This window comes from Syngnathus acus, chromosome 2 (genome assembly GCF_901709675.1).
Source record: "Syngnathus acus chromosome 2, fSynAcu1.2, whole genome shotgun sequence".
Lineage (NCBI taxonomy): Eukaryota > Metazoa > Chordata > Actinopteri > Syngnathiformes > Syngnathidae > Syngnathus > Syngnathus acus.
In genome coordinates this window covers 18,600,705-18,652,287 of record NC_051088.1, presented here as the reverse complement: position 1 = coordinate 18,652,287, position 51,583 = coordinate 18,600,705, and the positions used below count along the sequence as shown (strand labels likewise).

At 43.6% G+C, this 51,583-nt stretch overlaps 2 protein-coding genes and 1 long non-coding RNA gene across 7 annotated transcripts in view; 1 reads left to right on the top strand and 2 right to left on the bottom strand.

The window, feature by feature from the left end:
- Window positions 1–12,471: 12,471 nt before the first annotated feature.
- mafba (v-maf avian musculoaponeurotic fibrosarcoma oncogene homolog Ba) lies at window positions 12,472–16,086 on the bottom strand. The gene is made up of 2 exons (XM_037277164.1): window positions 15,865–16,086; window positions 12,472–15,650 (listed from the first exon to the last, which is right to left on the bottom strand). The coding sequence occupies exon 2, from the start codon at window positions 15,641–15,643 to the stop codon at window positions 14,354–14,356; it is 1,290 nt and encodes a 429-aa protein (XP_037133059.1). The 5' UTR covers window positions 15,644–15,650; window positions 15,865–16,086; the 3' UTR covers window positions 12,472–14,353.
- LOC119137666 lies at window positions 16,071–23,911 on the top strand. 5 transcript variants are annotated; one of them, XR_005100979.1, is made up of 5 exons: window positions 17,992–18,560; window positions 18,897–18,980; window positions 19,099–19,139; window positions 20,078–20,212; window positions 20,728–23,911. It is a non-coding gene; the product is annotated as an uncharacterized LOC119137666 (long non-coding RNA). The 5 variants fall into 5 exon arrangements; XR_005100980.1 differs by having other exon boundaries at window positions 17,993–18,560; window positions 20,078–20,130; XR_005100978.1 differs by lacking the exons at window positions 17,992–18,560; window positions 20,078–20,212 and adding an exon at window positions 16,071–16,242.
- A 25,171-nt stretch (window positions 23,912–49,082) lies between these two features.
- Window positions 49,083–51,583, bottom strand: part of rnf114 (ring finger protein 114) — a 4,672-nt gene continuing 2,171 nt past the window's right edge. Inside the window, exons 3-6 of the mRNA XM_037242927.1 lie at window positions 51,455–51,561; window positions 50,569–50,683; window positions 50,378–50,485; window positions 49,083–50,292 (exon numbers count right to left, since the gene is read on the bottom strand). Coding sequence (XP_037098822.1) covers window positions 50,227–50,292; window positions 50,378–50,485; window positions 50,569–50,683; window positions 51,455–51,561 — 396 coding nt within the window. The 3' untranslated portion in view covers window positions 49,083–50,226. The remainder of the gene's footprint in view (window positions 50,293–50,377; window positions 50,486–50,568; window positions 50,684–51,454; window positions 51,562–51,583) is intronic.

Below are 51,583 nucleotides of genomic sequence, written 5' to 3'. Positions count from 1 at the left end.
ACAGGGATGAGGGAGTCAACCTGAGACCTATCCAATCAAAGTATGCGTTAAATCAAAGTTGCAGCTGTTGTGTGTTGGGGGCTCTGCATGTGTGAGTGTTGGCACGCCTCTCTCCAAAGTGCCGCAAATTTTGTGTTTGCAGAAGGAAATACCTTGACAGGTTTTTGGAACACCCGCCTGGGTACCCCCCTCTCCAACTCCCGCTTTCTTCCCACTCTTTTTCTCCATCTCCCCTCTTCCTTTGGTGTAGTTTTTTGGTATTATTTTACACTCACACGCCCTTCCTTGAGCTTGAAGCAACAGCGGTCTTCCCAGTATGAGTCTTGTATAACTGCCGTTTTGGACATCACAAAGTCTTTTGGCTTCAATTAACGACCAGGGTTATCATTTTTACGACAGCAATGATCATTTTATGTCCGAAAATAAATGGCGACTAAACAATGATACAATTTGGTTGGCTATGACAATAAACATGTGCTCACTAGTTATTCTTTCTACCCGCAAGCTTTATGGTCATATTTAATCTCTGGCCTCTTTTTTCAACACCGTGTAGACAGACCAGGGAAAATGCTGCCTGCTTTCGAGTGTGTTTGTGTCCCACACAACTTATAGGCCTGTTTTTATGAACAATCTGGTGCAGGGGGGCGGTTATGGGGCGTCTACCTCATGGAACAGATGTGTTTCATCCATGTCAAGACTCTAGAGTGGGAATATCACACTGCATTTAAATGGAATTAAATGAGATACTCTGATTGGCTCTGATTGAATTAGATTGTGACCACTCCCACAGTGGCGCAACCGTCCCTCTTAAAGATATGCCGATCTATGCTTGTCATGCAAAATTACCAACTCGCCTCATTCAGCGTGTATGGCAATCAAACACAAAGCTGAAAAATAAATTCTAGATTTTTTTAATCCATATCTTTTTGCTAGCTGATCTGATGAGGTGAATACTTTAGACATCAGCATTTTTGGGGGAAAAACTTCACCAGATGAGGTCCCTTAACCAAATGCTCGCATACAAGAATACAATACTAACAAATAATAAAACAATGATTATTGTGGCTAGGGAGACAGTAATATAGGAGGGGTCACAACGACTTGTCTGTGGTTATTAAAATGTGATCACAGCTTCCATGGAGACAGATTTGACTTCAACATTGGAAGTACATGGTAATGCAAACTGGGTGTGTTGACAAGCAGCAGAACAGACGAAGAGGGAAAGTGACGCCTTAACTAGTTTAGTGTTGAAAGGTCAATGTCGGGCCTTGGATTTGAAATTGAAATGAAGTGTTGGTTTGGCACAGTTCCCATTTAATAGCTCTAGAGAGCGTCGGTATGTTTTTGGTGTGTTTAATCTGCTGCACTGCACAGTGCACATTTGAGTAGTCTGGACTACATACAAACTCTAAACACAACTGTTCAAATGGCAGATTTTTGTGATGTAAAAAAAAAAAAAAAAAAGATAAATACCTTTCCCCCCTCCTTTAATGCATTAATCCTGTGCAACTTACTTGAAACAAAAAATAAATCTTTCATTAAGTGATTACGGTCACATCTTCTGTTTGGTTTGTTGGTATTTCCATTCATTTCTACGACATGGCCACGGAATTATTCAATGTATTCAATCTTTCATTTAACTGCACCACTGTAGTTATCTGCACAACTACCTTGGCTCACCTCAGTTTAACCATTACAGCTCACTAGCTGTCATCAAATGTAGTCCTGTAATTTTGGGGCGTGTGGTGGTCACCAAAAGTGGGCCGGTGTTGTTTTGAAGGACGGCACACACTGAAACAGGATGGAGTGGCTTTCTGCCCATGGCTAGCTGCAGGTGCAAGATATCAAGTCGAAAGGTGTCCTTCCTCAGCTTCCCCATAGAGGTCACAACCCTAACAACATCTACAGTTCCTCCAAACAGCCCACAGCATACTTTCCTAACTCTTTCACCCCAGTTGCTTCTCTCAAGCACCTGTGTAATTCATCACATCATGTCAAATAAACAGTATATAGACTGTTCAACATATCGTACACATACTGTACATTCTCCTTGAACAAATTCGCTCGGTCGCTGTGTAAGTTGGATGAAGCCAGAGTTTCATAGCCAGAGTGTGTTGTGACAGTGTGAAAGGCACAGGAAGGAAAGGCTACGCTTCCTCTGATGCTCCTGCTGCTGTGGACCCGGGGAGATAAGAACACACACATGCATGCATGGATGCACATACAACCACAAAATGTACAATCACAGCACAGAGACACACTGTGGACACTAAAACTCCCACATCCCTTAACACCCCCCCACCCTCCACTACCACAGATCAGATTCCTGTGGCCTTAATAATCCCCCGCCTCACACAATTTGGATTCCTTCGTCTCTCAACAATTGACACGAGCGAGTCCAATGCAAAGTATTTGAACTGGCAGTTTGAGACGAATACTCGAGGCTGTTAGGGCTAAGTAGGCAAATAATCACTGCCCAAATTAACACCTAACTGTTCGGGTTAGCGATACAAAGCAATCACCCAGACTGCTCTGGAAAAAAAAATACATCTCAACTGTAATGACAAACACATGGACCAAAATATGTGGACAACTTCCTAGAGAGCGTCTAATCTATGCTTACCCGGACAACAACGTTACTGAGCATCTCGGAGACTCTTAATTTAGTGTGTGTGCGTGCGTGTGTGTGTGTTGTGTGTGTGTGTGCGCGCTGCTGTAAACCCCTCTATCTGATGATGCCCTTCTAATCCTCAAAGTGATGTGTCATGAATATGGAGTTTAGGACACAAATCCCCAGGGCTACACTGGCTATAGATAGCTTGAACGCTCATCTTCGCAGTAGTGACCGTTGTGACGTTGCAGGACTGGAACACAGGAGGTGATTAAGATGAAGGTTCCAGTGGAAGAAAGATAAAGTAAATTGTGTTGATGTGCAAAAGAGATCGCAGATGATTGGAATTTGAATGTGATAATATTGATGTAGCCACCACTCTCATGTAGTCATCTAAAAGTTCAGCGGTGTCTGGAGAAATGAGTGACTTGACCCTGAAATGATCAAAATATGATCAGAAACAGAATTGTGAAACAGTTATTCTTTACTACTACATTAGATATAGATAGTTGTATTTTTATAACGTACATAGAGAACTTTTATAGATGGCTACATAGTACTCAAAAGCAACAAGAATAAAAAAATATTCCCATTAATAATAATAATAATCTCAAAGTTAAAAGAATTGTTGAAAATTTTGAGTAGACAATCTGCATTATCCTAGGGCCAAGTTCATTATACAATACAAACACAGAGGTTCCTTGAGTTATGAAAGATGCTGAAGTTTTTGGTGACATGAGGTACAAGCACTTAATGGTGGTAGTGAAGTCAACCTAACACATTATACAGTAGGCAGCACTTTGGATAATTGTGACCAATGATCCCAAAGGAGGTCTTTATGCTGTTAAATGCCATTTCTACAGATTAAACTGATATCTCATGGCAGCAATTTATATAATATTGTGACTCTCTTAGAGTTTCTTGTTTGGATGTTTTTGTTAACCTGACCAAAATATCAAATACGTCAATAAACCTGAATTACCCTTCAGCATCAAAACCATTTTTGCCTCATACATCATCTGATTGCAATTAAGTTGTGCTGTGTCACATAAGATAAATTACCATCTTGTGTAAATTTGCTTGTGTGTAAACGTGCGGCAGGTTTTGGCAAGAAGACCCGGTGGTTCTGGAAACTCTTTAGTTTTAATTGAAAGCAGTAAGCTGGAAGTGTGTGTTCCTCTGGTTATTATGGTTGAGAACACACACGTACAGTAGAGGTGATAAAAGTAGTCATGTAAGTGAAATTGCAAAGTCTGCCTTAGTTTAACACATACAAACATAAGCCTGTATGCACACACACACAGACACATGCGGGCATGCGCAAAGGGGTGCCAGCCCCATGTGGCCCGAGGAGAGTAAAGCGAACAGCCAGCAACACGTCTCCTGTGCTCGAGAGCCAGGCGAGCCAAAGGAATGCACATCCCTCTGGATCACTTCTCTCTTTATCTGCCTTTTTCTCCTTTTTGTCTCTTCTGTGTCTGTTTGTCATTCGCTGTCTTCTGCTGCTGAGGCCCTGCAAGTGAAAGGCCCTCTGTTGAATAAAGCGGTTGTGCTGGCATCCCAGTGTGTACGTATTTGTGTGTTCCCGGTGTGCCAAAGGAACCAGTTTGATGAGTTTGCCCTTGGGACCGAGACGGGAAGTGTAGGCAAGGCAGAGGGGAAGTGGCCTGCAATGAGGGAGGAGGTATAAGGGATGAAAAAAAGGCTTATGAAAAGCAAAGGGATGAAGGTAGAGACAATGCTTTGCATTTAATCACCGTACTGTACATGACCGTGCGTGCGTTTCCCTTTGTCCTCCGCCTTTGCAGGCCACCTGCGTTCTCCCCGGGGTACAGCGGGGCGCTCTGCGACGGTGTTTCACCCGGGCCTGGATTTGCAGCATGGCTGCTCTCAGGTTGAACGGGGATCCAGCACCCCGAGGGCTGATGCGCAGGGAGTGGAGGTGGCAGAGGGGAACAATCGAACAGGCAGAGCGACACAATTCTGGATCACCTTCAAAGGGCTCTGGTCCCAATGGAGAGACTGGATTCCTCTGTGGAGGGAGTGAGAGAAAAGGGGGAGGGTGTGACAGAGAGACTCGGAAGACAAGAGACGAAGGGAGAATCTGTGGAAAAAGATTCAGGTTATAACTTCTCGCCCACTCCTTTCCACCCTCCCTCGGATTCCCTCTCCGTGGCATGCATGCACTTGCCCTCCATGCAGCAGAGTGCACAGAGATGATCTACCCGCGAGGAGACACGAGGAAATGTGGCCTGCACAAAGGCATCGTTGTGCTACTTCTTATGAGCCAGTCTGTGACTGTGCGTGCGCGCGTGCGTGCGTGCGTGTGAGAGAGAGAGAGCGAGATGAGTAGGACTTCACCTTCTCGGGCCCTCCCTCACCTTCCACTGTCTCCTCACGCATGCATGGGCGCTCTCCAAAATGCCTCTCAGCGTTCCAAGGGACAATTGCAAAGTATACACTCCCGGCCCGTCACATTTTAACGTGAGCTTGAAAGCTAAAACACAAAAATAAATGACATCTCATAAGCTTGCAGCGAATGAAGTTTCCAGTGAGTTTGAGGGCAGATAGTAAACTTTTGTAGCTTGTGTCACTGCGTGTGCATCAGGGACAGACTTTCATCCTGAGTGTAGGTCAGCAGTTTGTTTAGCATCAATTAGAGGCTCTGTGTTCCTCAACGCAAGCGTGAAGGGAGAATTAACGTGCAGTGGCACATTCCCACCAGCATAGGACACGCTGCACTTGAGCTAGGACCTTCCTGCCTATGTGCCTGTTCACATGTGGATAAAATATGGATATAAGCTGATCATTTAAATTCAAGAAGGTTTTCTTTTTCAGCCCTCCTCTGTCTACTCTTTGCTTTCCTCCCTCCTCTGTCAAGGACTACGGTCTGACCACAACCATTTCCCTTTGCCGCGCAACACACAGCGCATAGTTTCCATAAAGCATGCATTTAACAGGAGAGACGATACATAGATTCTGGACAAAGTAAAGACAACACAGACTCAAGGTTTCCTGTTCTGCTCTCAAAGTCTGAAAAGCACATGTTCACTGGCTCTTGAAACTGTCTCCTTGAAGACTGTTTGAATACTGGGCTTTATTTATAAGCACGTCTTGGTAACACTTTTGACATATTGTCGGCAAAGTCACATAAGAGATTTATATTGTGGTGTCCTGCATGCTTCATGACAAAAGTTGTATTTGTAGCTTGGTGGCTTTTATTCAAATAAGGATGAAGCTAATCAAAACGCCGTAGGGTGAAGCTTCAGCTTATTATGTATGTCTGCACCCTTCTTCTTTACATACTTCAGAAGTGTAAATCGTTCCAATAAACAATCATATGAAATGAGGAAATACCTTCATGATTAGACTGTATGAATATTACTATGATTGAGAACATGTCAAATGTCTCAAACCAAAGGAAGAACCAGCTTCTAATTGTTTGAAGGCGTCATCCGGGCTTGTCAGTACAGCACTTTGGTTTTTTTTTTTTATACAGTTGAATAAAAATCGGCGGCTCGGTGGCGCACTGGGTAGCACGTCCGCCTCACAGTTAGGAGGGTGCGGGTTCGATTACACCTCCGGCCCTCCCTGTGTGGAGTTTGCATGTTCTCCCCGGGCCCGCGTGGGTTTTCTCCGGGCACTCCGGTTTCCTCCCACATCCCAAAAACATGCTTGGTAGGCCGATTGAAGACTCCAAATTGTCCCTAGGTGTGAGTGCGAGTGCAAATGTTTGTTTGTCTCTGTGTGCCCTGCGATCGGCTGGCAACCGGTTCAGGGTGTCCCCCGCCTACTGCCCGATGACAGCTGGGATAGGCTCCAGCACTCCCGCGACCCCCGTGGAGACTAAGCGGTTCAGAAAATGGATGGATGGATGGATGAATAAAAATCCAAGAAAGTTGTATCTTGTTCATGCTCAACATTATTGAGTTACAAGTGATTAGAACATGCCTAACCCTCTTAAGGATTACTGGATTGAATCCATAGTCAGGAAATGCACCACATACAGGTACCACTTGACCATAATCCCACTGTTTGGCACTTTTATATATCTTTTTGCTTTTCTTCTCTCGCTGCAAATCTGTCAAAGTTCCTTTTGCTTCTTGCGCACTTTCTGACTTTTGATGGGAGAGCGCTTAGTTGGCGTTACCAAGGTAGGCCCCACTTCCCCACTCTCATTTGGAGCCAGGCTCTGCGTTCTCTTGTAAATGGTGAGATAAGTGTGGTTTACCCGTGGCTGGGGTGTAAGGTGCACTCAGCATTGCCCTGACATGTCTGTGCCAAAGCCCAACAGGGGTGTAATTACCTGAGACTGGGTCAGCACTTTATACCGGGTAAAAATACTTTCCTTCTTATAGAAGACAGGGCCGTGCCTGGCAAAGGGAATCCTGTGGCACATTTAGTGCTCAAGTGCTGATCTTTGTGGGTAAACGTGGTGTCATTTATCTAAGATGAAGCATCACGCCGCAATCGGTCACCTTCTTGAGTCGCAGACAAAACACTTCCATCTTCTACTTGTTCTCCACGCAAAGGCCTGACCTAGAAAAGTCGAGACGGGCAGCGTTCCGCTCTCTACCTTGAAGAGCGTTTCCCTCTGGGTCCAGTACCTTTCCACGCTCCCTTTCCACCCTTTCACACCACATCTGTCTTTCTGCCCTCGGAGCTAAGGACAGCGAGGACCAAGCAGACACGCAGAGGACAGCTCTGCACCAATCAGGACACGGAGACAGCTTGTCTCAATTAAATGGTATGTGCTTATGCCGCAAATCACAGACACATGTTTCTCCTCTCCCCTCCCGCCCTGCGGCTGTTGCCTCGCTTCTCCACTACCTAATGCAGCGTAATCACCCTCATTACCTAATGAGACCCTACTGTGCACACACATCCCCTGACTCTCCCCTTCGCCATTTCACTGACTTTACTAACACAGTAAATGGCAGCCACATGCCCTTAAATAAATGGTCAAGTTAGATGAAACTTTGCACGTCGCAAACTATCAACAGTGGAGCTCGCTGCAAAAAAAACAACAACACTGTAAAGGCCACAATAATAGCATTGTGGTGTGTATTATCAACAGGACAGTGAGCAATGCATTAAGCCGGCATGCAGCTGGGGAGGGGTGAACCCCCTCATTAGCTCCCTTCAATGTATCTACTTCCTCTAATCTCTTACAATAACATAATCTCTTTAAAAGTGCTGCAGCTCAAGTCCAATCTGCCTAAAACCTGACACGTGATTAAGGTCAATCCCCAGTAAACCTTAAACTGCGCGGTCCCAACATGCCCCCCCCCCCTGACAGTGTGAAGTTTAGTCTAGTGTGGCTTGTACATTTTTGTTACAAACTACACAGATTAGCCCGCCTCAAGAGTAAATGATAACAGGTTTTTTCTTCTTCTTGATACTGACATGTATCTCCTTGCAAATAACAAGGATCATTGCCAACTTTTTAAATTTGAGCCTGGCCCCGGCTCCTGAGCGGGCCTCTGATCCCAGAGCAGTTTGTAGCCCTTTCACAGCCGCCATTCCTTTAGCAGCGCAGTAGTAGAGCACAGTGCTGCTCTTTTTTTTTATTTTTTGATGTTTTTCCATCGTGTCTCTTGCCTCCAAACCACTTACAGATGTTGGCTGCAGGGAGCGTTGTGGCAACTCCAAACGAGGAAATCTAAATAGAGATCAGGCTGTAAAATATAGAAGAAGGCCCACAGAAAGAAAAAACAAGAGGAGCAGATTTGAAAGAGAGAAGAAGAAAGCTGAGCATTAATAGAGAATCGATAGAGAAAATGGATGGGAGTGCATGTTTGCCTTTGCAGGCCAACATGTTTTCTTTCATGTAGCTATTGAACAAATCTCAAATCCAAAATGAGCCTCTTTACAAAACTTCTGAAGCCTTAAAAAGGCTCAAAATTAATCATCTTAAAATTCAACATTCTTTACAACCACAACTTCCTTTTCTCTTTTCCGCTCAGTGGACCCTTGGTAAATTTTTCAATGAAAATAACAGGCAATGTGATGTAAAAATAATAATCACCAACAGGACTTTACAAATGCCTACACTGTAAAACTGCCCGATACCTCCCTCCACTACCCTAACAGGAAGTCGCCTTGTCCTGATGGATGAGGGTTGTGTTGAAGTGGCACGTCCTGCCCGAGGTCCGCTGCAGCACATGCCTGAGTGAGAGTGAGCAAAGAGAGAGTGGAAGCGTGTTTGCCACCGTGCCACTCATCGCTTGGTGATTGTAAAGACGACTCACCCCTCTACCGCCCCGCCCCCCCCTGCACTTGATTTATTAATGGATCCATTCAATTATTTACCTCCCATCCGAGGGACAGACGACAAGCCAGAAGTTGGCACACATGCAGGCAGAACACACCTTGTTCACGTGAGCCGTGTATTTTGTGTTTGGAACACATAAGAAATCTATCAGAAACGTGTTATAAAAGAAATTGTCTTGTTCAAATTATTTTTTACTTTAAATACCTCTTGTGCAAGGCACGCAAATCCTAAACACTACAATTTAACATTAACACAAAACATATTCAAATAAATGATCTACCGTCATTTTCAATTTCAACAGGCAATTGCTGGCAAGAGGATAACGTTAAACTGTAGCATGGAATTTGCTTGCGTCATTATTTGATGCACTAACCATGTCTTCCATTTAAAGCAAAGTGTCTTTTCTGTCCAAGCATATCATTGACCACTCAGAGTCTTCTCTTATCTTCCCCTGCTGGCCTCAGCCACGCGGCGGCCAGATGAGGATCAATCCCACCCGGAATTGAGTTTCACATCCCGGAAGCAGAGGTGTACGCACGGGTCACTTTCATCGACTTGCTGTGGCCATTTGTGTCTGTCATAGCTACCATGGTGTAGTTTTGACCAAGAAGGCACAAATGCATCACAAGAGATTTGCTAGCGTAGGTCAAATGAGGAGACAAAGAAATATTTTGACAGCATGTATCACGTCAAATATGAGCATAAAAAGTTTGTGTTGTTATGTGAAGACTATGTTTGATATGACATTTTTGGAGTGCATCTGTGTGACGGTGTGGTTTAGTGTCATTTCAAACATACACACATCTGGAGTTTACTGCTGTAAATGTCTTCATATGTGATATTCAGGATATGTTTTGTGCTAACAAGCACTTTTGCTATTTTGTGTTTGCAGTGAAGCTAATATAAAATGTCACTGTGTATAGAGTGCAGGTGAGTAGAAATGAAAACTGAAGAAAGATGATTTTGCAAACAAGCGCAAGTCGGCAGATCTATGAGAGGGAGGCCTGCGCTGCTGTAGGAATGGTCACAGCAAGCTTCATTCATGTCCAATCAAAGTGGCTCCTGTCATTGCCTTTATGTGCAGAGCGCTCGACCACGCATGTTGCACTAGAACATCTGTCTTCTCCGCGCTGGTGTTTAGATGTGGTCTAAGCAGGCGGAAGGTTTAGATTGACTTTCTTCCGCCATATTGTTACTCTTCTAGGTGCATTTCCATGACTCTCCTTCTACTGCGCCGGTCCACCGAGCGTGACAGAGCCCGGTCTGCCAAATAAGCAAACGCATGCAGCAAGCACTGCACTGATACAATAATTTGGATGTGCCAGCATATGCACAACGCAGGTGCCACTGCCTACGCCAAGAGAGCCCCTAAGCACATCTTCAATAAATACACATGATCTTGGAATGTGGGCGGGAAAGGCAATGATGCAAACGCCCCACAGAAGCAGGGGGAAGAACCTGGATACACCAAAACTACTCAAGCACAATTTTTGGCTACCCAATTCTGTTAATTTCCAAGAAAATCATGTGGATCTGCAAGTAGAAAAAAATATGCCCTTTGTTCAGTGGACCGCCCTTTTTGTTTTCAGAAAGAATTAGAACCAATAATTAAACTAACCACACATGGACTCTTGGAATGCATATTGTACATTGAGCATATTGCTAATTATGCAAGAGCCAAAAAAGAAGCAAACAGCCCTGGTAGCACATACAGCCAAGACTTGGGAAATACGTAGATGACCTCACGTTTTGACAACTGGTCTGGAGAGTCTTAGCTGCTGTTAGTGGTGCTGTTGCTGCTGCTGAGAAGAGAATAAGGACGTTGCTGAATGCAGATAGGATCTCTGCAGGGGGGGCGTGAATGTGTGATCGGAGACTAAAATCATTACAGAACGCCTGGTCACTGTGTCCTTGGCTCTTCCGCTGAGCTGAGCCTTGTGCTCTCGTCTACTCTCCCGTGTCGCCTTCATTCCTATTTGCTCTTCTGCAGTTTCTCAATGTGGAGTTACACTGTACTGCCGAGGGCCATGCACAAATGTTGATCTTATGACGTAAATTGAAAAACCAGGTCCTGCGTCTAGGATATTGTTACCAACTTGTGTTTTTGCTGTCATTGTGGTGCACATTCTGTGTACTGTAATTTAACAAGTCTGTGGTGATGTCATCAGTGATAATGCAATAATTAAGGTGCGTGTGTGCGTGTGCGCGTGTGTGTGTGTGTGTGCGTGTGTGTGTGTGTGTGTGTGCGTGCGTGCGTGCGTGTGTGTGTGTGTGTGTGTGTGTGTGTGTGTGTGTGTGTGTGTGTGTGTGTGTGTGTGTGTGTTATACTTCTACGGTCATAGCATACTCTTTCTCCAATTGTCTTTATAGGCCTATATATTTTAGGGTATAGGCTCTGTGTGTGTGTGTGTGTGTGTGTGTGTGTGTGTGTGTGTGTGTGTGTGTGTGTGTGTGTGTGTGCGTGCGTGCGTGCGTGCGTGCGTGCCTATAAACCTCAAATAGTCACAATTTGGTAAACGAAATATTTTTTCAAATATCTGTACTATTTTTCAGTCAACACGTGTGGGTAAATTTTTTTTTACACATTATCGACCATTCAAAAGTATTGAAAAAGGCTACCTTTGATAATGCAATGGTATGCAAATTGACTAATTTGCAGGTACTGTAGAATTTATTGTCCCGACGCCAGCGACTTTCAGAAATCATCCAGATACAAAAAACAAACCTTCCACTTTTTTGTTCAGTGTTGATGACTCAACCATCCGTGTAAGTGGAGACCCGCTTGTCCCCGTTCAGCCCATGCAATTGCAATCCCCCCAGACTGCAGAAGCAGAGCCGGGCGGGAGAGTTCAAACTAAGTCCGCGCTATTCCACTTCTCGTTTTTTGTCCTTGAGAATGTGCAGACACGGGCCAGATAATGGTGTGACACCAGAAACGCAAGTAAAAACTTGCTCCGATATTCTTTGCTGCTTCCACTGACGCTCTATTAACAATACGTGTGCTGGATCGTGATCATTTCATGCAGCTGAATCACACATTCGCCGCTTTAAAAAAAAATATGCACACACCTATGCGTGAACAATGATTAGAATTAACTAATAAATATATGAAATACACGTAATCGCGTTCGTATCATCTCAGCAGACAATCGGACAGGACCTTGTTTTGGGGTTTTTTTTTCGTCTCCAACTCGCCAGGATGAGCTTCTAAGTGTATTCAAAGCCATGTACGACCCCCAAATTGATTCTTCAATGTTAATCCAAGGGTTTGATTTTAATTTTTTTCTGTCTTGCAAGGTCAAGATCTCACTTTACCCAGCGCGCAAGTTTGTGCACAAGTCAGCAGAGGCCAGCAACATGCGCCAAGAATGCCGCCCCCCCCCCCCATCATTCAGACACATCAAGTGCACGAATGTGTGATATATGTAGAGAATATTTGTTGTGCGTCCTCGTGAATCATCTTCGCCCTAACTGCAGTTTATTGAAATATGAATGCCTGATATTAAAATGCCTCACTGATGTCTATGGCAAATGAGATCAAATAAAACAAATGACGTGCAATAGTAAAAATTCTGAGATTGAATTGTTGCCATTTCAATGACTTTAATAAGCAAAATAGGAAACAATTTCTTCCGAACACAACCCCCAAAATAAGACAAAACAGAAACCAGTCTGAATGGAACAGTTCAAATTTAAGTGTTTAACTATTATTCATATAAACAGGATTGAAAACTGATCCCCAACATGACAACGTACATGGAAATGCTGAAAACAAAACAACAACCCGCTGCTGCAGTTTCAGTTCGATTTCAACACAGTTGAATCAAGAAAACCAAAGATTGATAAATGCATGACTTTTCAACAACACTTTCAAATGCAAGCACCATGCTTATTCGATATGATCTGACAGTCTGTTAATTTAAATCATTAAAATAAAAACTTTATGTAACTATGCATCTGGCCAGCAGAACCAGAATCATCAAATAATAATACAACAAAATCAGCACATATAAAATATTTTCATTTTGAGCATTTGCACCACCTGTTTCCCCTTTTTTCACTGTCCTGCAGAAAAAAAAAATCAGGAAAACACTGCACTAAATGCCAAACTCCATCACAACAAATTGCTTATATGTAAAATATAAATCTTTAGTGCACGAATGATGCTACAGGTGGCTGTCAATCAAAAATGATTGTTTTGTTTAATTCCGTTTTGGAATTAAAAACAGTTTTTACTTTGGGGAAAGGGGTTAAAATATTACCTGGAATTTTAAATCAAGCCTGTTCAAATTTTTCACCCTGAGTGTTTGTTATTGAGTGAATAGATAATTGCGTAATCTCCGTCAGCCCCTTCCCCCGCCCCCATAAAAACTCATCTTAACCTCCCGTTAATATTTATTTTTGCACTTCACTCCTGAAGCATCATAATGTTTTCCTGGAAGGGGGTATGTGCAAATGTCAAAATGAAAACTTGCAACATGAACAACAACAACAACAAAAAAAGATAATCATCCAAAAGCGCACTTGCCATAAAGTTTGCTGTTGTTTTGTTTTTTTCAATTCAACAGACAAACATGGAACAAAAGTGCACTCCTCTCTCAGTCAGTCCCGCAAATGAGAAACGATAACAAAATATATAAATGAGAAACGTAACACAAAGAAAGAAAGAAGTTCAAACCAGCCTCCTCGATCTTGTGCAGTTTTGCGGTTGCGTAATATTTACAAGCCCAAATAACCTCCCAACCCAACCCCACCCCACCCCACCCCGCCGCCCCAGCCGCGAGCATATGACGCTATATGATACTGCACAGGCAGTCCTGCTGTTCTGTCCCCGCTCCATTTCTCGAACCGTCCCCAAAACCCATATGGAGAAGCGCAGATCAACAACATGCTCTTATTAATATACACGAGATGATGAAAGTACAAAATAGAAATTATTACCATACATGTCCAGCATGCAGGATTAATATTTAATGTATGTTTTCGTTTGTTTCTCTATATATTGGAATATAATAACCAAGCAGGCAAGAAATCAATGAGATGTTGCATAAAATGTCCTCCCGGGTGACGGGTTAGTCGACAGATTTGCATAAAGGAGTCTTGCTTGTGTTTGATTTTTTTTCTTTTTCTTTTCATTTTGGAGAAGATTCTAGACGCCAGGCCTCTTTGCCGAGTCTGCTCCGCTATTTAGTAGCAAGATTATGTGGTAAAAGCCCCAAGGCGGGCTAAAGTTCATCAGGCGACGTTTTTCTCAGAGGAGGGAATTGAAAAGTGTTTTCAACGCGCAAGTCATGTAGTGTACAAATTGACGCCGCCACGACACTTAATTGGACGCTTGGATGGACACGTGATTACATGTGGATCTTCTATCGTGGAAATAATTGTCGCCCAGAGTCCTAAACAGTTTCTTGTCGGTTGCCATCAGTCAATTTGTGTTCAAGGTGGATGCTGTCTCTAAAAAAAACAACTCACATGAAGAACTCTGGCGAGGAGGGGTTGTCGCTTGTCGAGCCCGCCTCGCGGAATCCGCCGCTGGGTCCCGAGCCCGACCCGGCGAGTTTTTCGCACTTGAGTTTGTAGGCGTCCCTCTCCCTGGCCAAGCGGCTGATTTCCGCCTTGAGCTGCTCCACTTGGTTCATCAGCTGCGTCTTCTCGTTCTCCAGCACGTGCTTCTGCTGCACCCGCTTGAACCTGCACGACTGCGCGTAGCCGCGATTCTTCAGGGTCCTGCGCTTCTGCTTGAGGCGGATGACTTCGTCCTTGGTGAAGCCACGCAGGTGTCTGTTGAGCTCCCGCACCGACATGGACACCAGCTGGTCGTCCGAGAAGCGCTCCTCCACGCTCAGCCCGCCGCCCCCACCCGCGGAGCCGTGGTGCGCCGCCGACTGGCCCAAGTGGCCGTGCGGGTGGTGGTGATGGTGGTGATGGTGGCGGTGGTGGTGGAGCGTCGGGTGGGCCTCTGGGGACACCGGGGACGGGCTGTCGGGATCCTGGATGTTGTTGCTGTGATGGTGATGCTGGCCGTGCGGGTGGCCGTGCGCTCCCGGGTGAGCGGAGAGCTCATCGGCGTGGTGGCCCATGCCCCCCGCGTACGGGTGGTGGTGTTGCTGGCCGTGCCCATGCCCGTGGCCGTGGTGGCTGTGGTGGTGATGTGGACCCCTGTAGCCTTCGAAAGCGCCTTGCTGCTGCTGCTGTTGCTGCTGCTGCTGCTGCAGCTGCTGCTGGACGTGCGGAGGCGGAGGGTGACCGTGGGTCGTGGCTCCGATCAGGGCCTCCACTGCGTCCTCGGGGGTCAGGCTGAGGGTCTGCGGGTCCATCTGCTGGTGGTAGCCCCCGCTGGGCAGCCAGTACAACTCCTCCAGGTGGTTCTTTTGCTCCGTGGGGCTGAAGCTGGGCGACGACGGCACCGAGCTGCAGGGCGTGCTGATTGGCGTGGACGACACAGAGCCTTGCGGTTGGAGGCGGTTGCACTGACGCACTCCCCCGCGTTCCAGCCCAGCCAAACCCTCCTTCTTGACGTCAAACTTCATCAGGTCAAAATCGTTGACATATTCCAGAGCCAGAGGGCTGCTGGGTAGCTCCGGGCCCATGCTCAGCTCTGCGCTCATGCTGCCGTCGCGACTCTTTTGCAGGTACGCAAAGGAGCTTGCGAGCGTCGCCAAAACGGACTTGTGAATCAGCGTCTGTTCTCTCCTTTCTTGTTTCATGCAATAGTTCTTTTGGTTCATCCAGCGCTGCGCACTGACTTGCTGTAGCATGAAACACCTTGAGGAAAAAAAGTGCAGGAGGGGAAGAAAAAAAAAAAAACTTTCAGACTAAGCTTTGCTCACTGTTTGCATCATGTAGTTTTCTGATCTGTCACTGACAGCCAGGCAGGAGGTAGAACGACAGCAAGTGGCCTCAGTGCACAAGCAGTCCTTTCAGTAGATGTGCATTCACAACAACTTTCAAAACATCAATAAGAACAGGAAAGAAATACCAAGTTTGCTCGCAGAGATGGGCACCAGTCCTCGTTGCAACTTCTTGATAAGTCCTCTTTTTCTCCAGGAAAAATGAAAACAGCAAGTGAGCAGATTAAATAGGGAGTCTGATTTTCGCTTAGAAGCAGATTTTCCAGCTCTGCACCGCAGAGATTCACGCGCCTCTTTCGCTCGTTCCCTCTCTTCTATTCTAGTATCCAGCAGACTGCGCTCGCAGCCCAGCCAGCGCTTTATGCTTATAGCGCTCGGTGACGCACAACCAGAGGCGGGATCCGTGGCACGCCACCCTCCAATGGGAGGCGAACCCTCACTTGAAATAAAGGGAAAGAGGAGGCGGAGGTGCGCAAGAAACAGTGAGCTGACGGAGAAGCCACAAGGTGGGACCACGCCACCAGCGCTCCTTCGTTTGCCCCATTTTCTCCACCTTTAACAATCCGTAATGAGGTCCAGTTAGTGTTGTAGCCTACGATAACACGTCTTTATGAACATTCAATGTGACAATGACAGACAGCTCAAATTTGCACCTGCATGTCACCTGCATTTAGATTTAGGGAACTCCTTTGCAAATGTCTTACTTTTAATCTGGCAAGTTTATATATATATATATATATATATATATATATAGACACACACCTATCTATCTATCTATCTATCTATCTATCTATCTATCTATCTATCTATCTATCTATCTATCTATCTATCTATCTATCTATCTATCTATCTATCTATCTATCTATCTATCTATCTATCTATCTATCTATCTATCTATCTATCTATCTATCTATCTATCTATCTATCTATCTATCTATCTATCTATCTATCTATCTATCTATCTATCTATCTATCTATCTATCTATCTAAACATCCACCACGTTGTCTGCAGTTAATTTACAAGTTAATCAGCAATGATTCATGTGACGCGTATTCAAGTTTAATTTGTGTGGGTGGTTTTGTCCCGACCATGTTGTGTCATCCACGTGACCCCCACGCCAGCCCTCTTTTTGGCTCGGCCACGCTGTGAGTCCAAGTCAGGCTCAAGGCTGCCCCTGCGTGGGCAACTTGAGCACCTGTTTTGCAAACGGTGTGGACATACTAATCGTGCACTTTATTTCGTTCTCTCCGTCGTTTATCTCTTATTGAAATTCTGTTAGTTCATAGGTGTCACGTCAGATGCGTGATACCTATGTTGTGCCATGGTGTTGCACCAATTGTGGCATCATTTATTAGGTGTGCACTAAAGCCGTTCCTGCAAAATAACACACATGTAAATAAGTCCATTATATTTGTTAATTTTATCTTTATATCCAGTGACATTCCCACACGTATAGCAACCATAGCATATACTTCAGGCATTCGTGCAGCTGACATTAACAATAGAAAGTTGAGCTTCTTTGTCTATTAAATGTAGGCTGTAAAATAATTCGAGTATTGCACATTTTAATATTTTACTATTTTCTTAACAAAAGTAGGAATTTCATTTGATTTACTGTAAGTCAAATTAAAGATTGGATTGTTATTTTTTGCCACAGTTTAAATTGTGTGCGTGGCAGACTAATTAAACCATGTTTTTCATTCAATATGACGTCGGATACTAAGAGAATAATTCATGAAAATGTATTGACTAATTATTAATGTAATGCCATTATTTTAACCACGAATAAAACGTTTGTAAAATGCATGTAATATATATATAAACTAAAAATACAATCTTTTCAAAGTAATGATTTCTTGTAATTATTGGGATGTATTAGCAAAAAATAATCACTCTTAAAATTATGAACAAATAAACCCAATAAATTTAGTCTTTTTACGCTTATAACAAATACACACTGATGCAAAGAACAATTCAAGGTAATTGAATTTATTTCAGGCACCTGCAGGCGAGCGTCGTAATTCACAAAATGACCGAAGATCACCAAAACGAACTAAGCAGCCCTCAAACGTCCTCCCCGGCCAGGCCAAGGCGCCGGCAGCGGCTCCATTAGGTGGTCCTGCTCCATCCCTCGCGGCACCGCGGTCCGGCGTGCAGGCGCGGCTGACGGCGGCTGTTCCCGCTCCGCTAATAACAGGGGCCGTAATGGAGGGACCAGATGTAAAAGGGGGAGAAAAAAAGCGTTAGTGTCAGCATCATATCGGTGGTTAATGATCTATTAAGTGATGTGTGTGCTTATGGGCAGCGGGGAAAAAGTGTCGATGCTTGCTTATTCGCCTCCTAATGAGGCTCCCGTCCTACGGATTTTAGGACTGAATAACACGAAATAAAATCCGCCTTAAAATGATGCGTTGAGGAGTTGAGGCTGCGGAGGCGCATGAAGCTCACAACATTCGACATCTCGCGACTGAGCGGCTCACATCGCGCTTGTGCCGTGTCACACCTGTAACGCGAGGCCCGGGCATCAACGATGGACCCCTGACCGGGTTGGCACACTATGTGCTCACCTGCGCTGCCAAACTTTTTGGATCCTTCTGGATGTTATCCTTGCAAGGAATAGCGACCTGCTATTTTCTCCACTTCTATTTTTGCACACAATGTGTGAATGTGATCGCTTCACGGTCGTTCTCCGCGAGCCGACACCCGGAGGAAAGCCAAATTTCAAGGCCGAGGGGCGGGCAGATGAGCGTTGAAGAGCCGCTGCTTGCGGAGCATGCTTTTTTTTTTACGCGTGGAAGTAATTGAGAGGTGGACATTATACGGGTAAAACTTTGGAATTTATTTTTATTAGTTTACTACTATAAAAACATCACTATCCTGTAATTATTAATTATTAACATTCTTGAAATTATGAACGACGCATTGCAATGTATTCATGAATGTTAATTGCATTCCCGATTATTTGCAAAGATGAACCACTCAAGTTCATCACGCATGCTGAACCTCTAAAAGTTTACTGATACGCACGCGGCGATCCTTTTGCATCACCCTTTTAATTGGCCATTAACAGCGTGTACTTACTCAGGCATTCTTGTTTACTCCAGACGGATCGACTATCTCTGTGAAAACATGCATTATTAAGTCGCTGTCTGTAAACAGGGCGAGTCCAGTCGGTGAAGGAAGCCAACTCGAGCCGCATCAGACCCAATTGACACACATCAACCACTCTTACAGAAACAAGAGGTGAGATAAGTGCAAATTCTGTCAAACTCATTAATAGAGAACAAGTTTCGATTAAACAGTGAAGATAATTTGTCTTTTTTTTTTCTTTCCCTTTTTAACCCACGTTTGCTTCCTCAAGTTGATGCCACCAACTCAGCGATTGTCCGTCAGTATTCGCAGGTGCACTTTTTAGTTTATTTCTTGTGCCAGGGCGCCCCTGGTGGCATGTTTGTGTATTGCGAGTATTTTAATGACGCACATCACTGGTGGCGTGCACGCATGCGGGTCCAACTTCACAACATCAACTTATCATAGCTGTGTTCAATTTACAACAGAAAGATAGGAGGGGGATATAAAAATGTGATGAACAGGCCATGGCATAATTGTGGGCCTTTTGTGAGCTTAGATTGGCATTCTATAAATATAACACAAAATAAATGTCACACACCTTTTGGCTTGATATACCACCAAGTAAAAAAGCAACAATGAATCTGCCTTTTTGCTGTGGTGCTTCCACTAATGTAAATTGCAATACTTTGCAAAGCAGTCTGGCATCTTTCCAGTAGTTTATCGTGTAGAATCATTTGCATATCTTTGGGATCTTATCACAAATTTGGGGTCGTGCCAACACAAGCAATTTAGGCAAATATGATTAAAAGTCACATTCTTCAGAAGTTGCATCAATGCCGAGAGCTACAGAAACACTCAGGGTGACTAAGTAAAGTAAATTCCAATCATGACTTGAATAATCAGTTCTGAACGTGTCACCCATTATCATGAAACATTGTAGAAAAGAATTGTGTCCTCCCCACTGGGTTATTGTAATATCAACACAAAGCTTTTTAAATGGTTCAGTACACTATATGATAAAGCTGTGAATACAAAATATGAATACTACTCCTTTGTATGCACCAGCTGACTACAGACCAGTTTGTGTGTGTGTGTTAGTAAGTTATTTTATGACCTGTGTGTTTGAACAAGACCCTTTCAAGTGGAGTCAGAGATCGAAATACATTACGAAGATAATTGCAGAAAAATGTGAAATGCTGAGATATGAGTCCTGAACTGTAAAGATATTGCATTAGAATTGTTTCACCCTTCAAGTTTTTTTTTTCCAGGGTGTCACGGCACAGAGTGACGCACTCTCAGGAGGAGGGTAACATCAAATTAAGTATAAAACAAATATAAGTAATCCCTGTGTGCTTGAAGTATCCACAGAGCCTCCACTAATGTGGAAAAGGCACAATTAGCAGGTACAGTATGCAGACGTGTTTGCAACCACTTAAGCAACGGACATCGGACCCCAGATGTTTCTGGAAGGCAGAACTTATTGCAATATGCATGTGTTCTTTATCCCTTGGGAAGAACAACTAATATTAGTGCTGCACTGATGATCAGAGAGGCGTTCTCAAAGAACAATTTAGCGGTCTGTCTGTCTTGTACTGCCCCCCGGTGGGCTAGGCAAATACACCAGAATGGACAGCATAATTGTAAGAGAATGCTTGACAAATGTTTATTTTTAAGTCTTTTTAAATCATATAATTAGTATGTGTTTTTATAACGTGTGCTGTAACAAGCGTTTTCTGGTTGTGCGTTTAATGTTTAAAGGTTTTACTTGAATCCAAAATAGACCCTCATAAAATTTCTCTGCAAGGTCCAAGATCCATAAGCATTATACGTACTTATACAATAGACACTTACAAAGGTTAAATTGGCTTGATTTTGGAATATTTGAACGCTCTTTTTCCTTTCTTCATGGTCAGTCCAGCCTGCCCGAACGCTTCGTGGGTCACCTCCTCACCTCAACGTTCTCTCACCCCTCTCCTCCGGCCCTGGCCCTGCCCACCCCAGGTCATTTATCATGGAGCAGGAGGGGCGCCTCCAGGCCTGCAGGCCCCTGTCAGCCACTGCAATCGCCTCTTTGTGGCTCCCAGCAAACAAGTGTCGGATCAGCAAAAGTCTATTAAAGCCTGGTGGGCCTTTCTCAGCCAATTGGGTCTGGGTCAGTGAGCCGCTCTCCTCGCTGCTCCGAGAGCTCTTTGTGTCGCCGCCGTTCGCTGACACAGATCCCCACAAGATTAATGATTTTTAGCAGCCACTTGGTTCTTACTCGCAAGAGTTGTAGCCCGTTTCTCTCATTTTGCCCTCTCTTTTGGCCACTTGTAATGCTTCCCTTTTCTCCCTTCAGCCCATTTCTCATACTCCATCTCCTTATTTTTTCCATTCAACCCAGCCTGCTAACCCAATCAATGCTAACTGCATTAGCATAAACCTTACAAACCCACAATACATACACCAAAAGACATTGCGTCTTAATGGGCATATACCGCCAAGGATACAACTCAAATATCTAAATGTTCTATCAGTATTCATGAGTACCGGATGCATTGGAATAATGTTGGTATCGGCCCAATATCTACTCGCCCATCCCTCGTCATTATCTTCCGATTGCTATTAATGCCTAATGAATCCAAAGCATGTTGATAACCAACTTTCAAATCCGCTTTACAATCCAGGCAGTCGTCCTTGCGGCAAGTCTCAAGGGGTTCGGGGTAATTTGAAATCTTTCAGCCGCCTCTCACCAGTTCCATGTTGGTCATGTTCTCAGTGTTGTTTCCAGTAATTACTGCAGGTTAAGTGCACGTCCCGGAGCCCAGCGGAGGCAGCTCTATCCCTCACCTGGGACATGACTCAGCAAGGCTCGGGTCATCCGGCCATTTCCCTGACCACTGGACCACACCCAGCCTACTCTAAAGCCGCAGCAGCAGCTCTCATGTTCACTTACATCATGTAATGCAAAGGTAGTTTTATTTGCCGCCTGATTGTTTCCTGAAACTCAGCCTCAGACCGGCGTCTGAAAAAAATTTAACGACTGATACGCATGTTGTTTTTAACCCAACCAACTATTGATTTCTATATACATACGTACTGGCCAACATATTCTTTATTGTAAAATTAAGTACTGGGAAGATTATAATTTCATGTTTTGAATGTTTTGCTTTGACGTAAAAAAAATCTCTCTCTCTCTCTCTCTCTCTCTCTCTCTCTCTCTCTCTCTCTCTCTCTCTCTCTCTCTCTCTCTCTCTCTCTCTCTCTCTCTCTCTCTCACAAAAACAGGATCCTGTCGTTATGTTTATTTGAAGTTGAATGGATGAACTCAGCCCGCCTTTTCTTGCAAAAGAATCTTCTCACCCGTGTTTTTTTTTGGTACCTGAGCTTTCATGTAAACGGTTATAGATTGGAAGATGCTGGCATACTGGCATTCCACATCATTACTCACACAGACCAGGAGAGACCACAGGCTGAGCTATTCAGAGTACCCTCCACCTCACTCATGCTCTCTCATACATACTGAAAGTGTATACATACACACACACTCACAAGCACGCAGACATGTGATTCAAACACAGGGTTCCTCCATGGCGAGGCCTTTTTGTTTGCGCCCTTGCTCTTGACCTATTCTCTTTTGACTTGTCCTAGTATTTCATTTCTACTTATCCTCTCGCCTCTCTTTGCCTTGCTCTGGCTTGCTCTCATCTCCAGGTTGGAGACATTGCAAATAGAACTATGTGTGTGTCTACTGTATTCAGAATCAGGGTAAATAGAAATGTACACCAAAATTATTCATATTATTAAGTAGTTGCCTGACATTTGTAAATTATTCATACTATCAAGAAAGAAAAGTAGTCTGTCATTTGTAAATTTAACTTGTGTAACTTAGTCAATAAAACACAAGTATTGACATAAAGGGTGAAGAAGGAAAGTTAGAGTGGAGATAAAAAGTCTACACACCCCAGTTCAAATGGCAGGTTTTTGTGTCCAAGCTAAAGGTTTTCCACTATTCCTTAACTTATATCCTTTAGAACTCAATTGAAAAAATCAGAGGGAAATTCCATAGAAACAAAGTAAGTGCACACACTTGCTTATAAATGGAGAGTGTCTGTTCAGAATTAAGCAATCACATTCACACTCATTTTAAATTAGTGTCGGCACACACTTGCCAATATGTAAAGGTGGCAGTGTATGTAAAATTCTCCTTTGGGTGCAATTGTTAACAAAGGGTCATTTTAATCAGCTAGGTCCTCATTACCTTTTATTAATTGTGCTAAGAAACATAAACAAGAGCTTTCGTGTCCGTCAGATTAGCTACCGCCCCATAGTAAAAAGGCGATACTGTTACATATCATCACACAACTTTGCAGAAAATAGAGCAATAAATCTAGATATGTGTCAACAACTATCTAGTGTGTCATGTGTGATTCTGTGTTTGAGTCCAGATAAGATGTGTTTTGTGCTTTCATAGCTTTAACGCTGCTTTTTTTGTATGCATGGGTCTGTAGCTGTAATGTGCGTGTATGTGTGTGTGAACGTGTGCGTGTGTGTGTATGTGCACGCAGGGTGTGTGCATGCGTTGGAGGGTGGTTTCTGTAAATAAATCTGTTTGGGGAATGGGGGTGCACGGATGAAATATGGTTCCAGGGATGTGGAGCAATGTGAAAAACTCGGCAATGCCTGGGAATAACAAATCTCCTCATGTCGCCTTCCTGCAAAATAAATACACTCCCCATACAAGTCATCCATCTGGACGACGAGACACAGCAAAGATGCCCCCAATAGATCCCCAACACACACACACACACACACACACACACACACACACACACACACACACACACACACAGGCTCGAGTGTACGAGTATTTATTTACACATTTAATTAAATGAAAACTTCAAGGGAATTAAATGAGGTTTTCATAGTACAATTTTTGTTTTGATGAAACGTGATGTTGACATACGACTTATACCACCTTGGCAGGTACGTTTAGAACTAAAATGAATAAAACCAATGGGAGACTGGAAATGGGAAGCAGTGAATATTAGAAGAGGATAGTTAAGTCTAATGTTTGATTTAAACCGTATTCTCAGAATGATGCAAGCAGATTTTACTCAGAAATGTTTACACATGTGCAGACACATTTTCTGGCAAAGAATCTGGCAGTAAAAAAATCACCTTTTTCCTCTTAAAAATGCTCCCTGACTTTCAGCTCTTTCCGTTGACTAATAGGACAACTTGTTCAATAAATGGCTTTACTTCATAAATAACCAGCAACATTGTCATTTTTGACATCAAAATTTAGCTTTCATTTTTTGTGAGGGTCTCTATTCTTAGCCTCAATAGGGCAAAAGAGAGTGTGTGTGTGCGTGTGTGCATGTTTGTGCACACCAGAGTTACACAACCAGAAGTATTATCCAGCCTGTTTGCAAATGCATGATGGATGATGGCCATATCAGTGTGAGTTGAATGTTTTCATATAAAATATATACATTTCCTCTCTTTTGTCAACAGACTAACAAATTCATGCATCACTGCCACTCGTTTCTATTCCACACATTCAATCTCACGCTCATCTTATTGACTTCCTCACATCTGTGTTCCCTTTTAGACAATTTCATTTTATTTTCCTCACTGTATATGTGATATAATGTCACACATGCATCTGTCAACACTGCTGCAAACTATTGCCAGGGCGGCTGTCACTCATTTAGCTCCCGGCGAATGGTTTTGACGTACTTCTCATCAGGCGATATTTGATACACACTTAAGGATCATCATTACAGAAAATATGTTTCTTCATTTCCGTCAGTGCATCGTCTTTCAGATGGATGACATGTAAAGAGCTACAGGCTGTAAAATGCCAACTTCCACTGTCACAACATGATGACAGGAGGCCGATTATGTCGCCATGCCATATTGTAAACTACTCGTCATTAGCGGGCCCATCCCAGCTAACGACCGCGCTGGGGACGAACAGCGCCAAAGCGCAGCGGTGTCTTAATCAGGAGTGCTGTTTGAAAGTGGAAATGTGTCATTGAGCCCAGCTGTGTCGCACCAGGATACGGCCCGCATTGAGCTGTAAAGCTGTGCCGGCCGCAGCCTCAAGCGGCGCATGGGGCCAATGACGCCCTAATGGCGCTTTCTGAGCAAAAAAAAAACTGCGAGATGAGTGTGGAAAACATGCGGCATTAAATTAATATCCAACGCTGAATGTTTCAATCATGGCCTCCCAGGGACTCTCAAGCTAAAAGTCAATAAGACAAGGGAGGGCAGTGACACTCCCTCGCTCCGTCTGTCTTCTCTCCTCTGTTGACATACTCCTCCTTATGTCTTGCTGAACAAATACAGCTTTAATCATGAGGACTTTACTTGACTCAACTTCATTTATAGTGGCATGGAAAAATATTTGTCACGTCTCATCCCCAGCCGTTTTACTATGTGTCCGTTGTCATGGTTTCTGTCTGTGTGCTCGCCCCTCCCCTCCTGTGTGCCCATGATTAGTGTGATCATTCTCACCCTGCCTCTTGTTACCTGGCGTGTATTTAAGTCCTGTCTGCCCCTCACTCCCGGTCGATTCATTGTTGTCGTCATGTCTTAATGTCTGCACGTCCTTTGTTTCACGTCCCTGTCGGTTAGTCCTCTTGTTGATTTGTTAAGTCATGTCAGTTTGCCAAGTCCGTTAGTTTGTTTTGCTGAATAAACCCTGGTCCAAGCTGCATTTGGTCGCCCTGCTCCATCCGCTCCGTGACAATTTGCTCTCTTCTCATATTGTTGTTTTTCAAAGTTGATTTTATTTATGAAATGATTCACATCCAGGCTTTTCTCTTTCCAGATCTGGACAAAAAAGAAGTGGCCTATCGTCAAAGTCTGGACTTGAATCAGATTGAAATGGTGAGTCATTAAAGAGAGTGCTGTAATTTGACATCTCGTAGCTCTGCAGTTTTAACTTGTGTTGTTTATACAAAATATTTGTATACAATACAGTTAGATTGCTTGCAATTATTCCTCCGCTTCAAACTTAGCTGGCCCCTTCAGGGTTGTCATGGCATGGATCTGGTGTCTCTCTCATGCTCATGTCGTCCCTCAGAAGGAAAGGCCTGAGTTGTTCGGACAGGCCGCAGTTCTCCCCGCCAATGCTTGAACAATTGGAGGTAAAGACGCGGGAGACAGCCCATTTGTTTTGGCCTGGCGGTGATGCATGCTTTTGCAGTGAGCAGCACATTTTTACCACGCCGCCCAAAGCAGATTTGAGTAATGGATTGCTCAAGCCTGTCCACTCGTACTGCTATTTTTATTATTGTCTTCCTTTATAGTTTTCATTTTTCACACCTGGGAAGTAAAGCAGAGGTTTCCCTTCAAGTATCTTTTTTTCTCTAAATGAGGCGGAGGCCTTAAACTGCCCCTTCCCCCACCCTCTCCCCTCGATATTCCATCAACAGTCCTTCGCTTGTTTGTCCTCACTGACGGATTTTGTCTTAATGTCAGCGGGAGACAAATAAGGATTATCAACAGACAAACCAATAATTCAGGTTGGACAGCTTGGTAATGTATTTTCATCTATCACCCCCCCCCCCCCCCCCCCATCACTTCGTCAGGCTGTGGTGATGTGAAGACATTGAAGCCTGGCCTCCAAAAGCACCAAATGCGATCAACCTAGTTAAAGAATTTATATAAAATCTGCATGTAACCTCAACTGAGCCTTGAAGATGATTCACTAAGTAGCTAAAATTATCTGGCGCTGCTGGCCCTAGGGAAGACACTGATATTTTGCATCGAGGCACTCGCACGGGCACCTATAATGGGGACCTCTTAATTCCACTGACAGTTTTACAGGACCTGAATTATGGCGGCGCAGTTGTGCTGCTTGTTAGGCTTCACAGTAGGTTACACTAATATGCCTCCTCCCATTTGCTCTGGCCTTTCCCCTTGCACACACAGGCATAAAATTAGGTGATGCTGAGAGGCAGTCTCCAAGTGGGCGTGGCAATATATTTTGTCGAAATTGCGCTTGCCAGATTTTGTGCTTGAACTGGTCATATTTGCTAAGTGAGAGGTCATTGATGCTCACAATCTCAATTCTAGTTCATGACAAAGGACAAAGTATAGTATCAGTCAAAAGCCTTCTTGAAAATCTACAAAGTTCATGTACAGTGTTGCTTGTAACAGGTAACAAGTTTGTTTTTTATTTTGTGTTTAGTTATTTTCTTATCATTTTCACATGTTTAAAAAAATCATTCATTCATCCATTCATTCAAAACACACACACAAGCATGCTTTATGGTTATACATTTTGCTGTTTGCTGCTTTCCACAAACTGTTCCCACAAAGTTGGAAGAGTAGAATTGTCGTTATTATATACATTTTGTAAATATATAAAATAAATTAATGTCTCAATAGGCTGCAGAGTAAAATATATTGTACGTTCTCCTCTTCTTTTACACGAGACTAACGCCAGCTTTCTCCCCAAACCTTTTACCTGGACAACCCCCTCGCTTCAGTACCAACTGGGTCCTGCCAAGCGATCCGTCTCTGTCAGCCCGCTAAAATGATAATGGCAATTAAAGCCGAAGAGTAATTGCCATTCGCTGCCTCTGATTCCCAACGGACCTTCAACGGGAAACATAGTCCCTCACATGAATGAGCTTTGAGCCCCTGGAGGGCGGCCCCTGTCTGGGCGGGCGTATGGACGGGGTGGTGCGGGATGTTGTAGGATGGCGAGGTGGGTTGGAGGGCAGGATGGAGGAGGAAGGGTGATTTGTACCTTTTAACCTCCACTGATCATTGATGGCCTTGACGAGAAAGAAGTGGAGGAAAGAATAATAGATAAGCCACACGTACAGGCTGGGAATGCTTGCACACACACGCACGCATGCACTCAAACACACGCAAACACAGACACACACACGTTCAAGGTCGCTGTCAAAGGACTTATGGCTCTCACCGTTGGCCCCAGTTTGAGGAGCCTAATGGGAAGTGACACCAGTGATCAGAGGTGACACAGGAGTACTTTAAGGTCAGAGAGGCAACCATTATTACCAGCCTTTATGGCAAATTCACTTTTAGGGTCTTTCTTATGGTAACGCTGCAAGTGCATGCTTTAGTCCCAGTAGTCTTTGGGGGATTTGCTCGTCCATGAAATACCTGCATATAACTTTAGTGTCCATCAGTTTGAGCACACCAATTTACGCTGACATGTCTCATTGCCATGTTTCTGTGACGGATACCCGAATGAGACTATCACCTGATTACAAATTTGATGGATAATGACTACAGCATGTGTAACAAATGCATTGCACTTGCTTTGTCACGAGGGAATACTAGAGGTCGTTAGCAATGCCAATTTGTTTGCACCTCTGCTGGTAGGCCCACTAAGTGTGGTCTTTCTTCGGCACCATGGTGCGCATGCTTCAAAATGCATGCACTTCGAACTTAGATCATTGCATTGTAATAGTTCACCACTGGATGGTGCAAAATTCTACACACTGTCCCTTTAAATCCCACTAAAGCCCAAGTCTGAAACTCATTCACATGGGAACCCTAATTAATTTATTCATCTTCCTTATCTTCACGAGGGTCGTGGGCACCTATGCCGGCAATCTTTGGGCAGTAGGCGGTGTACACACTGAACCGATTACCAGCCAATCGCAGAACACACAGACAAGCAACCATTCGCACTCACAATTACACTTACGAGCAATTCGGAGTGGTCAACGGGCATGTGATGCATGTTTTTAGAAGGCCGGAGGAAACCAGACAAAACTCACGCAGGCACAGGGAGAGCATGCAAACTCCACGCAGAAAGACCGAAGCCAGAATGGAACCCTGGATGTGCTAACCAACGCTCCACCGTGCTGCTGGGGATCTCCTAATAATCACCTCGTAATACTGTTGCCCTGACATTTATATTATATACAGAAGTCAGGGAAAAATTATCGGCATACTTTGGCGGACCTCATAAAAGGACGCAGAAGGCCATTTGGCAGTTTGACTCCCGTTCTGTTATGTTTCAGCAAGCCGCATATAATCTGTGCCTGAAATTTTCCACTAACTAGATGCCGATGACAATGCCACTACATCACTTCATGGATACAACATATTGTCATTGGCGTGTGGAGCGTGTGGGCGGAAGGTTAAAAAGCCGAGAGCATGCGTAGGTGATGGTTAACACAGGCGTTATCACCCATCAAGACTGAGGCCTGACCCAGGGCACACACCAGCTGTGACCCCGGTTGGAAAAGTTCCAAACCACTTGGTCGTGTTAGCTCATTTTAACCCATGCTCTATTATGACGCCTAGATCCCGTGACCCAAAGCATCTGTTGTGTGTTGAGTGGAGGCGGGAAGGAGGGCGGACAACATCAGGCGACTTTGGAGGCCCACTGAGCTCCATCACAAGAGTAATGATCAGCACAGCGTCAACGTGACAATAATCGCCTCTAACTTCATCAACGCAATTTACACCAGCAGGCAAGCAAAGGCCTTCACATTCACATTGCGATTGTCCTCTCAGCTAAAATCATCGTCAACCTAAAATATGGACGCTTACACGCGTAGTGTCACAGTACGTCGGCGCTGCATTGACTTATTACATGCGAACGTGCCACCAAATCCATAATGAGACTCCTTTTGTTGCCCTGTTGTTGTTGGAAATGTAATCATGAAAGATGAAACACAGCCTTCAATGAGATGGTTGTAAAAGAGCATAATTAATATGAGCTTTTGCAAGAACAATCCCCGCTTTACAGGAGCCCCGCGTTGGCCGTGAAATTAATTAAGTGTGCCAGGATTTATGGCCTGCGCTTGGAAATGAAGAGAATTAATCGCAGGCCGAAGATGGATGCTCGCTGGAAAATGATGATGCCCGTGACCATGTGGGGGGGAAGTTTGTAACTGCTTTAGGGCCGTGCGCTTGGATGGGAATTGGGGATTTTGACTTGATTATATGCTCCCAGGCAACAGCTGGAACAGAGGTGAGATGTTTTTGTATTTGGGCCAGCTTGGCATTCTTAGAAGATGTTCTGTTTTCACTCTACTTTCTCACAATTTGGTATCAGGTGCAAAGTTTGGATTCTATGAGAGTAGGGAATTTTTCCAGAGAGAGTCCTGTTGAGGTTGCAGCTTTGTCTGTTGGCAAAACGTAGACTCAAATACAGACAAGAAAGTTAGGCAGGTTGGATCCGAGGTAGCTGGGTCAGCCGAGTTTGATGCAGTTGAGATAAAAAATCGAGGGAAGGATAGAGCGGGAGATCCAGAGCCGGATCGGTGCAGCATCTGCAGGAATGAAGACTTTATATCAGTTCAAAAGGGATGATTTTTTGTTCCTACCCTCACCTATGATCACGAACTGTGGGTCGTGACTGAAAGAATAAGGTCCCAGATACGAGAGGCCGGATTGAGTTTACTGTTCAAAAACCATAATATGAACTAGTTTATTGAAGTTATTCAGGTACAACACTGTCTTAAATCTTGCGCGTGGTCATGCAACTAATTAAAGACGTATCTCAAGGTATCACCGTACTCTCATATTTTGTCGACGGGGTCCATCCAGAGAACATGGTCGCGATTTATTTGAACAGGTACAGAACCCCGAAACCTCCTACGCTTTTTGTGTGTGCATCTGTGTGTGTGTTTTGTAATAATGGAAAGCTAATTACCCACCTCCCGTGTCCCTGGACAGCGCCACAATGTCTGGGCTGGATCTGTGTGTGGGATGGTTCATAGTGGTAATTAGCTTCATACACACACACGCACACAGACAAGATAAATGAAGGTTGGCTGGGTGTCTGTTGTTGGACAGTTGATTGGGCAGGTACTCGGGGAGTGTCTCGGGTCTCCAGAGCATGTCCGCTGTGATGATTGTGCCTGCGTGCCAGTGTGTGTGTGTGTGTGTGTGTGTGTTTGTGTGTGTGTGTGTGTGTGTGTGTGTGTGTGTGTGTGTGTGTGCACACAAAAGAGCTCTTAGCCCAAATTGCTGTCTCTTGTCTTATTGTCAGAGTGATTATGAAATATTGTTTAATTTACTGGGCTGCAGAGCCTTGTGTGATTTTGATGAATCTGAGCTTTTATTGTTTTGTTCACTTTATTGTCTGGTGGTTACATGTCATGCGGTTGTGTTCTCGAAAGTGTCGACTATCTACACGAACACAAGTACAACATGTTACACGGCACCCTGATTGACATGGATATAAATTGAGTGTAAATGACATCAAACATCTGTATGACTAACCTGGGGGGTCAAATGAAAACGCGTTTTTTTCCACTCGTTTTTTAATTCCGTTTGTGATGGCGCACAAGTTTTTGTGACGTGAAGGTACAGTAAGTAGTTTGCGTCTTTCTTACTCCATGTCGTATAGATTTTGGTTCTTTGTTTTTATCTCGGATTCTGTCTTCTACACTTGTGCAGATTAAATTCCGTTTCTTTCGTTGCACTCTTTTTGTTTGGTCTTGTGTTCGTAATTACATTCTATGTAGCTGAGGTCCTTCCATAATGTTTTTTTCTACACTTGCGTTTATTTCTCTTGCTTATTCTCTCCTGCTATGGCTCTGCCCATCCACTTTTTGGAGTTATGCTTTCTCGCTACATATTGTTTTCCACATCAACGTTTTGTTTTTGCCGCTTTTCATTGTTATTATTGCTCACGTTGTTGTGTTCCTTTCTTTCAAGGAAACCTTGTTTGTTTCCACATAGTTTGCTTGCTTTCTGCTCTGGGGTCCAATATTCAGTTTGCTTGTCCACACCAAGGTGAATTAACAGTTTTAAAAAGGCTAGCAGTAACTGAATGGTACTGTTGAGAAGAAATGCTGCTAATTTGGATTTCTGAATCTTCTCTGATACCTGTGACACCTCCACCTCTAAACAGGCGGTGTCTATATTCGTCCTTGTTTTGTCTCAGGATCTGTCTGCCATTTTTTTTTTAAGTTCATTGTGATATCACAGGATTTACCTCAATTGTATCAAAGTCCGGTCTCCACAAAGATTCTGTGATGAGCTCAGCTGAACCGCACTGCTCGGTCGAAAAAAGCTCGTGTGGGCGAGAGTGAGACAGGAGGAAGGTCTTGGCCCACTCAAACTGATTATACAGCTATCGACAGGGACCCAGAAAACAGGCACTCTCTTTCCTCTTGATTGAATTAAACACCTTTTATGGGGCAAATCGATGGGATGGAGATGATGAGGGAGGGGCCGTGGTGTCCGGGCAAGCAATGGTATAAACCGAGAGCTGAGCCAGTGTTATGATATGTGGAGGTGAGGTTTGTCTTTTACCCCCCACCACCACCATTTCCCAACTCACACTCCTTACAAAGGCAGTTGAGAGGTCTGATGCCCTGTTGTAATTCAGGCAAATCAATGCTTTTAAACCATTTAGCCATGACTGGTGATGAAGAACAGTCAGCGCCCGCCAAGTATGCATGTCCAAGACCCAAATCAATCAAAATTACAGTTCCAGCCTGGGACGGTGCAGAGAGAAGACTGGGCTACACAGCACATTCACAGCTTTTATGGCATATAATAAACATGAGCACTCCACTAGTTGTTTTGATTTTTGGTTTGAAGAAGTGTCACACTTTCACATGCACAACTAAAATATGTGACCTTGTTTTATCCCATCACAGACATTGCACAATAATATCACTGTACCAATATTATACTCAATTTTTATAGGTTAACATTGAGATCATTGAGCAATTCAAGAATTTAATTTCCAAAGCCAATGCAGACCACAAGCATGAAATGCAGAACAGGCGTAAAACAACAATGTCAGAAGGTCAAAGGTGAACTAGACTAACATACAGCTTATGATAACTAAAGGAGGTGGAGGGCGCTAAATACCAGAAGGAAAACAGAAACATAACACTATGGGCCTACTTGTATTTTAATATTGGTTGTTATGGTAAAAAAGTTGAAAAACATTGGTTTAGGTGGAGATAGAAAATAATTGAAATGAAATAATGGAAAATTCTAACTACCATTTAATACCTGGCCTTAGAGCCAATGGACTAAATGGCAAAGTGACATTATGAACTTGGCCTGTATATTTAGTGCCTTTACTAAATGTGACATCATGTTGCTACGCTACGCCCCACTCGTCAAAATCAACCATTCAGCCTGGACATCCCCTATTAGTCAACCCCGCAATCCTGAAAGCCGCTGTACTAACACAAGGCCAATGAACACTGCTGTCAACAGCAGCCAAACCAATTAAAGTGTCTAATGAGCGTCTTGTATAACACTAACACGACCATTAAAGAGCATTTAAAGCCAACACGTAGGTATCAGGTGCAGGGTTGCGGGTTACCGTGTCATGCCTGATTAGTATTCAAGCTGCGTTTGGGTTCCATTAAGGCGTCATTCGCAAACGTATGGATCCAACGCATCTGAGGTTTTATAAACTGCTTTCATGCTGATGAGAACAATCTCCCCTCATAAAGAGTGCCGTCGATATGCGAGACAAATAAATAAATATGGGGCATGTGGAGTGTGTTTGAGAAAACTGTGAGTTGACAGTATTACACAGGCACTCAGTTTAATACCCAGCCATAATATTGCTGAGGGAACAGGCCCAAGGCGCTACTTTCTTTTATTAGTCATTCACTGGGATTATGGACACATTGCTTCCATTACCTGAGAGAGGAGCAGAAGCCTTGGCCCATGGGGACGACCAAATAACTCTCTCTCTTACACGCTTTCTCTCTCTCTGCACATTAACATACACTCTGGTTGAAACAGATCCCGGCATCCATACACAGACGCACGCACACACACACACACACACGTAATTGCACACAGTCCATCATTAAGACAAACACGGACTTCTATAGAACCTTTTTACCAGAAGAAAGAGTACAATCAATATAGTGTTTAAATAAATGGCGAGTGAACAGATCCATATTAAAGTTGCTGGAAGACATTAAGTCAAACAGACTCTGGATGTAACCTTTGTGCATGTGTCCTTCGGTGTCCATCATTTTTATGTATGACTTGATTTGCTCTTAAATCCGGAGCTTGCTCCAAGATAGGTGGAGGTTGCTCGGTCAAGATTGTGCGCGCACACACGCGCATCAGTTTTGTCAGCGGTGATGCAATGAGGCTGATGGATGAGCAGCGAGAGAAAGAATGGATGGATGAATTTGATTTGTCTTAACGCAGAGGGACCGCAAGGTGGCTGCAAGTGTCACCACGACAGTTGTGAATGTGTGTCAAAATAAATGAATTACAAATCAATAGGTAATTCTGATATTTGCATAACTCAATTGCTGTTGTTTCCTTAACTGAGTCCACCATCCTTCCAAGTTCATCATGATGTGATTGATTGTGTTTTTCTGGATATTTCTGGCCTCCCGCAAGTTTTGAGATAAGTACAGAAGAGCTGTTTGAATACGAGTCAAACATAGTCAAGGTTCGAAGCAAGTCACTCTCTCTTTCTCATGGGTTATTTCCACATACAATAACATAATGGGAATAAAATCAACATAAAAAGAAACATAACATAACTAGACTAACGTGACTAACAATAAGATAAACCGGAGGACCAAATTCAAGCAAACTGAACAGACAATGTGGCACATCTGGACAAGACACGAGTGGCCGGGGGGAGCTGATTGGTAGACATCAGGAACAGGACCGATGAGCACTGTTGGAAATAAAAACGGGTCAACAAAAATATAGATCATTGGAGAAAATAATAATTCTATTATTTGTGGTTTTATATTTTCAAAGAAGTGATAAATTGTGCAGTTAGAAACTCATGTTTAAACATTTTCATTTAATAGTCAAATTGAGAGGGCCAGGGCCAGGCTGTTAATAGCAGTTCACATGAATGTGTTCTAATCCTGTCAGTGTGTCCATTATGAACTTTGAGTCATTCTATGTTAATACTTGATGACTGACACCCAGTTAAAGTGCACCCTCAGTCTATCGCTCATCGTAACATGCGCAGTGCATACATGCCGGTGGGCATGCACGCATATTATTAATATTTACGCTCCAGGCGGCCACTCTCCTGACGCCCATTGTGGGCATAAATTTTTCGGCTGTGATTTAAAAGACAAATCGCCAATAAAAATGCCAAGCGTGGTCACACATGCGTTTCTGGCACAGTCAAATCAATTTCCTCTAAGTAGCCATAAACATGTTCTCTTGCAAAACAAGTGTGAGAGGTGCCATCATCACCAGGCTCTCTTGGGCTACCCCACCTCGGGGGTCTCTCCGTAGGGGTCAAGAATCAAGACCTAATCTGTCTAAGTCCACTAGACTACGACTTCAGCCATGTCAGAGTCTTCTAATCACAAGACTACGTCCATTAATCAGTAGTGAGCGGCACAGTGACAAAGAGGAAGCCCAGCAGGGGATGAAGTCAGTCAGGGGAGGAACCCCGGTCCTGGGGCAGAGCCCTGGCAATGCTCCAGGCCAACATCAAGGACCAGACAAGGGGGTGCGTTTAGGTTTAGCCGTGATTAATGACCAATTGTCACAAGTGAGATTTGTCCATATCTTGGAACTAAATTGGCAGTGCTATTTCCACGTATTTGCGCCATAGTAATTCTGCCCATCGATTGTCCTCTCCATGGTGACTGATTATAATCACAATTGAGTATAACCACTTTTTGCATTTAATCACAATGTACAGCACACTCTCCCCCAACATGCACACACCTTCCAGATCCAGTCCCTTCTTTTCTCTGTCGTTCCTAAAGCTTGGGCCCCAAGCTTACACTCACGGGAGTCGACACTCAGCTTCTACAAATCCAGTTAATATTCATTGGCTCATTAAAGATTGATAGTGAGCTGTAAAAGGGGAAATCATACACATATACCAACACAAAATCCTGCCTTTAGATTGTAATTGTGCTTTACAGAGGAGCTCTGGTTCAGGTGCTCCCTTGGTCCTTGTTTGTGAAGGTTAGGGAGATGTCGACCTGAACATCGGGCACCAATGGCCTCCCTCATCAAGCCAAACCGAGACTCAATGAGTCATAAACCCAAGGCCGGGGCAATCGGGTGCAGGATTGCCCCCCTGAGGCCTCAGTTAATTTCTACTGCTGAAATATTTAAAAGTCTGTGCCCAAAGAGACCCGAAGTAAGAAATCTTTAACAAAGGCCTGGATATACTCTATGCTGGTTGGGGTAATCCTTGGTGAAGCTAATTGGACAAGACAATATCATTCTTTTGTTTGTTTACTCTTTATCTTTTGGTTGTTTTGTTTTCTTGATACAATTTTAAACTTGGTTGTTCCCCCCCCCTCTCGGCCTATCACTGTTGTCGTGACCCTGCCGTTTGTCCCAAGAGTCTCGGGCCTCTGCAACACCACAAACACAATTTTGGTAATAACATTTGCCGCACGGTTGAAGGAGAGAAAGTCGTGGCTGTCAAAAGCACCTCAGTGCTTCAGCGAAGAAAACGTGACCCGACACATGACAGATTCTTAGGTTTGTACAAATGGACATCTCCCCAGTTCCCCTCCTTCTCAGCCCGAGTGCTTAAATCCTTACGCCCCCCTCCCCTTATTTGACTGCCCAGCTCAAAGCCTGCTGTCGCCCCTTCACTCTCCCCATGTCAAATGGGCAGAAATCATTGCATTATTAATTGTGCGTGGAAAGCCAAGTCATCTCATCAAATCTAATTCAATCAAACTGCCGCCACATGACCCTTATGGACATGTGCAAAAAAAAAATGGAGTTCAAGAAGACGTTCACGCTCCTTTTTGCAAATGTATATAAACGTGTATAGACGCATTGAACAGTAAACCTAAGCCTTTATGTATTTTCTCCTCACAGCAGCCCTCAACTCCGCCCGCTGGTATCGTAAAAGTAAGGTAAGACCCTCTCAATCATTTGCTCAATCAATGGAGATGATTGGACCAGTGAACAGGAACACATTGGGTTAACACCTCCAACCTGCTCTGCACCTGACGTGACTCACAGCCACCCAGGGTGCGCTCACATCCCATTTGTCACTGCAGTTTTTCCCGGAGCTGGGGCCAAAGATTGAACGGGCCGCCGTGGAAATATGATTTTGCGAACGCATTGTTAACTCACCGGGGAGAGGGCTTTGCCAAATTCTATCAAAGCGTGCAACTGTGTATTAAATGACTATCAAAAGGCCAGCTATCATTTTTCATGCCATAACCATGACGTGCCCCGGGACTAACCCTTTTGCAATCACAAGCGGGGCTATTGCTATTGATCCAGTGGCAATGGCTATTGTGAAAGTGTCGACACAGTGTATGAAAGTGGCACACGCACGCAAACAGAAGCAAGGCAGATGGAAGTAATGTGATGCATGTTGAAGTTTTGTTTGATGCCTACAAATGCCTGTTTGTGTGTTGGTCATTTCTCAGATGAGCGCAGGCCAGCAGAGCTGACAGAAGGAGGTTTACGCCACTGTGGGAGTGATCACAGCTGACTTCAGTCATGTCCGATCACAGCGGCTTTTCTCATTCCCCTTAAATACATCCTTTTGAATTCATGCACTGATAGTCACAACACACTCGAGAGCAGACAACTGTTTTTTGACATAGGCAAATTTGGCATAAGTGTGCACTTGGACATACTTGTGCAACAACACCAATAATATTAATGATAATGATAATAATAACACATTCAATGAATTGACATCTACAATTACTCAGAGGATTTGATTCCCGCTGTTCACAAATTCATGCCTGCAATCCACCACACATGTCCACATAGTTCAGTATCTGTCTGTCTGCATCAAAATTAAATTAATCAAAAAACGTGTTAGCCCAGAGGTGCTGTGTCTGTGGTCAGACATGATATGATTAGGCCTAGGCTTGACTTTCCTTAGGTCGACTTTCTGCTACCCAATTGTGTCTGTACCAGTGATGCTCTGCTGCGCCGACGCATGTTTATTAGAGAATGAGAATTGTCTGCCAAATTGGCGAATATGCAAAAATCAGGATCCACGCTCTCTAAAAATAAAACGAGAGCCCATAGGTGGAAGACCTCAGAATTACTTTCTTCCCACGCTATGGCCAAAAGTTTGATGTCTCACCATAGTGATCCGTATGGAAACAGGGGCTGTGAGTGGGCGAAAGAGGGTCCCAGTGGGCGTCGGGTCACGGATCTTGGGTGAGCAAACATCAAACTGTCCCCATATCCCAGAATGGTTACTGAATGCAATCTTCAGTGTGTAGGAAGAGAGCTGGTTAAAGTTTAACCAGCCCCATCCTGTTCTCCATAACCCTCCATCAGCCAGACCCATTGCCTCCACCCCCACTGACCCCCACCCTGTTAGAGACAGAAGTGATGGATCGCTCCTGTCATTGTGCTCTGTGAGGGGACCGCTGCATAGAGGGAGCCAGGCTCCTTGTTAATCTGACCCTCTGAGCCAGAGTGGACGACACATTATGACAACCCCCTTCTAGAAAGACAAAAAAGAACACATGGCATGGAGCTAAACTCACCCGCCTACCCATGACACGCGACACTCTTAGCCTTCTTACGTAGTTTTGTTGGACTCCTAACCGCAGGAAACCCCGAGAACCCACACGCATCCACTTTAGGGTAAAAACACGTGAGAAAGTTGGTCAAAAAGAGAAAAACAAGAAAGAGAGGAGGAGGAAGAGATGGCGAGCAGCTGTGTGAAGTGACAGGATAGCACTGATGACTAATGATGCCGCATGAACTCACGTTATTGACGAGTGATCAGTCATGTGCCGATGCCATCTCTGCCCCTGAACCATATGGTGATGAAACCGGATGCAGTTTTGGTAGAAAAAGACAGATAATAACAAAACAGAAACTCACTAAATGATTGCATCTAATGATATAGAGGCACCAACCACATCAGCCTTGCCGCCATAGGCTGCAAAAAAAAAAAATCTTACATTTGGAGTTATCATTCATTTAATATTACTTTTATTTAGATACAAACAAACATGTCACAGAAGCAGCAGCTGTCGTGACAGGGACACATTTGTTAATATTTATATTACAAATAATTCCACATCATTAAACAACAGCTATCACCTAGTATCAAGCAAAATTACAATGAAAAAGCTTAGATACAAAATCTCACAATAGAAGTTTGCAGAGCTAATTTTTCCTTGAGAGGTGCTTGCAGTTAATGCAAAGGACATGGGTCAATTTAACAACAAAAAAAGTTTTTCATTGTGGGGTCAGAGCTCCACCCATTTGGGCCCAAACGTGTTTTCACGGCGCACAACAGTAACAAGCTCACGTGAGCCTGCGTGTGTGGGTGGAGTCTGTGACACACGCGTGCTGCACCTCTCTCAGCTGACGTGTATAATATGGGACAAGTCCACCAAGACCCATCCATCAAGTGTGCCCAAATAGGCCCTGCGCCACTGTTGACACAAGGTTAACAACGTGACTCTGATAGAGGTAACCGACGCTCGCAGCAAGACGGAGACCGACACGCAGAAAGATGGATTGGAGTGTGATCGACATTTAATTTGAATGATTGCAAATATTTCCAGTTAGGAGAAAATTGAGGACATAATAAAGTGGCCAAGCTCTCAGAGGAGGATTTCAACTCAGACACTCCTCAGCGTAGCCTAGTGGATTGTTTTGCCTCTTAGCCAATACCCATAAATGTTCACATTGTTTACAATCTTTAAAATAGTCTATAGTGAGTCCTGCAAAATATCTATGGATTTTTTTTAAACGTGTGTTTTGAAAGGCAATATGCAAATCACAATAAAGGAAATGGACTTTAATGGAAATTTTGGATATTTCTGTATGTCCTATAGGAGTTTTAATGTTAATGGTCTTTTCATCAATTAGCTTGTCAGTAGCACATCAGCTAACTCCTACTTAACAACACAAAAATTTAGGTTAAATTCAGTAAAAATGAGGTATGAGTAATGGTATATGATGCGGCTGTGCAGATTGATCAAGTATTGATAGAATTAATACCAATGTGTCCATTTGTTTCCTATTATTTGCATAAATTCCACATGAAGACGTTTAACTTCCTCTCTGCCTCTCTCAGTAATCACTATACATTATTACACATTAACATGCACTAATGTACAAGTAATCAATTCTGCGGTATGGCAACAACCAGAAAGTCATTACAACTTTTAGGGTGCATCGATTTCTAAACTACTATGCAGGCTTTGTGGAAAAAGTCCAAGCTTATGGACAGTTGTACATCATGCCAGGAAAGCTCAGACAGAAAGCTGCAAGGAGGTACGGCAGAGATGTGCAGGTGAAGGAAAACGCAAGGGAAATGTAGCGTAATCTCATCCTCAGCCAGCTTTTTAACACAGGGGCCAATTTAATTGCACTTAAAGCAAAATGGCAGAACATCAATCGTGATGAGTGGATCTGCATCGTAGTTCTCCCAGGCCAATCTATCACGATCTCTGCACCCCCCTGGATCCTTCCCCTTGCACTAACGCACTCATACGTGCCCATACACCATCTGTTTGTTCCCATCATGCCCCCCTCACAGAATGTCTGTTGCAGTACCTTGGACGATTGGAGTGTAGAGTTTGCTCATATAGTTTTGTGCGTATTATATTATCTTGCAAAATTTCATGGGAGGATTGCAAACTAACATTACATCTTCCAATATTTTTTGAGGCAAAAATCCCATTCAACGTAAACAATATACACATCCAGTAACGATTGACACGGAGGTGGCCCCATTTTACGCAAAAAAGGGTTATGAGCTTTGTATTAATAGATATTACCTTATTCAAATAGCATATTGATCGGACTAAATTAATTGCAAGCATACAACACAGAAACAGCAATGTGAGGTTGTTGACAGGGTGGAAAATGATAGGGTGGATATATCTGGCTTTATGAGAACATGAAGGATCTTCGCCGAACATGAGTCGGTTAGAAAGCTGAACAAATATATCTTGGAATTTTGAAAGATTTAATAATATTTGATATTTCACGACGAGAGGTTGGACATGTTCAAGCTTGGCAGTCTCCAGGGTAGGTAGCTTTTATTGAAGCAAAAGCTAATGTGTGTCGTGTGAGAACATTCCAAAAATAGGCTAAATATCTCAGGTGAAAGACATCCTGAGTTCCGACTTATGCATATCACTCACCAATACAAGCAACTATTGTATGTTTTGGTTGCAGTTGTTCTAATTGCACCATACACTATATAATGCATACTGAAAGCCAATGCACACACATAAATGTAAGGTAAACAGTGGAGAAGCAAGCATTAGAGCTTCAGCCAATAGTTCTGCGGTTAGACAATGGTAACTGCGTCCTGTACTATAAGCATCTTGAACTCTTAGTGGCTATGGAACACTTAAATACAGAAAGCTCTGGCATCATCCAAGCCATAAAGCATAAAGAGGACTTACTATGTAGCATTGAAAGCAAGGGACACAGCACATAGACGGGTAATGATCTCTTAATGCGGTGGCCTCTCTGCCTCTCTCTCTCCCCACAACCTCTTGCACTCCTATCTCGCTCTTGTCCCACTCCATACTGTTACATTAGCACGGATAATAAATGAGGCTCCAACAGCACAAGCATCAACTTTTTATGACCCACCTAACTAGCCTTATCAAATGTGCATGTGATTACTCAGCCAGGTGACAGACGACAAGATGGATGGACAGATCGAGAAGGACGTGGGGTGCACAGGTCACGAAAAAAGGAGAATTCGATAATTCGTTCGTGTATGAAGGAAGGAGTGCCGAAAAGTAGGAGGAGGATGAGAAAACTGAAGGGAAATGAGTTGTAGGAGCGTCTGTTGCGGCCCTCAAGCCGAGGTCAAGCCAGTCTCCTGAGCTCTCTCAACTTAAAATATTTTCCCAAATTGTCTTCCTCAATGTTGAGAATGCACAAGACTCATTCATTCAGTGTCATATTAGCTCTATGACTAACAGTGTGGTTGAATGCTAAACATGTGTGACATGTTCCTTTTGTTCCGCCTCATTAACAAATGGTGGGAGTTTGAAAATTTCAGATTGAGGGTAATTAAAATGACAAAAACAACCCATCATTCCTAATGCGACTGTGATGACACCTCAAATGTAGGAGAATGCCAGCCGCTCCACCTCCTTTTCCTCCTCGTGGCTCCCTGGGTTCATCCCGCTCTCCAGTTCGGCTGTGGCTGCAGAATCATTAACCGGGCCGTGTGAGAAGGATGTGCTGACAGAACACCCAGCCATTGTGCTTCCTGTCATCTTCAGGAAATCAGGGCTTCCCCTGCTGTCAAGGTAAAGCACCGGTGGGTGACAAGCAATGTCAGTCTTTCTCTTAGTTCCTCCTTTTGCTTTTTCCCCTATATTTATCTCATTCTCTCTACGTCCATCTAACTGTAATATTGTAGCAAGAAGAACTCACTGCAAAAACAAAATCACTGATTGTTGTTTAGTAATGGGCTAGATCGACAAGAGGATGGACAGATCTGGGATACCATGCGTAGCAGCACATAGTAGAAGAAGCATCTACAACATACGTAGGTGTCAAACTCAAGGCCTGGGGGGCAGATAGGGCCCGCTACATCCTTTTATGTGGCCCGCAAAGACACATTTTGCATCGACTTTGTGTCATTACTAAAATTACAAATTGTCTTCACTTTTAAAAAACAGAGACATTTCTTGTAATTTTTATCATCATTTGTCTTTTTAAAATATTCAAACAATCAGTTTGTTTTGAAGCCTATATTGTTTGTAGAAGACGTTGAAACTATGACTCCAATGCGGCCCGTGACAAAAATGACTTTGACACCCCTGATGTACAATAACTCAAACTGTAGTGTGTCCATCAAAAAGCTAGATTACATGGCATTGTCACATGCGCCTGTTATTCTGGCCACCTCCTGTGTGTGCATGTGCACCCTTGTGTAACTGATGGAGAGGGTATGCTCTGTCACCAGTAGCACAGAGTTGACGCTTCCTTTACATGGCAGCTGCAAGACGCCAGTGATGAATCAGAGTCAGCAAAAGCATTGATCAGAACCAAAGTTAATCATTGCTTCGAGAACCCGGGGAGGATAGAGGCTGCCTGGGGAGACGTAAGGCGAGTGGGTAGCTTCACCACAGGAGGCCTGCGGCTCTACAGTAAAGGAATTCTGCTTGGTTGGAGGACACACAAGTGTCCAAAGATTTGACTAAAGGAGCTGGAAGTGTACATGGTGTATGTGTAAAGTAATCCCCTGAAAGTCTCAGACCTCTGAAATGGGAGGTGGGGGGCAGAATGAATTCTGTCGGGCAATATGATCTGCTCATATTCAGCCAAATGATTCAGAACTCATTGGATGGCACTTAAAGTGCAACTGGACAATCAACCAAGAATACTGTGAAAGCAACCAAGGAGCATTAGCCAGCATCCAATTGACCGTGCACCTAAAATGACCAAACTGAAAATGGTCTCAAGAACAAACTGGAACTGAAGACAGCAGCTCCGGTAAGCCTGGCAGAACATCATTGGGGATTAAAGCCAGCATCTGGTGATCGCTCTGCTCTGCTGAATCTCGACTTTATTCCTCCTCATACTGTACAGCATATTCCGATCAACAGACTATGCTGTTTCTCCTATCCCTCGTCTTCTCGGCTCACAGGACGTCCCTCTGGGATCTCTTCCCGTGACCCTACCCCCATCACCAGTGCCAGCAGCAGCAGCAGCAGCATCAAAGTGCAGGATGCTTTCTCTAAGATACACAAAAATAAAGTGTCCAAGGGAAGCACACGTGAGCCCACAAATGCTGATAAAAACACACACCGCCGTGCACAGATACTTGAAGGAATGTCAGATATGCCAGTAGGAAGGATGAGGGGCAATGAGAGTACAAAGGGGGTCCGTCTCCAAAGAGGGGAGGAAAAACAAGGCAATAAAACCATCATGTGGAGTCAAGAATCTGCTGATGGCACAAATACATATACGCAAGTTCAGAGAGGCAAAAGAGGACCTGTCAAACAGATAAAGCCGTCACTTCTCCTTTTCATCCCTTGGTTTGTCCACAAGTATCCCTTTCACCTCCCTTTTGTCCCGCCAACACTTGTCAGGCGAGAAAGTCATTAATGTTTAGCTGGGCAGTGATGGCAGCGCTGACAACACGCATCTAAGGAGACGAGATGAGGGACAGTCCATCAAAGGGTGCCCATTTAGAGTGGGAAGGGGAGGGGGAAGTGGATGGACAGGAAAGGAGCCATCTTTCTTTGCAAAGTTAAAGGTTACGTCACCAAGGTGGGCCACAAAATGACGTGATTCCTCCTCACTCCCTTTGTAGCTTTCTTCACATCCACCTACACAGTCCTCGTCTCGCCAGCCCTCCACTCCCCTCCCCTTGCTTGTCAGCAGTTTGATTCAATACCTGCAGGTTAGTTACTCATTGAGCTGAGGAGGTGCTGGATCCAGTGAAGTTGCATGGACGGCTGACTATGGAGGGGTGGGCTTTGACTGACAGATGTGCCGGCGTCGTCCATTCCTTCCTGTAAAGACACAAAACACAGGAAATGGAGGGAGGGAAAAAGTTTTTCAATATGAATGGTACACTGCAGGCGCGGTTAATAATTGGAAAGTGTTAGAGTAGTGATTACCGGTCACATGAGTGTGCAGAGAGACATCGTCAGGTACGGTTTGAGAATGATTGTTTATTGACTAAAAATAGTGTCGCTTTGTTCATCTATCCGTGCCAGCATTGTATAGTGACAGGATGAACAACTACAGTCAGGTCCATAAATATTGGGACATGGACACGAGTGTAATCTTTTTGGATGTAAAACAACATCAGCAAGTAAAATGCATGTCAGGTGATGGACCTGGTCATTGCGAAACATTCCACTTCCTCGCCCTCAAAAATTGTTTTGAGTCATTGCCCAGATAATTGCCTAATTCAAAATTCTTCTTCCATTGGCAGTCATCGACGCCCACCTGGCCCCGGAACAGTTGAGCAGAAAATTGTTCCATTACTTCCCGTCCCTTCATTCACCTGATTTGGCTGTACGTACTCGAAACTTAAAGCTGGAGCTAAAACACATCTTGTTCTTTTCATTTCAAATTGACTGTGGTTATATTTACAGTATGAACATTTTGGCTGTGTCACAATATTTATGGACTTGAGTGTAAATGCTCTTTCACTGGAGTTAGAAGGTCCAGTTAACCTGCACACTCACCTGGTTTCATTTGTACAAGAAAATAGTCAAGTAAAGTTTTTACATTTACACAGCCAAAACAAATGGTTGGTCAATTGAGACAATGGCATCATTATTTGAGTAAATGCACTCTTGGTCCCATTTTGGTTTGGTGGTGTGCTGTGACATTTTTTGTCATGAAACGTTGCCAATAAAATTCTTCGTCTTGCATCTTTTAAGATATTACCACTTGGGTTCCTGGAAAAGACTGGCATGACAAGTTAAATAGAGGGAGAGGGACCATTGTCTTCCAAATCAGCTGTCAGTGTGTTCCTGCTGTCAGCATTTTGACTCGGTACCTGCCTGGTTAATCATCGAGCTTCTCTGAGCTGCAAGCCGCTGGAGGTACGGGGCCCACCGTCATGGGCCCCCGTCAACACCACAAGCTGTGATTGACAGATTAGCAAGCGCTGGCGTTTTTTGCAAAGAAAGACTGGGAAAGCAGGATGGAGCGTGCTGATTGGAATTGAAGGAGACCTATTGAGATGGTGTGCATGCATGGGTGTGTGTATAGTGGATCTGGAGGAATGGAGGTCAACAGGTCTTTCTAAAGTCAATGAAAACGTGTAAGATGTGAGGCTGGATTTGAGAAGTTGAGTAATCAGCAGAAATCTGAATACCTCAAGTAGAAGGTGTATAATAATAAAATAAAGACATCAATTGGATGAATAAAGAAATAAATTGCAATAGCATAAATAAATTATTGGTCAAATCAGATCAATTTTATGCAAATACTGTAGAATGAACCTGCACAATACATCCTTCAATCCCACTCAAACTGCCCCCCCAGGCAACTTGTTCATGAAAATGAGGCAGAGGTAACGAGGACTTAAATATTGATTCAGTTACATTGATTGCAAATTAAAGTGATGTCAAATTTCATTTTAAACATTTTTACTGTTTGTATTATGCTGAACTTAAAAGTTAAATACAACAGAACTGTACATAAAAAAATTGAAAAGCAAAAAATATATACTATACATAAAAAGTTTGAAAAAAATATTCTAAATTTTATGTTTTAAAAAGCTGTCGTTGTAATATGTTGATTTGTAATATTGCACATTTTATTCGTATTTAATTCAACTATTCTTTCACATATCACTAGAAAGTTTGTGTACTCGTACTACACTTTTAGACTGTCGATTAGTTTCCCTCCATGACCTTTTATGACCAAAGAAACCCTCAATTACTCTATTTGTATCCACGTAATTCCACTGACACACGTCCAAATATATATTTCCCAAATTCCTCATCTATACTTGCCTGGGAATGTTTTCTTGCTTTCTGGTTATTTACCAAACCACTTTGGAGGGAGAGGCAATACTTTTGAGCAACTTGAGAGGTTTTCATTAGAAAGAGAAATGGCCTCCCCTGTTGGACATACCGGCCGCTACAACCAACATTTGTTCAACCCCCTCTTGATTAGGTTATCAGCACTCTCGTCCTCTCCTCCTCCTCCTCTGACTCCCCCACGAAGGCCCGTCGAGGTTTGATTTCAAATGGAAAAATTAATGGGAGAATAATAGCTGCAGGGCTCGCTCACTTCCACCCGCATACATGCACATCTTGCTGGGCCTGCTGGGGTACAGAGAGGGAGGGGGACTAAAACTTGGACTCATTCGCCTCACTTGGCCCGCTTTTCCACATGGGACGTTGCCCCCTCCCCACACCACCACTTTTATTTACACCCTAGAGGACTCAACTTTCAAATATTAGTACAGCGGCAGTGCAGGTCTCAAATAAATAAATAACTAGGGATATAATGATTAGCAATCCTCTTGACAGCTGTATGAATCATTGATGTTCATTTTCACTTCTAGGAGAACATTTCTGCAGTAGCAAGGTTTTTAAAAAAAACTTTTCAGGTACTTCAAACTTTTTATTTCTCTCACAGAATTCAAGTACACCTCATCTTTTACAATTACATAATTGGAAGAATGTACAAGAACAATATTTGACCTCTTGCATGTTACTGACAGGAGTCACATTTGAAAGAAACGTGATGCAAACATCCACAAAAGTTGCACTTTATGTGTTATAGAAGCAATTTGGCTGAAGGACTTTTTCAATCCAAGTTAGGACTGGTTACTTAATTGTGAGTTAGCAATTTACACTACGTGGGTGTGTACATGTGTGTGGAGGGGGGTGAGGCTGTTAAGAGTTTAAAAGCGGAAGAGGAGTTGGTTCAGATCCTGGATTGAAGTCGGGGAAGCCACTGGCACTTTCTGTTCAAACATTTGAGAGGACCAACTTGCCTCGCTGCAACGCCCGGATAGCGAGATTCCCGCTCTTCCTGTTTCTCCTGACTTTGAGGAATTTTGCGGTTAACAAACTCCCAGCGCTCCTCTCACAAGGCCTGTATCCTCGTGGCAGATACCTGCTCAGCAGAATTACAAGAAAAGAAACATGCGGAGAAGTTTCTGGCATTTGAGGGGATTCTCGTCACAATTTCTGCATATAGAACGGAGGTTCTCACATTAGGGCCTGCGGGCCACATATGGCTCACTATGATCAGTAATCTGGCCCAATAAGCATTTATCTTATCAAGCATAGTTTTTTCCATTAATCTCATTATTTTCCCACTTTAAAATGCCATCCAGCCCTCAGTTATCTAGACCAATCCGAGCTGAGTTTGGGTAAAAAGCAGACTACACTATCAATCGTGATAATTCAAGGTAGCGTGAGCACATTTGTTTTTCCAGGATTGTATCGCAAACTGGTAGCCCTTCACTTTGATCAGATCACTGCCGCCACGCAGTGCTCATGTCTGACGTTTCCGCTCGCAAGTCAAAGCAAAAAAAGTGTCCTAATGACGGCTGATTTCTTGAAAAAGTCGGGTCACTCACACCTCAAGGCGCCAATGTGTTACATCAGCATAGTCTGGTTGCAAGTCCAAGGTGTGTGGGAATGGCTGAGGAGTGTCAAAATTAAGACAACAAAAGGTCGGTTAAGGCAGGGTGTCTGGATGTAGAATGACGATGCGACACGATTTGGGGGGGGCACACCTCTCGCAGCAGGCCTCCGGCTACATGTAGCATTAATTGCTGCCTCCACAGAGCCTGCAGACTCCGCACAGTAGCAAAGGCTTGCATCAAAGACACCGCACACTGAACTTTATGAAATTTTTATTCAATGTGTTCACTTCTCTCCCTTTTTTCCTGCCTATTCCCTACCTTGCCTCCCTTCTCCATTTTTAGCTCCGCCACCAAACAGACAAGAAAGACTTCTCGCTGCCATGTTTTTCGGCTCAACTTCCTTCCTGCCCAGGAGCGCTGGAGTATCTCGTTAGTTCTCTCACAGCAAACGTCTCCTCTCTATCTGCCGAGAGCAAAACTAGAAAGGGGGGCTACATCAAGAAGTTGGGCGTGTGAGATTCTCTGCAGAGCTAGGTGGGAAAGTATAATATCATTTAGCTAAGATAATTGCATGGAAACAAACGGAGATGAGAGGGTTTCCTTTCCCCATAGACAACACACACCAAAGGGCTCAAGTTGCATCATATGTTTAGCACGACTGCATGCAATAAATACAATGCAACATATTTGTTGGTATGACAGCACTGCCCCAAGTTCTACTCGCTTGTCTGAGGCAGTTAGGTCCCAAAGGCTGAATTTTTATGATTTTGACTCATTACCGTGCCACAATAAATTAGAAGAAAAACAATCAAGGTACAAATGTAGTTTACAGATGTATCAAGAATTGCAGCCATTTCTGGGGACTTGGGCCGATACTATCTGACTAAGTGACATGAATGTAAATAGCATATTTATTAGTTTATGAAACGGAAATCTTCAGCAAATTGAGTGTCCAACCAGAAAATGCACAATTCACTGTTTGCTTGTGGATCTTACGGCCTTCGGTCAATGGAAGGTGTGCTCTGTTGGAATGAAATCAGGCAAGTGACTTAGCCATTGGAGAATGTTCAATTTCTTGGTGGTTAAAAGGGAAAAAAATGTGAAAACTTTACTTTGTGCATTTTACTTTGATTCACAGCCCTATTGATGGACAACCTAATACTAGAGGGGGCAGAACGTGAGGATGAACTGATCATCTGAATCAGGTATGTTTATGTTTAAGCGGCCCCCGAGCCTTTGTGTGTGTGTATGTTTCACATTAGATTGTGCAAGTAGTCATACCTGTAGAAGGGTCAGACATTTAACATATATAACAAAATTTGAATGGAGACTGCTGACTATTCAAGTCATTTAATCCACAAAGCTCAACAGCTACATCTGGGTTTATTGTGCAGTGTGCAGTGACTACAATCTCTTGATAGATATGTTTAGAATACAAGTAACTGGAAAACAGGTGTATAGCAAAGAGAAGAAAAAACACATTAAAAGTTGGACAGGTATTATTGACATCAGATGACATTAAACTGAAATAATCATGTAAAAATCTGCCGCCACTTATAAGGGAAGCTCAAAACTGGCCTTTTATTTTCAATTTTCCAGAACAATCAGCAATAATCGAGTGCGAGCCGATTTTCACACATGAAGCGATGTTTTTCTGCTAGTCCAATAACTGCACGTGTATATATGTTGTAGTCGGACTCCTTCAAGGGAAATCATTTGAAGAGCAGCAGTAGAGCACAGATAAGTACGGTGGTAGTAGTAGTTTCAACTGTCCACTGGCCTGTAAGACGCTACTGCCCTCAAGTGGCTAAAATACATGCACAAAGATTTGCCTCATGGAAAATAAATGAAGCTGGATGCCAGGACGGCACACTTGCATTAAGTTGGTTGAGTGAATTGTTAGCCCTATAATTCTAGAACGGAGGAAAAAGATCTACCAACATGTTCAAAGAAAAGGGAGAAAACATCTGTGATAGGAGAAAACATCTGAGTTGGACCCTCTTATTTCATTCCAAATACACAATGTTAAAAAAAAAAAAGAAAAAAAAAAAATATCTCCTCACCCTACCCTTTGAACCACTCTTGTGTGAAATTGCCATAAATTATGTTAACTCTTCAGTGAAGCCAGGTTTACCTAACCTTGCATTGACAAGGAACATGGTTTGCAAATCAGAGGTTTGATGACACGAGGCCATGAACTAGTGAATTGCTCTATTGGTTAGTAAATATTCAATAGGCTGCACTGGGTAGGAGGATATGAGATGACACCAACAACACACCTAAACCAGACAATATGCTCTTCAAGTGTGTTGCGCGGTTTATTTCGGTCATATTAACCTTTATATTCATGGATACAATCTCATAACCATCCACCTTTTTCATGACCCCACCATAGCGTGCTGCTCTGCCTTCTTAAGACATCGCATGCCCATCCTCACTTGTGCCGATTTCTTCTTCCAGATTTTTCTTCTACACACTTCAGTTGTCCAGAAGGGAGCGCTGTAAAGCCTCCTGGATCATTGTGTGCTCATCTGTAGAGTAATCCTGCAGCACAAAACAAGGTATGGTTAAGCATGTTGTTTAGATTGGAGTTGACATGATCACCGGCACGGAAAAAGCAGCAACTTACAACAAAGGTATCATATGAAAAAGTGTGTCTGATCTTCAGGTGTTGGAAGAAATCGGTACTCCGGTAGTTTGGATCCCCCCACGGCATGGAGGCGCAGATGGGGCATACCTAGACGGGGACATGAATGATAAATCAAGTTTCGGCCCTGCAGAAGCTGCAGTCGATGCGGCATTGTGAAAAGGACTTCTCACCACTTGTCGTGCATCGCGGGCATGCTGCGAAGTGCAGTGCTCAACCAGGCCGTCTTGATCGAGGTTCTGGCAGTTGCAGTAAGGGCAGGTAAAAGTGTAACGATTTGGCACTGGGCTGTAGAGACACAAGCAAGTAATTAGGTCATGCTGCCTTTTCCTTGTTGTTGTTTGATTTGGATCTCAATGCAGTGTGTGGTTTTGATCAAATTGGAATAAGCCAACTTACAGGTTTGGCCATTTTTTTTCCCACGCCGCTATGGCTTGCGAACAAATTATGATACAAACTAGTTAAGTTGGCAGTGAACGCAAGCAACCCTTAAAGCAACACCTATTTGAATAATAACTCATGAGATATTCTATTTCAAAAAACGACTAGAAAGATCGGCTCTTACTGGATGAGCTCAGACCATCCATGAGTAGTATATCCGTATGTCTATGCTGCCCCCAGGTGGCCCCGAGGCGCACAACAGAAGGAGCAGCACAATTTTGTCTATTCCACTCAAGCGAAAAAAATAATCAAATCCTTAATTTTTTTTATGAAGTACAATATTAAAGCAGGAAGTTTTTCTTTTTTTTTTTTTATCTTTAGCTACCAGTGGTAGAATGCATCAGTGGCCTCTTATTTGCGTTGTTTTGTACTTCCTCTTCAAACAGGTTGGTTTCTCTACAAAAGTCCTTGCATAATGGCTTTGTTTGTAACAAACTTCCAGCATTTGCCTGCCGGCGGTATTGAATCTCTAACTTGCCTTGAAGGCTTAGAATTTGTTTATGGCAAGATATAATTAATCCCACCGGTGCTGAAACGCCATTAAATCAATTTATTACGTCTTGTAGAAGACACGGCACGGAAAGAGGTATTTGGGACAGCTTTGTGTTATTTCTTGACCTGATGATAGCAGGCTGGCTCTGGGCAGTGGTCCTAACTCCTTCCTCAATGTACTCCTGGTATTTTGGGCAAGCACCTGTGTGGAGTCTCATCTGAGAAAGGGCAACCTAAAGAGGAAGACAACACATT

What these genes read in the sequence shown, in the direction of transcription:
- mafba (XM_037277164.1), bottom strand. Translation starts at nt 15,643, where the DNA reads ATGCTACAGCAAGTCAGTGCGCAGCGCTGGATGAACCAAAAGAACTAT.